The sequence below is a fragment of the Ricinus communis genome, chromosome 8, assembly GCF_019578655.1.
Source record: "Ricinus communis isolate WT05 ecotype wild-type chromosome 8, ASM1957865v1, whole genome shotgun sequence".
In the NCBI taxonomy this organism is placed as follows: domain Eukaryota; kingdom Viridiplantae; phylum Streptophyta; class Magnoliopsida; order Malpighiales; family Euphorbiaceae; genus Ricinus; species Ricinus communis.
The window spans coordinates 23,335,660-23,407,748 of record NC_063263.1 but is presented as its reverse complement, the minus strand read 5'-3'; the positions used below and the strand labels follow the sequence as shown (position 1 = coordinate 23,407,748).

At 33.4% G+C, this 72,089-nt stretch overlaps 3 protein-coding genes and 1 pseudogene across 3 annotated transcripts; 2 read left to right on the top strand and 2 right to left on the bottom strand.

Moving 5' to 3' along the window:
* Window positions 1–34,081: 34,081 nt before the first annotated feature.
* Window positions 34,082–35,730, top strand: LOC8286583 (annotated as a pseudogene).
* A 144-nt stretch (window positions 35,731–35,874) lies between these two features.
* LOC8286582 lies at window positions 35,875–37,918 on the top strand. Its single transcript, XM_048377837.1, has 4 exons — window positions 35,875–36,074; window positions 36,582–36,771; window positions 37,031–37,183; window positions 37,307–37,918. The coding sequence occupies exons 1-4, from the start codon at window positions 35,922–35,924 to the stop codon at window positions 37,663–37,665; spliced, it is 855 nt and encodes a 284-aa protein (XP_048233794.1). The 5' UTR covers window positions 35,875–35,921; the 3' UTR covers window positions 37,666–37,918.
* Window positions 37,919–38,427: 509 nt separating this feature from the next.
* LOC8286581 (bystin) lies at window positions 38,428–45,835 on the bottom strand. Its single transcript, XM_002515803.4, has 12 exons — window positions 45,451–45,835; window positions 45,163–45,375; window positions 44,858–44,984; window positions 44,679–44,730; window positions 44,182–44,509; window positions 43,757–43,836; window positions 42,596–42,643; window positions 41,480–41,626; window positions 39,905–39,977; window positions 39,700–39,772; window positions 39,039–39,131; window positions 38,428–38,875 (listed from the first exon to the last, which is right to left on the bottom strand). The coding sequence occupies exons 1-11, from the start codon at window positions 45,574–45,576 to the stop codon at window positions 39,052–39,054; spliced, it is 1,347 nt and encodes a 448-aa protein (XP_002515849.1). The 5' UTR covers window positions 45,577–45,835; the 3' UTR covers window positions 38,428–38,875; window positions 39,039–39,051.
* A 12,664-nt stretch (window positions 45,836–58,499) lies between these two features.
* LOC8286580 (inactive protein RESTRICTED TEV MOVEMENT 2) lies at window positions 58,500–60,155 on the bottom strand. Its single transcript, XM_002515802.4, has 2 exons — window positions 60,006–60,155; window positions 58,500–59,296 (listed from the first exon to the last, which is right to left on the bottom strand). The coding sequence occupies exons 1-2, from the start codon at window positions 60,097–60,099 to the stop codon at window positions 58,602–58,604; spliced, it is 789 nt and encodes a 262-aa protein (XP_002515848.1). The 5' UTR covers window positions 60,100–60,155; the 3' UTR covers window positions 58,500–58,601.
* Between the last annotated feature and the right edge of the window lie 11,934 nt (window positions 60,156–72,089).

The window sequence follows — 72,089 nt, the reverse complement described above, 5'->3', positions numbered from 1 at the left end:
AAAAGGTTGGTACAAGTCTACAAAAGACGTCTAGGAGCCCGATTGGCGGCCCAAGGGGGAGATTTTAGCAAAATTATAAGTTTGGTCCTTAACCTAGAAAAATTACATTTTACTCCCTATATGGACCAAATGCCAGTATAGCTTCTAGAAAGCATCAAGACAAATCAAATTACTCCTTGAGGCGAGAAATTTCAACCTAAGTACCCGTAAGTGGAAAATTACCAAAGTGACCCAAAGCAACAAATTGTTTCCTAGAATGGAAAATACTAAGAGGGAAGTCTTTGCAATCACTAATTCAATGGGCGAAGCTCCCAATTCCATAGGCGTGGATCCCAATTAGAATGGATGTAGATCCCGAAAAGCATGCGAAATCCTCAATCCAAGTAGGCGAAATCCTCAATCTAAGCACGCGAAGTCCTCAAGTCGAAGCAGGCGAAGTCCTCAGGTCCCCAGTGGAGCGAAGTCCTCAACCTAGGTAGGTAGAGTCCTCAACTCAAGCGGGTATGACCTCACATTGAATCAACAATCGAAGGTTGAGCTTACGAGGCGCGGCTTCCATAGCTCACATATCCTTTTACTATATCCTTGATGTCTATGCTTTGTCCCAATTTATTTAATGCATTTGCATGCTCATAAATTTTGACAAATTGGGGGCAGCTATCAGCACCTCTTTTTCAAATCCAAATATCAAGGAAAAAGTGAAAAACCCTATAATGAAAGTTACTGCCTTCTCGAGTCTTGGGAGGCGAAGTGCACGCGAATGTGAGGCTAGGATCAAGGTTAATCGAGCTGGAATTACTTTTTGAAATCAATTTGGATCTAATTGTTAGAAGAAAAATTAAATTTGTGGGTAAAAAATACAGTTTTATAAATTTAGGGACCTAATTGAACTTTTTCAAGCTCCCTCTACACAGAGCCAATCGGCTCTACATAGAGTGGATTGAGACTTTTGCACTCCAACATTATTTTTTATGAAGATTTCACATCTAGAAATAAATTCTAGAAGGTTTTCTTGACAATAATTATCGTTTTATTGATAATTATTTAAATTCTAAAAATTAAATGAGATATTTATCGATATATTCCTAAAATCTATCACTTTTTTTTAAGTTTTTCCTTGAAACCCTACCTCTATAAATAGGAAGAGGTGTTTAGGATTTCCCTTAAAAAAGGAATAAAGAAGTGAAAATTGGTAGTAAGTGAGATCAGTATTTCAGAGACAGTGAGAAAGAAGAAATAGAGAGAGAATCCAAAGGGAAAAGAAGAAAAATAGTCATCATTAGAAGATTTAAGCCACTTAAGAAAGAACAATCTTAGGAAATAAGCCATTGAAGAAAGAACATTTTTGGACTAAATCGATAGAAGAGATCTTAAGCTAGATCCAACACTAGATTCCTACCTAGTCTTCGACTCAACGACATCCTCATTGCTTGAAACTCGAATATCCAATATTTACTGTGACAACTTGAAGGTTCCTTCAATCGTACATACACTATCACCATAAAACCGGTTATTTCATTCCTTTTTTTTTAATTTATCCTTAGAAATATGATTAGGTTTTTTATTTATTATCATTATGGTTAGATTAGATGGTTTTTTATGAATATGCATATTAATATAGTTTTGAATATGATAATAAGAACTTAGGGTTTTAAAATCTGATATTTTGCCAGTTAGGGTTTTAGATTTAATTAGAAATATGTTATAGGATTAATATTTAGTTTTATTTTTCCATTATGATTAAGTAATTAAACCCGTTAAATATGTTATGATTTGTCTTCTGTTAGTTTACAGTATTTAGGGTATTTTTAGTAATTTAGGATTTTGATCATTTAATCGACTTTTATTATTTTTATTTTAATGTTTTATCCTATTTCCTTTTTATTCTAAATGAATGTAATGTCTGCGCATGTGAATTTCGGCTTTCGGAATGCGAAAATGTGTTGATGAATGAGGAAAACCAACCCAAGAAATCCTAAAGCCGATCGGCTCAGTGCAAAACCAATTGGCTCTGTGTTGAGCCGATCGGCTCTAGACATAGAGGCAATCGGCTGTTCGAGTCAACCCTCCATGTTTTTTATTTTTGGGTGATATTTTATGTACTTTTGATTTTTATATAGTTTTTAGGTCGTTTCCTTTTCGCAATCGTAATTGTAGACGGATTGTAATAATTAGGTTTTACTTTCTGTTTTATTTTATTTAATTTTTTTATTGTATGTTAATTAAATATGTACTATATGATTGATTAATTAAAATGAGCCATATAGACTTTGGGTTAAAATGAATCCAACATGAATTTGGTAGTCTGATAGGCTAATCAACTTTAACTAGGCATAAAATCCTAAAATTTAAGTAGACTTAGCAGGCTTTGGTATGCGTAGTTAAGGTTTGGTTTAATTAGAATTATAATAACATTGAATGGGTCTCGTCGTAATAACTAGTCCATTAGGCTTAAAGGTTGGAATTTAAGAGCATAATTGGTAATTGGGCTAGACTACAAGGGCCTTGTACATAAATGATTAGTAAGCTAGATTTACAACTTAAACATGGGCTGAGCTTCAATAAAAATGGGCTAAACTTAGGTGGAATACATGCATAATTGACTAGTAAAATAGGCTAACTATTCTAATACGGGCTGGGTGTAAATAAAATGGGCTAGACTTAGGTGTATTTTGTGTGTTATTTGGTATACCTATGTACAAATTTCTTACATTTATAGGGCAATTTGTTAAACAATAAAATTAAATATTAATATACAAAAATAAAGAAGTTGGCTTCTGGATCCATCTCTGGACTCTATGGCGTAAGCTTTCTTATAGAATCTAAGAAACGCCACTCATCAGTAAAAGTGTCCCGGTGATCGCCCGGGTGGCGATTCCTATCTCTGCACTAGTCTTAATGACTAGTTAGCATGTTCTCGATTAAGTTGAAAAGCCTTACAGTGCCATAGTCACTAAAGACACTAGGTGCGCCCCCGAAACCACCACCCACAATTTCTTTAGAAAAAGATATGTCATGAGATATCACTAAGAATCTTTCTTTGATTTCTTCCATGTTAGACTTTGTAACATATATGTCTATGTACTCAAAATTTAGAACATTCGTGCAGTTTGAAGCATCTATCTCTATAGATCTTAATCCTGGAAAGTAAATTGCATGTTCAAACTCTTTATGTATTTATAAGTCTTAGTAGATTTATGATAAATTATTTGTAACTTTCTTTTTATCTATATATCTACAACATATAATATTAGGAAACATTATTATACTCCCACTAAACCCTTCACATACACTTATTTATTCTATATGGATTGAAACTTATAGTTGCATTACTAATCAACCATTTGATTAAGTACGTAACTTATTAAGTTTTCTTTCCTCAACCTTTGGGCAAAGATTTCCATATACACCTTAATGGATCTTATCCATTTAGATGGGTCTACTATAGTCTTCACTTGGTTAAACAATATGGTATCCACAATAGAATTTTATGGCTTGATGCCAACTCTAAGAATTAATGTCAAACATTAGTTCTTAATGTAGTAGTCTCATCAATAATGAGATATAATTACATATTTTTTAAGAGATCTTCATTTCTTATAAATATTTTGTATCCATACGAAAAATTATGTATATGATTAGCTTAAGATTATGCATCTTATGCTAAGCACCTTCAAGCTTTATTCAATTTTTAATGTTATTTTGTTTATCTTGATCTTTATCAAGATCTATCAAACTCCTACTACTTCTTTCAGAAAACTTTTTTGTCTTGAAAGACAACATATGCTAAACAAACACTTTTATCTCACGAGTATGGTAGTGTTGATATCCTAAAACCCTTTTAGATATCTTACAAACTTACATTTATTAGGTCAAGCCTTTTAGCTTTATCTAATTGTGCATGTTTTTCTTAAATATCACAAACTAGTCTATATCCTATATAGACTTAATTATGATCATATCATAAATGGAAAATATTGGAGTTAATGGTTATAAGAGTATATATCCTATGAGAAGGCTTGCAATACTCTTTATTGATCTAACTATGTCTCACAAAGTTAGGTGTCATTATCTTATGAAACTTATCAATTTGAGTAATTGCAAGTTATAGACATTGTAGGATGATCCAAGTATTCCATATCATGATCTAATCTTGATATGATACTTTATCATAACTCTTCCTAAAAGTAAGCATACATCCTTTGTATTGCTTCGAAATTTAGTATGTGTGTCTTTCTTAAAGACAACTTGATTATAATATTGATTTCATAAGATTTATAAGTTACATAACTATCTTATGTTACTTATTTATCTTAACATTAATGATATAATACTTATGCCAATTTAGGATTACTTTAGATTTCTTGTAATGGGAATTTGTTCTCTTACTTTCGTACAACCTTTTGTATGAGTTTCTAAAAACATAAATCATTTAACTAAATAAGGCAACAATTGTCTAATATTATTAAATAAAATTATAACAACAATTGTTCTACAAAAAGAATTAATAATAATTATTAATTCTAAATAAGAAAAATAAAATTAATAACGAAACTAAATGGAAACTATTGCCTTCAAGCTAGTCTATTCCTTCTTTTTAGAATTAGAAGCTTGTTCTTACTTCTGATCCTTCAAAATAGTAAGATAAACCTTGCAATTCCTTCTCCAGTGTCCTTTCTTTCCACAAGAATGTCCCTCCGCAATCTTTAGCATATTAATAAGTTCGGGTATCATAGTATCCAACTTATTCATATGAAAGTTCATAATAAATTGTGAATAACTGTCAAGTAGATATTGCAAAATTAAGTCTATACTTCATTTATAGTCCATCACAAAACTAAGACGCCCTAGATAATCAATATATCCAAGCATCTTTAATCCATGTGCATTAATAGATGCACCTTTGGCCATCTTGCATCGGAACAATTCCTTTGAGGTCTCATACCTTTCAGTCCTTGACTGCTCATCAAATATGTACTTCAAATGTAAGATGATAGTCTGAGCATCCATATTCTCATGTTGTCTTGGTAGTTCAAAAGTCATACTTCCTAACATCACACAAACAACTTGGTCATCACAATGGATGTGTGTCTAGCACATAGAGCTTATTTTCTTGTTTGAGAATAATTCTCTCATTGCGATGCCAATTAAGAAAGTTCAGTCTAGTAAGCTTGTTGGTGTCAAGGATACTACGCTAAAGATAGATTGTCACTCATCTTTTCTTACAACCTTCCAATATAAAGAAAAATAAATATAAGTTAATTTTGTACAAGTAACTAATAAAGGTCTTGCAACCAGCTATTTATGCTGCCACTATTTTTCTATACAAATTAATAGCTCTCACTATCAATTCGGGATGCTAACAGTTTAGCTATCCTACTGGGCTAGAAGCCCATCTATTTTAATATGACCTTAAGTATGCCCAATAAATCATATTAAAATAAATTAGGTAGACATATTTTATGATGTTCCCAAACATCATATATGTTTCACCTAATTCATGCCTCTACCTTCATATAACCATTAGTATGCCCATCTAAATTATATAAGATAGTTAAGTAAGACCCATCAATTAAAATAGAAAACATGCTTAGGTAATAGGTAACCTTGGGTATGCCTAATAAATTAGCCTATGAATAAAGCTCTCATTCCTATTTTAATTATGGAAGAAACCATAATCATGTTCTTAATTATGCGACTTAATACTGAATTAGGGATTTGTTATTAAGCGGTGATTAACGTTTTATGCTTTGGCATGATCATGCATTATATCATATATCACATATATAATATAAGTTAAGCATGCCCAAACTACTATATATGATTATAAACTTTCTAAACTAGTTATCTCGAGCCATCGAAGATAACTATCAAAACTAAGATATTGCCTTCATGATCTCTAAGTATATAACCATTATATAAAATTTAGAGAAACCTGAGTTGCAATCAAGAGGAGTTAAATAAGAGAAGAATTTTACAACCTAGAGAAAATTTGAGAAAGGCAAGCAACACGGTCCTTATTTCAAAAATATCAAATCAAAGCATTCAACCATTCAACACAATCATATTGGTCTTTATAGTCCATAACCGTCCATCATATGCCAAATATATTCATATTATATAAAGCATATAAAAGAATCAAGATAGCATAATTCAGGTTATTAAATTATTGCATGCAATTATGACTAAATGAGGTATGAAGAATTAAAATTAATTAAATCAGATTTAATTAATAACTAATTCCCTTTAAAATATCCTTAATTTTAATTTTATATCCTTTTAGGATACAAAGTCTAACTTATGTCTTAATTAAGAAAAGAATCTAGTCATACTAGGATACTAAGATATAAGTCCTAGGATAACATAAATTAATAAGAATCTAAATTAACTAAACCAATATTAAAAATAAAAATTCCCTTATAATTTATTCAATTTTGGCCATGTCTAAATTTTAGGACAAAATTCAAACTCTTGTCTTAATCTAGACAACTTCTTAGTACAACTAGAATTCTAAAATTACAAGTCCTTGTTCTGAAGGATTAACAATATTTGTATTAATTAAAAAGATTAATTAATATCCTAATCATATTAGGGCAAGTAATTATAATCCTAAGACAAGACAATATGCCAACTAGGATACTTAATCTAGAAATCCCTACAAATAAGAAAACTCTTTATGTAACAAGATTTAAATATCTAACAAGGCTAATTAATCACATTAATCCCATGATTAATTGAGTTCATCAAGATCCATCATCAAGAAAATCAAATTTTCTATCAAACAATTTAAGATAATCAAGATTCACATGGCAATCATTAAGAAACAAGGTAACTATGCAAGGAACATGATCAACATTTAAATCAACCTTCAAGATTACTTCAAGAACTCATCTTATGCATGATCTGATGTTCTTCCTCAAAAGGCTTGCCATTAGATCAAGAATTATAAATGTGCCGAATTCCAACAAGCAACCCATACTATGCGTATAACTCATCAAATCAACACTTGATTTGTATGTTGTATGCACATATGGTGTTCATGAAGATCAAACCTTAAATTTTCATAAATCTAAAGGTTCACTATTCATCTTCTAAATCACATTCATTATTGTCCAAAATCAAATCAAATCAAAATCCATACACATATACACATCCCAAGACCTTAGGAAGTGTAGTATGTGCATAGTTTTGCTTTGCTCATGAAGAATCCAGTTCCTAATTATTTTGGAAAAAATTTGAACATCAAATATTCAAAACAAGTTATTGTAATAATCACCCATGTATTTTCTCAATTAATTTGCCCATCCATATTTTATTAAAGATTGTCACATCAAAGCTGTCTATGCATATGGCATAGATTTTGAACGCCCAAACCCTAATCAAATGAGATCTAGGAATTCTATAAACTTTCAAATCATAAGTTTTATCCCATATGATTCATATTCAACAAGAATCATTGAAATATTGAAAGTATAGCTATAGGAACCAATAAAATCTCTAAAATAGCCTAGAATTTTAAGATCTACATGCTTATGATCAATTAATAATTATGCAACCATTATGACTAAATTAATCAATGGAGGCTCTGATACCACTATTGGAAATTGAAATTAAAACATAAGAAATTATGCAACATAAGCAATTAAGAATTTTTCACTATTCCCACGAAGGATCTTATTGATTAAGACAGTTATAATACACAAAACATGCAAAAGATGAAGAAGGCTTGCAAAGGGAGTTTTTTAGCCAATCCAAGAAATGCTTCTTTCTTTTTTGATTCTTGATTCTTCAAGGATGATTGATGCACTTTAAAGCTACTCAAGTGACCATCCTCTTTTAGTGATCCACACAGGCTTCTAAGTAAAGATCTCACTAAACCACTTTTAGGAGATTGAAAAGAGATGTTAGAGATTGAATGCTAGTTCTAAGTAAGGGGATGAATCAATTAATCTTATTGATTGATTCATATAGGGTATGTATCTCAAAGAATATATTTTTCTTTCTTAGATGTGCAACCATTCTTTAACCTTCACCCTTGCCACCCCACATGCATCTCTTTCTATATATGGCCTTTAATCAAAGTCCTTATAGGTTTAGAATTTCTACAGAACCTTAACTTACTCTAATTTGGGCTTTGTTATCCTAAATGGAGTTTAATTAATATAAGAACTAATATGCAAGTAGCTAACTTTCTTTGTGGTTTTCCACTGCTGGTTCGCTCTTTGTACTAGGCCCGTTTCAAAATAAGTCGTTCGGTCAAAATCCCTAAAGGATTATGAAATGGTCATAAGACCACTCAAAGAAGGAGTTTCCACCCGATAAGATCGGGATAGTCTCGGAAGTAAGGATGATGGCTTTGTACGACCCCCTCCCCCCCGGGGAGAGCTTAAGTTTCCCCCTCCCTAAAATCAAAGATTCTAAGTTGGGAAAGTTAAGTATGAATAGGGAAGGTTTTCAAAAGCATCCCTATCTGCCTAGATTAGATAACAGAGAAGATTGAGTAGGTTTAGGTTCACACGTTCTTTGGGGAATACGAGACTTGGTACTCGTTGTTAGCTCTACTCCACCGATTGATACACTGCCTTAGGTCGTAGTCTTGCTTTAGGATTTACCGCTATCAAGTTTTTGGCGCTGTTGCCGGGGACGGTTTTCTGTGAACTAAATTGAAATTTTGATATTTGTTAGTCTAGTCATTTCTCTTTTTGTTTATAGTTTGTTTTATGTGTATAGTTTTTGTTTGAAAACTAGAGTGAAATTTGCTATTTGTTACTTTAGCCATTTTTTATTTTATTTTATTGTTCTTATTTTCATTTATTTATTTATTTTATTTGTTCATATTTATTTGTATGACACGTTGGAAAATGGGATCAGGAACCAAGATAGTGCTATAAATTGGGATACCCGTGCAACCTTAGCAGCTCGAGTGGAATCATTTTGCAGGGTTACCGATCAACTCTGTATTCCCATTCTTCATCTCAAGATTTTTATGAAATCTGTTGTGGTTTACATTTGAGTAATGATTGTCCATTGTACAGTGATGTTGCTCATTGTTCTTATAACTTTGAACAGTTGAATTATACGGGAAGCTGGCTAAATAACTCATATGAAAGCACCTGCAATCAAGAATGGAGCACTCATTCACCCTTTGGATGGAGCTTAGATGGCCAAGAACCACCAGAATCTCAGCAACCACATCAGCAGCCTAATCTTGCACCTTCAACTCAAGATGAAGAGTTAATGTCAGAGGAGCTTATGATGAGGTTCTTTACAAGTATACCAATTCGGATTACCTATTTCAATTGTTGTGCTTTCTTAAATTGCATACCTATACAAGGGTTCAAGTTTCTTGAGGATAGATTCCAACAAACAGAGAGGGTACTTGAAGGTCAACAAGCCTCAATTGAGAACATAGAGCATCAAGTAGGCTTGATCTTCAAGTTACTAGCTGCAGAATAATTGGGAACTCCATCAAACACTATTGAATTCGTGGAACATTTGAGCGCCGTCACTTTGCATTCAAGTGAGAAATTTTCTAGTTTATCTTCTATGTTTGACGATGATGCTTATGTGCAGGACGATTCTTTGAACATGGAGATAGAACCAGAAAAGGAAGAGGCGAACATGATTCATCTAAAAGACTACCAATAGGAACGTATAGTTGATGAAGCTGAGTTGCAGTTACAGGAATTTTTGGTGGATTTTCCACAAGTCCCTTCGATGATGGAAGATGAGCATGAGTTATCCAATGAAGAAGTCTTGGAGGAGCTCGAGTTCCTTCTAGCAAGTGAACCAAGCCAAGGATTGGGGAAAACCATTGACATTCTTGAAGAAATTGCCCAACCATCGATCCTTCCAATTGGTGAAACTTCTGCTTTCAAATTGGAAGAGCCCCTAGAGCATCATGACTACATGCAATTATACGAGGAGAAAGTTTTGCCCGTCATACTGGCAGCTTGCTTGACAATCGGGAATAGGAAATTGACGATTATCCCTCTAAGTGGATACTTGAAGCCATTTGCTTGGAAGAAGGATGGATGGTCGTCGATCATGCCCGTTTGCTTTTCACCATGAGTCCAGCTAAGAAGACTCGTCACATAAAAAAGAAGCGCTTTTGGGAGGCACCCCAAATTATATTTTTCATTTTTAATATTCTACCCTTTCATTTTGAAACATGTTATTGGTTTTAAGTTTTCATATTTTATTTAATTATTATTTTCAGTTCGATTATTTCTTTATTTTTATTATTTTCAGATTCTACCAAGGAGGCACTGAATTTCCACAATATCGGCCTCAATGGATGATCAGGGCAGTCCCATAGATCTTTTTATTTTTTGCATTTATTTACTTTATTTTTCATACATGTCATGCACTTGGATTGTGTTGCCTTTGTTCTTTTAGTTGAGCATCCTATGCGGGGTATCCATAACATTTTACACTGAGGAGGATGTAGCTGGGGAGGTATATAGTGGCTGTATACACACGCCTGGTGTGTTATATCCACAGATGTGGGCTGAGATTTCTAATGATGCTGAGGAGTACAGTTCCAGCCAGTCCAAGGCGTCTAACTTGCCTAAAGGACTGCGCTACTTGCATGCATTGCTGACTAGGACCATCACTGGTAGGGGAGACAGCGATGGTGTAGTGACCCAGCTGGACCTGTTTATACTTTACAACATGCACCAGCGCTAGTCAGTCGACATGGGATACTTATTGGCCAGACATATTAGTGCCTTCTACAACAACTCAAAGAAGGTATTTTCTATTTTGAGACTTAGGGGTTTTGGAGGAGGCAGTACCACATTTGACAGAGCTAGGGGTGATGGAGACTTTGGGACTTCCCCAGCTGATTAGTATGGGGATGGTGATTCGTAGGCAGGGTTCACTAGGACTAGAGTATAGACTGAGGAGTGCTCTCTTGGCAGCACGCAGAGAGGAGCAACCTGCCCCACGAGCCCCTGGTACATAGGATGTTCCACCTCCTTCTTCTGATATTCCAGAGTCTTCCTCTAGACTGTCTACTTTAGCTCCTTCTAGGTCTTCTTTAGCTGTTTTAGGAGTCTCCCCTATTGAGTTTAGAGAGCTTCAGCTTAGAGTGCAGAGGTTGGTAGAGGAGCAGCAGCAATACTTCATTCTAGTAGAGGCTTTTCAGCAGGACCTTTTACAGCGTCAGGCTGAGTTTTAGAGCCAGATGATGGCTCAGTTTGAGAGGCAGAGGGTTATGCTTCAAGCCCTGATTGAGTAGGGAGGTAGGTTAGAGGCCTCTATGGCCATTGATATTTTTGATGATATTTTTGCTACAGATTATGCCCCTGCCAGTCCATGGAGCCGGGTTCCAGTACAAAGCCATTTTGACATCCCTCTAGCGGATGATCCAGCTGACCCTTCTTCTCCGACTAAGCATCCTTCACCAGAGTAGCCTGATGAGCCTCCTACCCACACTGTTCCTGCTGACCCACCAACTTTTGCAGGTGATATTACTTCCGACCGTCAGCGAGTAGCCACCCCTCCACCACAGACTAGCCAGCGCCCTGATATCCCTGATGATGCACCTCTTTTCTCTCCGGAGCCATAGTCAGTGCAGTATTACTTTTTTTTTTCCTTTTTCGTTTCTTATATTATTTTTTTTGTACACTAGGGACAGTGTATCCTTCAAGTGTGGGGTGGGTGATAGTTATGTACACTTGTTTTCTTGTATTTTGTTTATCTGTTAGCTTTATTTATCTTGTGTGTTTTTTATTTTATTTTTATTGTTCTTGTATATAAATTTGGATCCTTTTCTAGTGTATATATCGTATTTCATTTATCCCATCTCAGTTATTTGTTTATTCTTTGTGCAATTTTTTTTAAAATTTTGAAAATTTTTCACTTTGTTTCGATGCTCTTATTGTTGACTTGCTTTTGAAATCCTGTTTATGTCCATGTGATCGGGTAAAATTGATAGTGTTGAGTCTTGCGAAAGAATGTAAGTTATTTAGTTTGAGTTTTACACTAAGTTGCTTTGGTTTATTTAATTCTGTTTTGATGGTTTTTGTTTGGAACCTACTCAAAAAGCACACTTGTGAGAAATTGAGCCTCAATTGTAAGCATACACTTTATATGCTTTTATTTATTTCTTGTTGAGAGTGTCAATTACTGTCTTTACTTTTAGAACTTGCTCAGTAATGCTTATGAGGGCCACAAGGAGAGTTTAATACTTTGGTATGATAGAGGCACTTAGGTTTTTCATTCTAGCCAAATAGTCTTCATTCATTTATTGATTCAGTAGATAACCCATTCTTTCATCATTTATATCATATTTCATTACCACTTAGTTTTATTCTGCTTTGGGTTATAATTTTGCATATGAGTTGTTTTTATTGGGAATTTTTATTTTAGGAATAGCGTTGGAAACTTGTAGTAGCTTCCATCAATCCAAAAGAAATTCACTCTATTATGTGAATGTTTCTTCCCTTATATATAAAAAGAAAAGAAAAGAAAAGAAAATAATAATAATAATAAGAAGAATAAGAGGGAAAGGTGATGAAAAGAAAGAAAGAAAGTGAGCTAATTGTTTAATTGCTTTTGGGAGTTTACATTTTGACTTGATTCCTATTTCCCACCTTGGACTACTATTCATTGTTTATCCCTTGTGATTATTGTGGCTTGTGTGCAGGTTATTTATCTCATTGCAGAACACCATAGGTTCAACTCTTACCAAATTTACCTACCCCTACCTAATCCCCATTACAACCCTTATAAAGACCTCTTGACATGGTGGTTGACTCTCCATAAGTAGTAGGAGTAGGATTTAAGAGCAAGCATATAGTAAGTAAGGCAATATTTGATGCATTGAGCGATTAAACACTACCCTTTAAACACTTTGAGCGATTTAGAGTGAATCTTGTAAGGAGTTGGTTCTGAATAATTTTGTTAAGATAGTATTTTATGAATCATTAGCATATTGATTGTGATACTTGAATTGATTGCTTCGTGTCTTTGTGCTTGACTTATGCTTATTAAGGATATGTGCAGGGGCTCTCTAGCTTGTTTATCAGTTTAAGTGTTGTTCCTTAGTGGTTTATTTTCCTTATTTTCCTTTTGATTACTTGAGGACAAGCAATGAGCTAAGTGTGGGGTGATTTGATGTGCATAGAATACACACATCTAAATGGAGTTTTTAAGGCTGATTTTATGTACATTTGGATGTGAATTGGTCCCAACACTCACCTTATGCGTCTGTTTGTGTGCATTAGGTCCAAAAGAAGTCAAAGAGTGATAAAGGGAAGAATTGGAGCAGAATTGGACGTCAAAGTTGCCAAAACAAGTCAAGTTCGCGCATGAGGAAGTTGAACACGACCGTGTTGGTTTAACACTGGCCGTGTTCCCAACACATTCTGAAGAGCAAGCCGTGTTTCCAACACGGGCACCAAAACGGGCCGTGTTGGGTGCATTTGACAACAGGAAAAAGAAGTGTTAAGGAGCACGACCATAAAGAGTAACACGGCCATCAACACGGGGCCGTGTTCCCGACACGCCCACCAATACCAGGCCGTGAACACGGCCATGTTTGCGACAGCTGGACGAATTAATTAAAAGAAAGAAAAGAGGGAAACGAGAAAAGAAGGAGGGTGAGGACGTCCTAAACTCTTTTTTTTTCTCTCTCTAAGGGTTTTCTGAGCTGGAACTAAGAAAAAAGGAGACTTGGACTAAGGTTTCAATTGGATTCTCTTCGAAGATTTAAGATTGGGCGAGGTTCGTTGATTGGTTTCAATTTGAGCAAGAGGAACAAGAATCGATTCAAGATTGGGCAAGAGGAAATGGAACTGTTTACTCTCATCCAAGGGTGTATTCGGGTTTCTCTACCTTTACTCATTGTTGTAATTGAATTCTTATGGGTTTTGATAATGAACATGATTAGCTAAACTTGTTAACCCATTGGGGTTCTTTATCTAGGGATTTTTATACTTAACTTTTGAATTGAATGTATTGATTTTGAATATTGGTTTGCAATGGAAGTGCTTATTGATTTGTTCTTTATATCTTGTTGAATGATTATTGGAATTTGAATGTTCTTGAGAAAGAAGTTTTGGTCTGGATTGTCCTTTGCAACCTAGAATTGAACTCGCCTAGAGATAGGGTGTTCGTTCTACCATATTGAGAATTAACAACTCTCAATAGTGTTAAATGGTACATAATGCTTATTTGGATAATTAGAGTTAGGAAGAGATTTCAACTTAATTAATCTAAGTTAAGATGTTAGTGTCCTTGAGAAAGGCGTTAATTACTTAGAGATTTTCCCATGGAAATTGAATTCAATCAATCAATTCCATCTTTAGTTTCCATTCCCTAGAGACAAGAATTCCCAAGGGGTTATTCCTTAACTTGAATTAATCCTTCCCTAGTAGCCGTAGTTAGATAACAATTAGAGTAGCTTTAGTTCATTTCGTATTTAGCATTCAACGCCATTTTTAAGATTAGATAACAGAGAAGATTGAGTAGGTTTAGATTCACACGTTCTTTGGTGAATACGACACTTGGTACTCGCCGTTAGCTATACTCCACCGATAGGTACACTGCCTTAGGTCATAGTCTTGCTTTAGGATTTACTGCTATCAGTTTATTCTAATTTATGCATTATATGCTTGCGTTGGGGTAGGAGGGAGGACGTTATCATATAGAGGCTACAAGGATTTTTGTGAGTGTGCTCTTGAATGCTTGATATAGACTTGTTCTTCTACCGTCTGCCTTTATCATTACTTCTCGAGACTTCAATTGGATTTTCACCACTTCTAATGGCTTTGGACACTAGTAATCTGACACTATGTCTCACGAATTTGCTGATGTATGTTCAATGAGATACAGTCGAATTTGCTTCCCACCTTGGCAGTGTGTCTCACGAATTTGGAGACTACACTTTTTGCTTTGCAGGTGCTTGTCTTTCGAGTCCTCATGGTAAAGAGATAGGGAGATTCCTTTTATAGGAGCCTACTTGTGAGCCATACCCTCATTCTTTTTTCTTTTTTTTTCACTATCATTTTTTCTCTTTCTTTTTCTTTTCTTGCTCTAATTTTGCCTAGACCATCCCTTCGGGTTTTCATCTAATGAGCCATTTTGCCTTAATTGTTGCCTAGGTTGCCCTATTTTGGGTTTTCAACCTAGCATGCTAGCCTTAACTTTTGCCTAAGTTGCTTCTTTGGGGGTTTTCAACTTAGCAGGCATCTCTTTTTATGATTCTCTATTTTTTATTTCTTTTGTTTATTTTTATTTTATTGTTATTTAGTGTTTGGCTATACAAGGAGCGAGAGTCACTTGCCCCCCCCCCCCAACTGCTTCTGGCAATGATGACCTTTTGGCTGTCGATGTGCATTACTGCTTCCTATCACGTCAATTCGTGAGATATTTCACACTTCTGTTAATTGACATTTTGAAGATTAACTCATAAGCATATTGCTATTCAATGTGATGTCATCATACAATTTAATTCAAGCATAACTATTGTCAGATCCATGTTTCCTGGCAAAACTCTCATCATAAGCCATCCTTTTTAGTTTTTCTAGTTGGCTATTTTCCTTAAGATGCCCTAACTTTTTTTCAGGTCTCTTTGTTGGATCTTTGAGCCTAGTGGGCTCTTGTCTTTGTTCTATTTTTATTTTGATTAATTTTTGGACCAGGTGTTATCTTGCCTGACTTGGTGAACTCGTACCCTTGTATAGCCTATTAGCCTTATTATGACCCGGGGAAAGGTTTTGATTTGGTGAATAAGGTTTTCTATTGTGTTTGCATCATGTATTCTATTTTATTTTCTTCTTTTTTCTTTTTTTTTTCTTTTTTTCTTTTCTTTTCTTACGGTTCAGAGCCATACTGGTTGGCCTAGTCTTTTGTCATGTTTTGCTTTTAGGCTTAAGCCTATTTTCAGGCTCGACTGGCTTGGTGTAAGGCACGGGTTGAGGTTTTAGGCTAGGTATATTTCTTGAGGATTCAGGCAAGATAACTTTTTCTCTTTATTCCATGTTTTCCTTTTATTTTTCTTCTTTTTTTTTCTTTTTCTCTTTTCTCATTCTTCCTTCCAGTAGCTTGTGAATGCGACCTCAGTTATGCTTGAATCAAATGAACAATGTGGCATAAAACTGTAATATGCAAATAAAATAATCATAAAAGAATGCTTAATCAACAGTATGCATAAAGTTTGTACCAATAAGCAAGACTATTTGTCTTGTTCAGTCTGTAGGTCCTCTTGTTGAACTCAGCCTCATCAACATTGGTATGACCCAAAGCTTAGAGCCTCATTTTAATCCTCACTGTGTGACCCAAAAGGTTACTGACATTATTCGCAATAAATATGGATTATGAATTTAAACTCTTTTAAATCAATGTTACTTCTCTAATGTAACTCAATTCATATTCATAAATCAAGATTGGCATCTAGCAATACATCATTGACTATCCAAATGTATAGGAATGATTAAAGTGCTTTAATCAACCTTTACAGTGAATAATCTTATAATGAAATTCAATTCTTTCATTGTACTTTTATCCCAATTGATTCACTGAGCATGGATGCAAGTGTTAACTCTATAATTAAACCGATCATATTTGTTCTTGATAATTACATATAACATTTTGAATAAGATCTATAAAACACTTTCATTATCTTCATTCATATAACATTGGCTAAGGATCTCAATGTTAAAGCATATCAAGAATCATCAAGATAAGGTCCCATGGCATATTACCTTGGGCAATGAATTCTTTATTGATAACTTATTATCTTCATATGAGTCTTACTATACCCAATGACTATCCTTGAGTGCTCCATGGATAGGAGAACATAAGATAGTATCAAAGTATAGTAATCCTCATATAATATAATACATTGTTATCTCAAGTCTAACGATCACGTCTTACATGATTGTCATAAGAGTATTGTCCATAGACACTTGAGGTAAATTCCATATGGACTACTCAATAGGGTCGTGTACAATAAAATTGTTCATATAACAAGCACCCATATGCTTATCTTGGAATCCCTATTCCTCAACCTTATGAGACAGATTGCATACTCCATAACTAAGTGATAACACATTATTGTAGTCTCGAGCATTTGATTAATATCCAACTATCAACATGTAATTTTAGATCAAACATTGACTATGAATAAAGTTTAGGAACGTATGTAATGAGAACCTCATCATTATAAACTCGCTTTAATAATTTCTCTTACATTTGTGTTTACATTCCATGGTATTTATCTCTAACGGTTTTGATTATTCCTTGATTATACCCGACTACTTGTACCATTAGAGTCAAATAATGCCTTTAGTATGAATGTATGCCATCAATTTTGATGTATAAATTAACATAGATCATTTGACAATTTTGTCTTTAGAGCATACTCTAACAAAATGTAGTTGGTGGATTACACAAACCAAATGGCATTCTTCTATAGGCAAAGGTCCCATAGGGGCATGTGAAGGTGGTCTTTTCTTGATCTTCAAGGGCTATTGGAATTTGAAAATATCCCGATATACCATCTAAGAAGCAGTAATACTTATATCCGGACAATCTTTCCAACATCTAATCAATAAATGGCAATGGGAAGTGATCTTTCCTAATGGCATCATCGAACTTCCTATAGTCGATGCACACTCTCCATTATGTTATTGTTCTTGTTAAGATAAGCTCATTATTTTCATTTATCACAACTGTCATGCCTCCTTTCTTTGGCACTACTTGTACTATCTGAAATGGGATAAATTGTCCCTACATCAAGAAGCTAGATCACGTCCTTCTTTACTACTTTTATGTTTGAGTTTAGAAGCCTTTGAGGTTGTACCATAGTCTTAAACTCTTCTTTCATTAAGATCTTGTGTGTGCACAAGGGCTAATCCCCTTGATATCTACAATCTTCCATGCTATAGCCCTTTGTTGCCTTCTTAACACTTCCAATAGCCTAGCTTTTTATTCCTCTTTCAACCTATAACTACTATTACAGGCAGTTTAGAACCTTCCATTAAGAACGCATATTCTAACTAAGCTGAGAGCTACTTAAGCTCTAAAGTAGGCGGGTCCTTAATGGATGGTTTCATCCTCTCTTCCTTTGGCATCTCAATAGACTCGAATGCCTCTTTCTCATCGATTTTGTAGCCTCAAGATAGGCTAATTTCTCTAAATCTTCTTTCATTTCCAATTTTTCCTGCTCGTGTACAAGACACAACTCGAGGGGGTTTTTAGCAACAATAGATGAAATAAAATTAAGAATTTCATGCTCAGTCTTATCATTACTAAAATCCATGTCATAAATCACAAGTGGACGTTTCATGGCATTAGGAATTTGAAAAGTTACTTGTTCTTCCCCTACCCTAAGAGTAAACTTACCATCATGAACATCAATAATAGCCTTAGTTGTAGCAAGAAAGGGTATGCTAATTTCCTATTTATATCAATAATCACAAAATCCATAGGAAAAAATAAATTCTTGAACCTTAACTAACACATCCTCTCTGATACCCATAGGGTATACAACAGATTTATCAGGTAGCTGAATACTCATGAGTGTTAGTTTAGGTTCTCATAATCCTAGTTCCTTGAACAAATTATAAGGCATAACACTAAAGCGAGCCCCTAAATCAACCAATGCATTATCAACATCTAAATTACCAATAAAACAAAGAATAGTAAACCTCCTTGGGTCTTTTAGTTTCTTTGGTAATCTTCTCTGAATGATCATCGAGCTCTTCTCTAATAGTTGCACTATTGACACTTCCTCAAGCTTCCTCTTGTTAGAGTAGAGTTCCTTTAAGAACTTTGCATAATTGGGCATCTATGACAAAGCTTCCACAAAAGGTATGTTACTATGAAATTGCTTAAAATGTTTAAGAAAGTTACCAAATTGTGTACCCAATTTGTCTTTCTGAAGACGGGCTGGATAAGGCACCATTGGTTTATAGTCTTTTACAATAGGGGTAGGCTTTGGTGTTGCTTCTACTTTTTCTTCCACTTTAGCCTCTTCATCCTTCTCTACATCAACTAAATTTTCAACTGTAGTAGATTTCTTATCTACTTTATTCACTTTGTTTCCCAATTCCTTACCACTGCTCAAGGTAATAGCCTTGAGCTGCTCTTTAGGATTTGCCTCTGTATTACTTGGCAAGCTTCCTTGGGGCCTTTCACTTAAGAGTTTTGGAATTTGCCCTACTTAATTCTCCAAGTTATGAATCAAAGCTTAATGATTCCTAAGAGTGGTTTCTATAGATTGAAGCCAAGTTTCAAAAGATGAGATGAGTTCTTCTAAGTTACTCCTTAGGAGGAGCTTACTGCTGAAATCCTGGTAGCAGAGGTTTCTACTGATTCTGATTTTCCCAAGCAAAATTTGGATGATTTCTCCACCCCAGATAATAAGTATTATTGTAGGGATTTTTTTGTTGTCTTAGATCATTACCCACATAATCAACCTGCTCTAGTTTAGCAAAAGCATTACCATTTGGCAATCTTGACTTTGATGACCATCCCTACACCAATCACAAGTCATAACCTATGCTTGCCTTCCAGATGAAGACATAGTCAAGACATCCATCTTCTTACTCATGGCATCTAAATGTGCATTTATAGTTATCATGGGGTCTATTATATGGATCCCAACACCTTTGACTCTAACCTGCTCTCTTGGATTTTACCACTGATATTGACTGTCATATCCTTAATAAGATCTATAGCCTATTTTGGAGTCTTATTATTTAATGATCCACCATTGCTGCATTAATAGATTGTTTACTTTCATAATTCAATCCATTAAAGAATGTCTAAATTTGCATCCATAGCGGTAGACCTTGATGTAGACAACTCCTTAATAAATCCTTGAACTGTTTCCAGCAATTATACAAAGTTTCATTCTAATGCTGAAGAAACCCTGCAATATCGTTCCTCAATATGGTCGTCTTAAAAGGTGGAAAGTGTCTCTCTAAAAAGATTTCGGCCAATTGATTCCAAGTTGTAAAAGTTCTAGCCAGAAATGACTTCATCCACTTCTTCAGCTTATCCCTCAATAAGAATGGGAATTACCTTCACCTAATAGCATCATCTGATACCACATTAATCTTGAAGGTATCATAAATCTCAAGAAAATCATCAAAATAAGTATTTAGATCCTCATTTGGCAAACCACAAACATAGAATTGTTCTGCACCATCTAAACAATATTGGGCTTAATCTCAAAATTCTTTTTCAAACATCCGGTCTAACAATATTTGAGGTGCCCCCACATAGAGCTAGACGTGCATACTCTTGCATGGTTCTCTCCCTAGGTAGAGCTGCCATACTTAACCGACCTTCTCCTAAGTTTGGACTCCCGTTAATTAATTGGTGAATATTAGAAGTGTTTTTGGCAGGTTCTAGACCCATTATATAGGGGGTAGACATCCATATTCTAGGTAAAACTACATCATTTTTCCCGACTCCGTAACACACTACAAATCATAATTATTTTATAGGCGGTACGACATAATATTTATTTCGACGATCAACCCACACATAATTTTCTAGTATTTAAACTAATTCAACTCCACCATATCCACCACAAAACAACACAATAATTAATCAAATAAATTTTTAATTAATAATCTCTAAAATCAACAAGCTGAAGATTTACCGAGATGCTTGATAAATCGGTCAACTCGCCTTCAGCCGTCAAAGTCTGATCTACGATCCGAGTGCGTCTACGGACTCAAAATAACACGCAGACGATGATTCTAGCATCTGATTCTCTGACCCAGTTCCAGATCGTCTGGAGAAAATCACAGACAGTTCGACCGTTGATTTTCAAACAGAGTCTAGTCGCCGTAATATTAGTGCCATTGGAAAGCTTGAGCTGATGGGAGTTCATCCATGAACTCTGATAAACCATACCTTGCTGGAACTCGCCAAAAATCAAGAAAAATCCAAATTTCCCCTACACTATTCACGTCGGCGGATTTTCTTTATCCGACCACCTTCAACGCTGTTGCTGCCCCCAAACGGAAGCCCACTCTCAGGCGATTTGATCGCCATCGGAATCACCTGTCATCATCATCGAAAAAGCCATGAATGGCATCGAAGAGTTGTTATCATTTCTTACATTTTTCTTTTGCTTGACACCGTCGTTCTCTACCGCCGGTGCTGCTACCATGCTCGACAATGTTAGCTGCTTCGACGGCCAGCTCCAACGCACCTTCGAAGCCTTCCTCCTCTACCTGCCATTAAAGGTAGCTCTAAGCTTTCTCTCTCTCCTCCTCCTTCTTCTTCTTTCTTTTTTTTTTCTTTTCTTTTCTTTTCCTTCTTTATCGCAAAATGGTCCTCCAACTTTCACTTAACAACCATTTAGTCCCTCATTTTTTTATTACTAACTATTACCCCTTGCAAAGTCTTGTTTAACCCTCTAGCTTTTCTTTAGTATTTTAATTAAGCCCCTAACTACTTTTTTTGGATCAAATTAAAATTATTAAAAAAAATAGAGAGTTACTTTTACGCTTGCTTCTAATGGTAATATTACTAAAATGTCCTTACCGATATTTTTAATTAAGAAAATACCAACCATAAAAATTTCATTTAAACCCCTTATTAATGCAACCATTCTTTTAGCCTCCTCCTCAAATATAAATTTCAATTTGATCCTAAAATAAAATTAACTTAATTAACCAATTTGTTTACTACTTTTACTTAAATCCAATACCATCTTACTAATTAAAATTACCTTTTTCCTACATAATTTCTTCAAAAAGAATAATTATTTTTATAGCCTCCAATTAGGCAAATTTAATATACTTATACATACTAAGTAAATACAAGGGTGATACTTACAAGAAGTAAATCACATTTCATATAATTCACTTAGCAAATTCTTATATAATTAAACTTATTAAATATGGGTTAATAATTCCTTAAATTTTTATCTAACATTTAAGATCCTATTTAGTTATTATTATTATTATTAAAAGAAGAATCTCAGGTATTACAGAATCTTAGGATTTCTAATGTCCAAAATCGCCCGTAATCATGCAAAACCTGTTAGGATCGGCCAAATCTCAACTAGGACAAGCACAGAGCCGATCAGTTGTGTGCAGCGCCGATCAAATATGTGCATCGCTGATCGATTGTTCACCTCTTAGCCTAATCATTTTCGCTTGTGTCACCCATTCTGACCAATTGTCGCCCGTTTTAGCCCATTTTCATTTATTTTTAGTCATTATTTGTAGGAGAGAAGTAATTTTTGTTCTTTTGCCTTTTCTTGCTTTTATTTTTGTACTCTACAAAGTAGTGAAAAATATATAATTATTGTTGTGATTGTTAATTAAAATCAGCACACATAGGCATAGGCTTAAAATTGGACCTTTGCATGTTATTAACAGTCGATTAAGCTAAAAAGATGGTAATTTGGGCTAAACTAATAAAATTGTACTAGACTTAAGCAGGCTTTGCCATAATTAATAAAATCTGGCCCATCTAGACTAAGCATTAAAATAGGCCACCTTGCATGCAAAAAAGTAGTCTAAATAAGGTAAAAGAATGGTAAGATTGGGCTTAACCAATAAAATTGAGTTAGAATTAGGTGGACCTATTGCCATGATGTACTGTTTACGTGTAGAAATAATATGCTGCATTTACAGGAAATATATTATTAACTAATAAAGTTGAAGGTAGAAAGAAATACACAATTAAGGAAGCTAACCTTCAGACCCATCTTTGGGTGTGATGATACTTTCCTGAGGAATCTAGTTATGCCACAAAGTAGAACAAGTGTCTTGGTGATTGCCGAGATGGAGACTCCCTTCTTCGCGTTAGCCTCTATGATTGGTTAGTATGTTTCAGTTTAGGTTGCAAAGCCTTATAGTGCTATGGTCGCTAGTACACTTAGGTGTGCGCTTGAGACTGTCACCCATAGTGGCAATTCCATTGGAGATAAGAGAAGTTAATTTATGTATATTTTTACCTTTAATTTTTTTACTTGAGGTATTTTCTCTTATAAGAGTTTGAAGCCCACAGATTAGCAAGCCTCAACCTATAACATGCAGACTTTTTCCTTATATTGAAAATACCACCTTGTTTGTTTACTGCTTTGAGAGATTTAGCATGCATGTCGATTTTTACTATCCCCTGTTAGGCCTAGACCAAAAATCCTAGGAAAAGAGATTCACTGCAAACCATTTGTGGGAGAAATAAGGTTAGAAGGATTGATTGTATATACCCTATGTAAATTATCTTTGATTGTTTGCTAACATGTGTATTGTGCATTTCACATGCATCATACTAACTTTCTGTTTTGAAGCCATATAGATTTGCCTATAGTTTGGAAAAGACAAAAGAGCGATACGCTGGAAGGAGTTTCTCTTTCACCAAAGATTAGATCGGTACTGGAATTCCTAGAAAGCCTAGAAAGTTAGTCATTGCAGTTAAAATTGAGATCGAGACCGAAATGGTCAATGAAAAAGATGTCGAGATACACAAGAATGCTGTCATTAATAACTTGAGGGGTGTGATTCGGGAGAAGCTCCAATAACTCTTGCCCGGGATAGCTACAAACCAAGCTGCTTCAGTTGCCCTTGTAGCATTTAATCCCTCGATTGTTATGGATCATGTTATTGATATTGCTACTGAAACTACTGCTACTACTACTGATGCTACTGTAGTTGCTGCCGATGATATTAATGCTACTAGAAGAGAGGTGCCTAAATAATTTTAGAAATTTAATGAGTTTATACTTAATAATGCTAAGAGGGAGATTGCTCTTGCTACTAATGAAGCAGTAAGTGGCATGAGTGCAAGATTAGACAAGATGCAAGGCATGCTGGAGGTTAAAGGTTTGGACCCGACCTATGACTTTGATGAGCTAGTTCAACTAGGGAAGACAAGATGCCTTCAAAGTCCAGAATGCTTGATAAAAAAGTTCAATGGGATTGGGAATCCAAATGTCCACTTGGAGCAGTATGCTCTATTATGGGAACTACTCAATTGAGTTAGATTCAAATTGTGAAATTATTTATACTATCCATGGAAGGACATGTTGTAAATTGGTGTCATGGTTTAGAATGATCTACTAAGGCTGAGTGGAGAGATTTATAGAATTCCTTTATAAAGCAATATGAATATAATACACATATCAGAGTTTTGATCAGAGATCTAGAATCCACTAAGCAAAAACCTAATGAGTCATTCGTTAACTTTCTAACTAGATGGAGGAATAAGGCAGGACTGATGAAGAATAAGTCTTCTAAAAAGGACTAAGTTCATATGGTGATCCGAAATGTACTTCCATATTGGGTTGAGAGGCTTTAAATGATAAACCTTAAGACGTTTATGGACTTGTATGATGATGGATTGTAAGTTGAAGAGATAGAGAACGATAAAAGAAATAATGTCAGAATTGGTGATAAGGGGAATTAACAAGCTGGATGGAGCAAAATTATTGATGTGAATTTTCCAACAACCAAGAAGATTTTCCAACTTCAAACAGCCTCTCTCAAGATCTTTGAAAGGCTGATGCAAAATGGCTTGTTATAACGTATTAGTCCAAGGAACCTAGCTAATCCTAACTCACCCTAATATAAATGAATACCTTCTACAAATACCACTAAGTCTCGAGCCACCATACCAACAACTGCATCCATCTCAAACATGAAACCCAAGACTTTATTGAAGCTAGGAAATTAACTGACCTGGACCAACCAAGCACCAAAAGAAACCCTTTGCCAAACTAGAACAATGCCTCATGCCTAAACCAGGTCTCCGTAATCAACTCTGGTTTAAGTGAAGAGTTGAACCTAAACTAGAATGAATTCCTTCCAAGATGTGCCAGAACTAGAATTTGAACCTGAACCACAGTAAGCACATGCACCTGAACTATAGCAAAAACTAGAACACAAATTGCAAGTATACTCATAAAGAACCTTTATTGAGCTATGGACACCATTGTCTGTGGTATTTGAAGATTTAGTAAGAAGTAGGAAACTGATGCCTTCGGCACGAGGGCATAGTCCTTCTTATAACAATGTGTAGTACTATGAACTCCATCATATGTTTGGGCATGCAACCGATCAATGCAATTTTCTGAGGCATGAGATTCAAGGATTGATATACCGAGAAGAATGACAAGTAGGGCAGCTCTCTCAAAAAACTGTCATGATGATCAATAGAGGGATGATCGAGGACCAAGTGATGGGTTCTTTTACAGCTAATGAATGTGAGGACTTACTAGGGCAACCATTTGAGAAATTCAACTACAAGGTCTTCTATTCTGAGCCACTTATGTCTGCCATTTGAATTGAGGAAATTATATCTAGCGGTTAAGGCTCAGGTAAGGATGAGCAGCTAATTAAGGATTCTTACATCATGGAAATAAGGAGTTAAGGCGAAAAGAAGTCAGCCATGGCGATTGACATCTAATATAGTTTTGGGGATGAATGTGAAATTAAGACGACCATGCTAAGGATATATAGGGGGATAGTGACTCCAACAAAGAGACTAGTCAAGGTGCCAAGAATAATGGTAAAACCCTGCAAGATCTAAAGTAGGTAGAGAAGAGTTTAAAGGAATGGGATCCGAAGGATAATAAACTACTTGAAGAGCTAAAAAAGACTAAGAAATCTGCAGACATTTGGGAACTGCTAATGCAGTCATTAGATCACAGAAAGGCTCTAATTCATGTCTTATCGAGCATTACAATATGTATAATAGCTACACTTGAAAAGATGATCAAGAAGGTAGCCGATGATCACTTTCTCAGATGAAGACTTACTATTGGAGGGAAGAGATCACAATAAGCTCTATAAATCTCAACTGAAGTGAAAGGGAAGAGGATTCACCATAAGATGGTGGATGATCGATCAACCATCAATGTTTGTCCTTCTTGTATCCTCCCTAAACTAGAGATAAGTGTGAAGGATCTAAAGGCATTAGACATGGTTATAAGAGCTTATGATGAGACTGAAAGAGATGTGGAAGGGACATTCTCAACTTTAGTGATGACATATCCTACTGAGTCTTAGGTTGAATTCACAGTCCTGGACATTCTAGTAACTTTCACAATATTATTAGGAAGGCCATGGTTCTATGCTCTAGGAGGAGTGCCCTCTACTGTGCATTAGTAGGTCAAATTTCCTCATAAAAGAGAGATAGTCACAATCGATGTTGAGGGTGGTAGAGTTGTTGCAATTGTCTAAGAAGCTACCAAGGAACTTAGTGCCCCAACAAGGTTCTAAGTGGTTGTGCTCTATAAGGATTACATGGTTCCTAAAGTGGCTGAAGTGTTTATCTGGATGGATTTCATGCCTAAATAGGGCTGGAAAAGAATCAATAGAGAGCTGCAGAGCTACCAGATTTCAAGGGGCATAAGAGTAAACATAGCTTAAGGTATAAGGATGATATGGATGAGGGCAAACCAAAGGACAAGGCATTTAAGGAGGTTTTTGTCAAAGAATACATGCCTTACTCTAGTGAGCCTGAGCTAGTTATTGTAGCTGGGGCCCAAGTGCCTGGTTTTGAAACATTCAAGAGCTTGATCATTGACAGGATGGTTGAACTTAATATCAAGGACATCAGGAGACCATCAAGGTTGAAGAGCTGAAGCTAGAACAGGTCATCAGCCTGCCCAAAGACTGGAATCCATAGAGCTGAACTATATTAGTTTAGGAAAATGTTCTTGATGTTTTTTTATGAGGAAACTGATGTAATAATGTCCGGATTGATAAGTGCTAAAAGCATTTATTATTGAGCTTTATTTTATATTAATTTTGCCTTTAATTAAGTTTGATTTGTTTGCTCAAGCTTTGTTTTTAGTTCTTTTAGGCATTTTAAGGACAATACATGTTTAGGGGTTGAATGGAATCGAAAAGCATGAGAATCGGGCAAAGAAAAGGCATGTTAATGCAAGTTTAGTCTTAACACGGGAAGCCATACCCCCATGTCACAATTTGTAATGGATTTGACAAAAGGGCATAAATTTTATTATCTGTTACAAGGAGCACATTGTTGTGTGGCTTGCCCGTGTAGGTTGTGAAAAGTGGTCGAATGTAAGATGCCTTCACACGGAAGCTTAAATTGTCATGTGCCTTCCCGTGTGCCTTATCCATAAGGAGCCAAAGTTAGAACACTCCACACGAGGAGCTTACATCCCTATATGACCTTCCCATGTGAGCCGTAAGCAAAATTAAAGTTACGAAAGTCAATGGATGCCATACCGCCGTGTGGGTGTCCGTGTGGTCCCCTTGTGGAATGTTTTATTTTCACTATTTAAGGGTTTTTTAGTTTAGTTTTAGGTATTCCAACTTTTACATTATTTTTAGAGAGAAAGCTCTAGCAATCCAAATTTTCTCAATTTTTGGGGTTTTGTTCAAGGTTATTCAAGGAAGAACATCAATTTTCTTCTTTATAATCAAGAATTAAAGATTTAATATTGAGGAATTCCTTGCTTTCCATCTATGAATAGTTTGCAATCTTCTTTCCTTATTTATTCTTTCTTTATTGCAATGTGTAGGAACTAATCTCTATGCTATTTAGGTGTTTATGGACCCTAACTTGTTTTACATAAATTGATTCAAGTTTTATGTAATTAAATCTTTTTCTTAACTTGTCTTATTCCTTTGGTTGCTTTATTATTTAATTAAATTGATAAATCTACATATTGATTAGGTATTATTTTCATAAATTGATTAGAGATAATAATTTATGGGTTGATCACTCTTAGGGATTGAAAATTGATTTAAATACTAGAGATAGATCTACAAGATTTTTGGTTTAATAGTTCCTTAATCTTAATGTATGACTTAAGTGATTGAGTTTGAAAAGAGAGTCTTGTCCATCCTCTTAGGAACTAGGGATTTAATCACTTAAGAAAGATTTTTACCTAATTTTATGGAATGCCAATTCATCTCTTGAATTTGATTTAATTGCCATTACTTTCTTAGATTGTTTAACTTGTTAGAAAGATTCTACACCTGAATAGATTCTTCCTTGATAAATCTTATTAATCATTTTGTTGTTACTTTAAATATTACTTTATTATTTATTTACAACAAATCAACATTTTTTTCTGCTAAACATTAGTAAAAGGCTGAAAATAGTATTCATAATTAAGTTTCCAATGGAACGATACTCGTACTTATTCACTTTATTACTTCATATGATTCGTGTACTTTGCCATGTGTGGACATCACACTTCATGTTTTTTGACACTGTTGCCAAGGATTTTTTATTGTGATATTATTAATATTTAGCATTTTTATTTTTATTTGATTATCTCTTTTGTTCTTGTGGTTTGTGTTTGATACATGTATTTTGATCTGTGCATAACCCAAACTAGTTCTACGAATCTACTCGCTTACAACCCTGAGTTAGAAAGGACTTTGAGGAAGCAGGGAAAGGAAGATAGAAAATGAATTTTAACCAAAATATTGGCATATTTAAAAGATCAAAATGCCTCACAGGGATCACTCTAGTCACTCAAAGTGTATATAAGGTGAAAAACAAATCCCTCAAAGCAAATGCACACCCATCATCATCAACATCACTCTCCCATTAAACTGATTTTCCTGTTCTTTTTCTTTTCTTAGAAACATGATTAGGGTTTCTTTTCTGCCAAACTTTTGGTAGAATTTCCGAGTCGAAATTTTTAGACAGTCAATTCTAGGAGTCTAGGCCTAGGGTTATTTATTAAATGTTTCATTTCTATTGATTAAATTGTTTCTGTGAATAGATAATCCTTCATTTATGTCCGCTCCACCCGAGGCTTAGGAGCAGAGCAAGAGGGGTCATCAGAACTGTGAGTTAAAGTCATATATCCGCCATACATGTGTCATGCCATAATTTTATATAGCAATTTCGATTAACTAATTTATAGATTTAAATTATTTATTTATTTACTATTCATCTAAATAACTGTTTTATAGAATTAATTATATATTTGCTATTCATATGTCATTTTCCCATTCAATGATATTACGATTGCATATTGACTTGGGATGAGATGGAAGTAGAACATGCCACCTGATGGGTTGCATCAGGACTGCATGCGCACTAGTATAAATCTGAAACATGTAGTAAAAGAATATTTTAAGACTTGCCCTGGTCGAGTTCAACTCTCTAGGCTGTGAAGATTTTGATTGCTGGATTAAATGTCCCTGGTCGAGTGTTGCTCCCTAGGCGCCGGCTTTATTGGAAATTAAGTGACCATACTAGAATTAAGGACCCTAGTCGAGTTCCGCTCTCTAGGCGCCAGTTCTGTTGGAGTGAGAGAGACGAAAGGCTATTAGCATTGGGGTTAGGGTTCTGCTAAGGTACTCGTCCTGTAACATGTAAATCATATTTTACTAAATCATGGCATGACTCGCATTTTTGATATGATATAATATTTTATTTTGAATAAATAAATATTTTAATGAGATGGTTGTATGTACATTTAAAATATATGATTTTAACTCACTCTCGAGACTCACAGTCTCAAATTTAACTTTTTTTTTCAGTTTTTGTTATTTTTCCGCAGTCCTTTTCCTCTAGCAGCCCGACCTCCTTCCTCTTTGGATTTAATGTAACTGATTTTATTGATATGTTTGATTTTTAAAATTCTAGATTCTCCGCAGTAGTAATTTCAAAACTTATTATTTTGTTTTGGTGTGTTAAATCAGATATTGCCTAATTGTGCTGGCATACTGAATTAAATTTGTAGTATCTTGATGGTTGAAAGTTAGTTATGAAATAGTGTTATAATGGATAGAATTTGGATTATACTTTGATTGAGTTAGTGACTAGTCATGCTTGCTACGGGTTTCGGTGTCCTTACACCTACTCATTCCCTAGCGCTAGTCACGGGCCCACAGATCGGGTCATGACAAATTCCATACACATGCATAAAAAGAGCATCAAAATTGATTACCATGTCATAAGAAACAAATAAAACAAGTCAATTGATACTCGAATCATTCATAGAAATACTAACAATAAGGAAACTAGCAGACCTTAAACATACAGATAGGTAAGGAACAGATTGGCAAAAGAAACAGACCTATAACTTAGTCTATAATATAAATAAAGGACAGCTTTCATATACATAGATCTTGATTATTGCAAAAGCCAATAAAAAACTTAAACATGCCAATCTAATTAATTCTCATGAAAATTAATAGATCTAAACCTTAATCATGCAGATCTATGAAAATAGTACTCAAATAATTAAAAAAATGGCAAATCTAATTCTAATCATGTGAGGCATATGTCAAATAAGATCTAGCATGTAAACCCTAATAATGGGAAATCTAACAAATTCAATTATGTTAATGAACAAACTTAAACAAAGGTAATCATAAAAGAAGAGAATAAAGCATGATGAGATAATTGATGGAGAAATCCTCAAGTTGTCACTATTTTCATCAGTCTCTCAAATCTCAGGAAGAGGAGGTGAGGTCAGTTTAAAGACAGGGTAAGGATCAAGAGTGTTTAAATTTTAAAAATCTCAATACGTTTCAATATTTTCTACCTAGCACTTCCTAAAATTGCCAATAATTGCCTCTCCCCATGGTCTTAGGGTTTCCTTTCCTATTTATAGAGAAGATGGAAAAAAACTCAAGGAGCTAGGATAGGGACCTAATTAATTATCAATAATTTCATGAATAATTAAAGATAATTATTTGGTTTTATCAAATTTTCTTTTCAAGTGATAAATACAAAACTTTGAGATAATATTAATAAAAATCCATTTCATTATAAAAAATTATTAAAAAATCAGATAATATTGATAAAAATCTCTTTAGAAAATCAATTTTGATAATTATGGGTGTTTAAAATTTAAAAATTATCATAAAAACCTGATTTACAGCCAATCGGCTCTATGTAGAGCTGATCAGCTATATGCTGAGCTAATTGGCTCTAGAGGCTAGTAGGAGCTAATGAATTTCTATTTTAGTCCTCATTTTTTACCATTCAACCGATTTGGACCCAATATTGACTATTTCAATTAACTTGACTCAATTTTGATTGTTCTTACTTTAGAAAACAACATTTTGGCTAGATCGAACGTAACCCTAATTGAGATTTGACCTTCCAAACTTCCATGAGATTCGGGAGGAACAATGATTTTCATCATTAAGTTTTTCAAAATTCTCTTGATATCTAGATTCAAAATCTGGTGCTTACACCGCCCTACCTCCACCAAGTCCTATGACACTACGAGCACCGTCATCATCATTATCGTTATTTCCATCTCTATCACCTTTGGATTTGCCTTCACCATCTTTATCTGCTCCCCTGCTATCTCTACCTCCTTTAATGGATAAATAGTCAGTAGGGAAATTTACTAGTGCTTTTGTAGCTCATTCTAGTGACTCTTCTTCCTAAAGTCGCTTACGTGTCCATGTGAGACATATTAAGTAAGTTATAATTTTTTACTGTCAAATATGTTCTATTGAAAATGTTGATTATTAATATTGTATAACTGTTGTGGATGTCATAATTGAAGTGTTTAACAAGAAATGGACCCATTTTACAAGGAAATTTATTCATTTTACAGGAGAAACTCCACTGAGATTTTGGTAGAATGTATGGTTAAAAGTATACAAGTCTAGTTTATGATATTATTTGAATGTTGCTATTGTATAGAGCCATCTAGATCCTGTTCGAGGAAGATTAGGAAGATTTTCAAGGAGAAGATTGATCTAGAGGGAAGCATTCAATGGAAGATTTTTAGTAAGGAGGTCAAAGATTTATATCGGGTATTTAATTCATTTTTTATAAATATTGTGTAAATTGTTTTTTTTCTTTACAATTTCTTAATTGGGTTACTATTTTTTTTACAGAAAGTTTGCATGTGATAAGAGGCAATAGATAGGCTAGTTCGGGCCGCATAGAAGACTAAAGCTTCGACACGGTACTGGGGCATGATATGTGAGATCAAGAAGGGTGGGAAAAAACCTTATTTTGTAAAGCTAGAATTATGCGAGAATTGGCAGCAGCATTGGAACAAGCCAGAAGTGAAACAGAGACTTATATGCGAAGAATAGGATGTCACGGTCTAGTGATGGATCTAGACCATCCACTCACACTAGAGGCACTGCTACCCATTATGAGCATGGGAGACGACATGTAAGAATTTTATTAAAGTTAATTTAAGTAATGTTTGATCTCAACCCCTCAATCCGAATCGGGGAAGGAATCACCAGCATGGATAGGTGGGTCGTCGATCGAATGTTGATTATAGATATTGAGGTGATTGGGAAGGGGTGAGAGATCGGAGTGGAGTAGCTTATTTTTACTGACATCAATTTACTATTTAAATAATCTATATTATTTTTTAGGCTGACCACCTACTGCTATAGAGTTATTTGTTCACATATATACCAAGCATAGAGATTGTCAAATTTTCATTGATCAAAGGTCCAGATCTGTTCATATAAGTTAATTCTATTTTTTTAAATAACATACATCTTATCATTTATCTCTATTATATATTAACATTGCATTTCTTCTTTAAATGTTGGGTAGATGCTCTTTAAGCTAGGCGAGTGCAAATAACCCAAGCAAATGAGAACATGGGCGAGAATGAGCTTATCTCAGAGTTATCGGCGAACAACAAAGGAGTCGTGTTTACAATCTTGGATCTCAAGTGTCGGAGTTGTTTCTGTCATTTGATACCTCTTCTTCAGGAACTCACCACACTAGTTGTGAACAACATGTTGCTGAAATTTTCAACAGCTGTAAGCTCAGATTGCTGAGCGGGGTGAGTTGATGGCGCAGCAGAGTTGACAAATGACTAAGCATCAACTGGAGACCGAGAGTTACAGGAACTGACAAGGGATTTGATAGCACATGTCAATACCATGCAGCCCCTTTCTCACCCACAATCAGAGCAGCATGGTTCCCAACCTCGATTAAATGATGGTGATGATGACCAGTCACTTATGACATAGTATTATGATTACGTTTATTTTCAAATGGTATTGTACTTATTACTATCAACATTATATATATATATATATTTAATTTTTTAATATTATATATTGTTATTTTAATTAGTATTTTTTTGTTTCAAAAATAAATTAAATAATGCTGTAAATTTAAAATTTTGAAAAATAAATATTGAAATTTATCGATGGATTACCAACAATTGCAATTCTTAGAACTTTTCAAATTTATTGACGGTTCACCAACAATGTCTCAAAACAATTACAAATGATTTAGTGACACCACTTCAATAAGACAATAGCCTGTCGACGAAAAAAATCGTAGGTAAATTCACTGACAATTTTTTTCATGGGTAACTTTTTTCCTTCTAAATTCTTTTTGGCGAGGCAATATTTCACTTATGGAGAAAATAGTAGGTAAATTTACCGATTATTTACTGACAATTATTTTGGTTGGTAATTTTTTTCCCTCCAATTTTTTCTTTTGGTGGGACAACAATTTACCGACCATTTGTTTTGTAGGTAAATTGTTTCCCTCTATTTTTTTCGCCGAACAATAATTACCAATAACTCAAAACTAATCACAAACAGAATTTTAATTGGTAAATCCTCAATAAAAATTACCAACGATTTACAAACCTTCAGTAATCTTTACCAACAACCTATTTACCTTCTATTTCTAAATCGTCGGTAAACCATCAGTAATTGTAATTATCGACAGTTTACAATATGTATCAATAAAAAATTTTATCCTTAAACTATCAAATTTTTATAGTACAACCGGTGGGGGCAATAAATTAGTAATTTTTTAATATATAAATATAAGCATTTTATATTATTGCTATTCAAAATTTTAATCTATTCTCCCCTCTAGCAATTTACATCTTAGGTTTAGCGAAATTCTTATCTAGAATTGGTGTATATACCACAACAAATAAGTGAGTGATACATATATAAGAGTCTTTTACACTTTGGTATTGGATGGTTGACATATATTTTATTATTTAAAATCAATAAATACTATCAATCATCTATTAATTTAGGCATTGTGTGTTATTTTTCTTTCTAATATTTTATGTCTTAGCTTCATTTTCTACGTCCGCCACTGTATATACAAACAATAAGTCATTATCCAGTACAGTATATTTCTACAATCATGAACCACATGATGGCCAAGCTGAATGCTCCAACTTGCTTACATACACTCTTACATCACAAGATACAAACATGTATATCATAATTATCTTCAACACAGGTTTCTGAACCTCTCATGCTGTGGCACTGGCTTCCCCAATGAATCAGCTTCACTTTGTGCTATTTCCTTTCATGGCCCAAGGCCATATGATTCCCATGATAGACATTGCAAAACTGTTGGCAAAACGCGGTGTGATTATCACCATTGTGACTACACCTGTTAATGCAGCTCGATTCAAAAAAACCCTTGCGCGCGCCCAAGAATCTGACCTTTCAATCCGAATAATTCAGCTTCAGTTTCCATGTGAAGAATCAGGATTGCCAAAAGGGTGCGAGAATATCGACTTGTTGCCTTCGTCTGATATCCCCAAGTTCATGAATTTCTTCACTGCAGCAAATATGCTACAAGAGCAGGTAGAGATTCTATTTCAGGAGCTAATGCCGCGACCAAGCTGCATAATTTCAGACTTGTGTTTGCCATACACGTCACATGTTGCTTGTTTCTTCTGTGCCTTCGTATTATCAGTATCCATCATGATGTTATTAAAAGCCTTAATACCTCTGATACAGAGTCCTTTGTCTTGCCTGGATTCCCTGATCAAATTAATTTACGAAAGCTCAGTTACCTCTGAACCTGAAGCCACAACTGAGAATTTTTTGATCAAATAGGAGCAGCTGACTTGGCCTCCTTTGGCGTGGTAATAAATAGTTTCGAAGAACTGGAGCCAGAATATGTCGAAGAATACAAGAAGGTTAGAGGAGGTAAAGTGTCGTGTGTGGGTCCGGTTTCTCTTTGTAATAAAGACATCTTGGACAAAGCTCAGAGAGGTAATGATGCTTCCATTGCTGAACATGAATGTCTCAAGTGGCTTGACTCGCAAGAACCTGGATCTGTAGTGTATGTGTGCCTAGGATCACTCTGTAATGTTCCACCTTCGCAATTGGTAGAGCTCGGATTGGGCTTGGAAGAATCAGAGAAGCCATTTCTTTGGGTTATAAGGAGAAATGAGAAATCAAAAGAAATTGAGAAGTGGATTCTAGAGACTGGTTTTGAGGAAAGAATAAAGGGAAGAGGAGTAGGATTCTTGATTCATGGTTTTGCTCCACAAGTAGTAATTTTATCACATTCAGCAGTTGGAGGGTTTTTAACACATTGTGGGTGGAATTCGACACTAGAAGGCTTAGCAGCTGGAATACCATTGATCACCTGGCCTCTATTTGGAGACCAGTTCTGTAATGAAAAATGGTAGTGCAGGTACTAAAAGCTGGTGTGAGTGTTGGTGTGGAGAGGCCTATGGAATGGGGTGAAGAAGAGAAGATTGGGATCTTAGTGAAGAAAGAAGATGTGAAGAAAGCTGTTGATATGTTAATGGATGAAGGAGAAGAGGGTCAAGCAAGAAGAGAGAGAGCAAAAGAGATTGGAAATATGGCAAAAAGAGCTGTAGAAGAAGGAGGATCTTCTTACCGGCTATACTACAATGCTAATTGAAGATATCATGCAACAAGCACAAAGGGAAATCCACACAGCAAATAATTGATATTAAAGTAGAGGAAGTGTAAAGGTGCCTTTTTGTGTATCAAAAATCAAAATACTTGTGTTTGCTTTGTTTGTCATGCAATTAATATAATCAAGCTATTAGTACAATCATGCAAGAAGCATTTACATGCAAATTTTTCGTGGCACTTGAAACCGTAACACGAAAAGGAATTTCAAAAATTTTTTTCTCTCTCTGCAATCCCTCTGTTTCTGATTTTGTTTCAGAGAAAGAAATGTGCTAGACAAAGCTGCAAGAGCTTTGCCAGAAGAAGCAATGGGGATTACCTAAGTATTCTGCCATGAAAGATGGCCCTGACCATACTCCTTCCTTCAAGTCAAATGTTATTGTCAATGGCCTCTCCTTTGATTCTCATTTTCCTTCTAGTTCCTCTAAGCTATCTCAAAATGAAGCAGCCAAACTGCTATCCTCCACTTCACTTCTTCACCTCCAAGTAATTCTTTATTTCTTTATGGTTATTCCTGTCTGAACTTATTGCATGTTAGGCTTTGTACATGAATGCTTCTCATTTAAAATTCCACATATAAGGGCACATAACTTGAAAATTGTAGTTTCAAATCCAAACGACAAGTTGTCGTGGAGGATTTAAAAATTGTCTCAAATCGTTCTATCGTAGAAGTTGTTATAGATTCTGATTTTCATTCATTTTATGTTAAGAGGTAAGATCTCCTTGTTATTTTACCAGTTCTTATTGCTGTTCAGATTCCTCAATTTCAAGTGAATTAGATATTCAAGGAACTTATGATGGGCCTGACACTCAATCCCATGGATTTCCTGTCAAAGAATGTAAATAAACTTTGATGATTTTACGTTGTGAAGAGCATATGAAAATATTATTATGTTCTTCCTGCCAGATTCTTTTCTTATTGCTATCTATAATTTTTGCTAAATTTAATCTGTCCTGTAGCAAATGTGTCTGACATTTGACCCATGTTTTCAGATGTGCAATGTCAGTACAAAAGCCAGCTGGAGGACTTTGCTCACTGGAAAGATTTTGAATTGCCATTTTACTCGAGCACAACTGAGGGACCATCTGATGCTCTTTGCTTCAAGGCTACAGTCCCAGGAATATCATAGAACCAGAGTGTTTCTTTTTTGGATTAGAACGACTTACCTTCCTTCAGAAATGTGTAAGCAACCTTTGCAGCTTTTACCTCTGCGGCTTTCTTGGTTTTTCCAGCTTCACCATAAAACCTCTCTCCTTCTAATTCCACAAAGGAGAAAGACAATCAGATGTTCATCTCTTTCTTCTTTTATTCTTTTTCTCCTTTTTACTCTCTTCCTCCATTTTCATTTCTTATATCCACCAGATATGCAGCTTATCTCCAAAATGTTGAGACACCACTTGTGCAAAGTGGCTTTACTGACAAGTTTTTGTTCCTTTTGAAGTTGCAATGAGTAAAAGAAGCACACAGTATTTTTCTGCTACGATGTTAACCAACGAATCTCTCAAGTCTGATATGCAACAAAATGTCAAACACGGTGATGAATCCTTGTTGTCTTCTATCATTATACATGAAGAATATTCTGCAGAAAGTAATGGTAACTTCTTATGCAAGTAGCTTATCTGTTTTTTACAATTTCTAATGAAATTCATTAAACGCTTGCAAGGTCAAATTGGCTGATGTTTATATTTTTGGAACCATGATTTATTTGTACTTCAAGAAGTAGTAAATCTGGAAGAAACAATAGCAGCCAGTCTCAAGATTGGCCCTGAAGATTCCATGCTGTCACATTCATCAGTATCCTATATGCAGAGAATATGTGAAACTGCTCCTACCCTATTCAAAGAAGGCTCAATGTCTTCTGATATCGCGACAATGGAAAGCGATTCCCATCTCTTAAGTTCAAATACAAACATGGGAAAGCCTGAAGCTCCAGAGAGTTACTTGCTTTGTGAAAGGGTCAGGATGTATCCAAGTTATCCCAACATTGATTTCCCGAAGGGCATTACAGTGCTGCCAATTACAGATAACATATGGGTAGCTGTGAATTTGGAGTTTCCAAATGAGCAAGGTCACTAATTTTGTGCAGCTGCTTGTATGACTTTCTCCCTAAACAATCAATTCAACCATCTAGTTCTGGTTTATTCTGATTCAGCACTTCTTCCATAGTTGCTGAAAATAACTAAAGTGACTTTCAAATGATGGTTCTACAATTTAATTACAAAATTAGGGCTCAGAAGTACCAAAATGTGTTATTGCTATCTCATGAATTCATGATTATGCAGACCTTGTTTCCACTGCTAAATTATAATTTGTACTTTCAGAATAGGCTACACCTAATATTCTACAAAAGAGTATCAGAAGATGAGAATTTCAGTATTGGAACTCATCTAACAGCTAATACAAGCATGATCTATAACTCTACCGTTATCCTTTCTAGTTTATAAACATTTTCAGTATCCATATCTTAAATATTAGATTATTATTATTATTATTATTATTATTTTCTTGTAAAATCATCAGTTTCTCTGACTTAAATATTATCTTTTTTTTTTGGTGAAGAACAGATATAATAAAGACCTTGCTTGTAAAACCAAGGTAGTAAAGAGATTTATAGTTGGAAAAGAATTTAAAATAAAAAAGGAAGAATCAGTGAGGTTTATTCTTTTCATGATGCTGATTAAAAGGCAATTCATGCTGCCATTGCCATTTACGGCAAAGGATTGAGATACAGCAACCTAATATACAGAATTGAAAAGAAAATAGAGTCCAAAGGGATAGAAAAACCCACACTTATAAAGGGTATTGGTTCCAACAGGAGTCATAAAAAAAAAGGCAAGGTAACAGGAAAGGAATTTGATAAGATTATTGCAACCAGTAAAATGTGCATTAAATCCATGATCATAGCAGCACCAAACCCGGGTCAATATACACATTGATGGACCCCAAAGAAAAGAAAAATAGATAATAAGATTGTAGAGAAAATGAACACTTAGGAAACAATTCCTTCAAAAGAAAGCCCAATTAACTATTGTTAGCATATCCAAAATTGAATCCTACTGACTTCAAAACCTATTCATAAAATTACATTCTCTTGCTCTCACAATTTTGCCACCCAAAAACATACAACAGGGAAATTTCCTTTAAAAAACCCCCATTTACTATTAGCATATCCGGAATTGAATTATACGGACTCCAAAACCTATTCAGAAATAAAATTTGCTTGCTCTCACAATTTTGCCACCAAAAAATCACGCAAACCCGCATATGTCCGAAGCTCCTATGCAAACTGCATCAGAATCCAGACTTCAGTTAGTTTAAGAGCACAGATAAGCTAGGAGTATATCAAAGTATAGACAATTTGGAAGGTTGCTCACAACCAACAAAGACCAGCACACTAATGTATTATCAGTTAACATCAAATTGACGAGGAGCATGACTAGTTAACATACCAAGGATAAGCATTCAATCCTCCTCCATAGGTACATCTGGAATGTCAAACCTGTCTTCCTCAATTACTTTATTTATCACAGACACAGGAGATGGTAATGGGAAGTCAAGGAATTGTGAACATATCCAATAAAAAGTAGAGAGAAAAAGAGCCTAATTAAAATAATGGACTCAAAATCACTGCCTGCAGGACAACTGATGAACTGACTAGAGCACAACAGTAATGTTCCTGATTGAAAATTAATGAATTCTGAAATGCTGTATCACAGGACATACATGGCCAGCTTAATCCAATCCATGAAAGAACACCAAATAACAACTATTCAATTCAAATGTCTGCAAACTATTAATGCCAAGAAAACTGAAGGATTAATTTGTATGACATTTTGAAATCGAAGATGCAAAAATCATTAATATACCAAACATGGGCTTGCCTTGTACTGCATAAGAAAAACAGGCAGGCAACAAAGAATGCCCCATATTATCTCTGGAGAAAAAAGAATAATAGTCACAATTCTCTCTTTCGTCATTATTAGTGAATAAAGGAAAATCAAAATAAAGTCTACTCAACTTCTTAGACAACTCGGACAATAAGAAATGTAATATCCACAGCAGCCATATATATTTATATGCAAACTGAATTAGAACTTCTGCAAAGGATATTTATTGACATAGGGTCGTCCTTCTCACCACGATTGCGACTATTATCTAGCTCTCGTACAATTTCAGGCGTTACCTATAACCAGAAGAGGCCAAAATATTAAATGGTGCAGCAGATAACATCCAGTAACTTGCTTTCATTCTGCATCCCAGAAAGAAATGAAGAAAAAACAAACAGAATAGAATCAATTGGGGTTGGTGATCTTACTAATTTATGCTTTTGTTTTCCAACTAGTGTTCTAAGATTATCTTTATCTTCTTTCTGCAGCTCATTCTTGTACCTGCAATGATATGATCAACAACTATTCAGCCAGGGGGAAGTTCAGGGAAAAAAAGAGGTTCATATAAATACTACTGTATTTTCTAATTTTCCACTATCATGCAGGGCTTGACATGATAATATTTTCTCCCTTTTTTTTTTTTTTCCTTTCTGTAAATCTGGTCAATATTTCCCTGAAGCACCTTTTACAAATTACATTGTTATTTTAAAAGATTCATGTTATCAAAGATGTTTTAAAAAATTTAAAGGTGTGTTTACTTACAGAAAACTAGGTCAGATTTCTAGAAAAAATTTCAAATTAAAACAGAAAATAGAATTTTGTGTATGGTTGTGCTATTTTTCTAAAATGAAAATAGAAAACAGTTTTTCATCTTTTCTAAATTATAACTAAACTTTGGAAAACAAGCTTTGACATGTTTTTTTAATTTTTCTTTATATAAGAAGTCACTTGTTTTCAAATGAAAATACAAGAGTTTTCACTTCATTTATTCCAAATTCATTCTTTGAACTTAAAATATTACCCAAATACAAAATAAAATTTTTTCTATCTAATAGCAAGTAAACATGTTTTACAAATTTTACAAATTTTCTTTGGAAGTGCAAGGTTTTCATTTTTCTTAAAAATTAGAAATTGAAAATAGAAAAAAAATATTTTACAAGTAAACATGCCCTAACTTTTTTGATTTCTTAAAAAATTTAAGAAAATTAACTTGGTTCTCTAAAATTTATATAAGCAGAAGAAAGTCTGTATTGTTTGGTTCCAAACATCAAGCACTGAAGGGGGGATACCAACCTACTTTAAGTTTTCTTTTTCACAAAAAAATAACTCAACTAAAAATATTATCAGTTCATCATTTGGCTGAAAAATTTGAGTATTTTATTGAAATTTATTCTGGCCTTTGTAATGTATTGAAAAAAAAAATTATATAACGAAAAAACCTTCATAAATGCCTGAATCTACAAAAACTATATGATGATGTGATTGCAGTCTATGGCTTTATCTACTTGAACAGAGCTACACAGAAAAGGGTGATTTAGGCTAAAGTAGTTGGCACTGAACAGCTCAGTAGTCAGCACGGTGGTTAAAATCGAGAGTCAACTCATACAATGTTATGAGTTAGAACATATAAACAATTCAAAATATACACAAACCTGGAACAGGTTTAAATGAGGGGTAAAATTCTCTATGATTTTACAAGGTAAAATCCCAATTTTAACTCTAGCCTCGTTGAAGAAGATACAAAAATCAACAAGGGAAACCAGATGAGCCATACTAGATTAGTTTCCTTTCCCTCCAGTTAGAATATACTTTTGTTGTGTGACCAAGTGCACATATACGTATACTCATGACCATGTGAAAGTTTCAATAATTAAACCCATACATGATTGATAAGAGGCAAAAAGCAAGAAAAGAAACCCACTATATTGAAAGCTTCAATGTTTGTACCCACATTTGATTGCTATAACCGAAAGCAAGAAAAGAACCTCAGAAAATTCACCAACCTTTGCACAAAGGCAAGAAGCGACTGGTGCCATATTACAGGCATTATTCTTGTATCATCAAGAAATTTCATATAATGAGAAACAACTGCATCAACTACACGATATGGCAAGGCATATTTCTTTTCCACAAGAAGCTTGATAAAATAACTGCAGTAGTTTACCAAAGCAACAATGTCAAAAAGAAACAAACATTAAGAAGAAAAAAGACCAACTGAAATAAAAGCATGGAGGTGTTAAAGCCATAAATAATCGTTTCAGAGCAGTATCAAATTTCCTAAACTTTTTTGTTCTTTATTGAAAAAAAAAATATTGTCAATCTTAGAACTTATTCTTTCAGCTCTCTTAAGTGTACTGGTTAAGACCTAAAATCCCATGGAGAACATGATGTCTGATACCATGCGTGGAACAGGACTGAATAGTTAGAGACAACTTTATCAGCACATGGTATCAATTTCAGCTTATTACCTAGTACATATAATATTTCCTGTTCTATTAGCAATCACTGACAATCACAAAACATGCAAGTTATAATCTTATTCAAAATCAACTTCTTAGAAATCTTCTGATTTTAGTCATTTTTAGTTGAATAAATCATATACCATAACCAACAAAAATCTTATGTTAGTCTATGGTGCACTTGTTTCAAAGAAAAAAGCCCTGTTTCAGCACCAGAATTTTATATAGTTTCTTACTCATTGCAGCTTTCAAGAAATTGATTCCAAGCAAGTATAAACACTATCGAATACCATGGCACTAGCTTTAGTTTCTTGCCATAGGAGCAGATAAGTCAGCAACACAAATACTAATTTCTAATATCTTTTTAGGTAGGCTTCATTGCTAAAACACTATTTAGAAGAAAAACTAAGTAAAGCGAGTTTACAATTGAACAATACTAATAAACTATGTTTCCAATGGCTAACATTTATAATGCTAGAATTGGCACAGTAACTCCACAAAGTCAGCATCTCCCATACTAATAGACACCCGCACACACAAATGGACGCAACAGAGATGGCATACAAGCAAAACGGTGTGGAAACATAGTACAGATAAACCATTAGATCGGGCTACAACTTACAACTTTTTTCCTTTTAAGTGATATATATTAAGTGTTACCTTGTTGTGCCACAGTACTCCATCTCTGCAAGCTTCAATAATGCAACACTGCAATTAGAGTCGAGCATTTAAGTTAGAAATCTTCCTTGTGCATTAAAGTTTAATGCATGAAATGCCATTGAAGCAGACACTAGATAACCACAGTAAAATGCTAAAAAACCTGATAATCGAAAAGTGCAAACAAAATGAACCAATGTTTTGAAGCAGACACTAGATAACCACAGTAAAATGCTAAAAAACTTGATAATCAAAAAGTGCAAACAAAAGGAACCAATGTAATTAAAAAAAAAATTGAAAAGTTTCATGGAAAAATCATTTGGAAGCTTGAAATAGTCACATGTACAGAAGGTTGAGACTTGAGAGTGTTGAAGTTGTCAGATTATAAAAAAGTGAGGGACAGACCTAAGACAATGTGGGTGAAGTATTGAGAGAATATTTAATGCCTTTAGGTCTCGTACAGGTTGTAGTAGCCCTAAATCATGTACGACGGAGAAAAAAGATATAGTAGACTGCAAGTCCTAGCTCCTTACAGAAGAGTGCCTGTTGCTTTTCTCCTTTTCCCTTTTCCCTTTTTTCCCTTTATAAGTAATATCATCAAGAACCCACAACCCTGGATTCTCAAATCAGCTCTTAAAAGTGCACTAATTCCATATTTTTTGCTGTTAAGCTAGGACATGTGATGGAGAGTGAACACCTGATTTATGGCATACTTCTGCTACAGTAATAAAGGATCAAGTTTCATGCTAAGAGAGGGGATTACAGAATAACCAAAAGCCCAGGAACCATTGTTATTTCACACCAACCAAACGCATAGAACTCATTTTTTTCTTTATATGGTATGCTTTGGCTACTGAATTCTTATGGGTTCAAGTATCAATAATTAAAAACTGTTGATTCAACCAAACCTGACTAGTTGTAAGACTGTTATTAACAACCGCCAGTAAACAAACAAGAAAAGGAGATCCAAATATTTCACAAACAATACAGCAAAGTTAGGAAGTTTGTCTTCTTGAGTCAGTAGTAGAATTATCCAGCTGTGGATCTAGTTAGAATGGCTTCTTCAAGTTGTTACAAGAAGCTATTACAATCACATATGCAAATCATTAAGGCCAGGAGTTGATATTTATTCCTAAAGATACACCATCCAAAATTTAAACGTACCTTGAATGAAGCATGGGAATAGAAACCTTTTGAACAATACTTCCAACAATAACAGCCTCCCTAAGGTTGCATGTTCCTGACTGCATGTCAAAAAGGGAACATGATTCACTTCAAATACATATATGTAAATCATTAAATATAAGAAAATATGTAGGACCATAAATAAGGTACAGTCTTGCTTCACTTGCCAAAATAAATTATGTAACATATTGCGAAATTGAAAGAGAAAAATGAGAAGAATTGCCAATATATTACTTAAAAGGACTTCCCAGCAAAGAAACATAAGCATAGAGATAGTTGCATTTCATGTAAAGGTAATTAAAAAAATTAAGCAAGTCACAGAATAAAGCATTAGGTTAGCAGAATATCCAGGAAATAAACTACAGATAAAAAAGCATACAGATGAATTCCATGATAGTCCATACCTTACACAATGGAAACAATATGCCCTTGTTGAAGGCTGCTGGTTTGTAAAGAGACTTTTTCAAAGCCTGATATAAAGCAAAATGCAGCCTCTTATGCTGCTTAATATCATCTCTGATTCGAGGAAGCAAAACAAGCCTATAGAAACGCTCAGCCTTCTTTGCCCCAAAATTAGAAGCAAAGATTCTTGTTGCTTGATACATTGCATTTGGTGACCAATTCTCAGGTTTGGTCAAGTACAAGACATCCTCCCAAAGTTGCATGGCAGGAATATGTTTAAATGCCTTGGGCATTTTTCCAGCTGTGTACTTACTCAGAAACTCTCCAAGCCTGCATATAAAGTTTACAACAACTAAGAATGGACTGCCACATCAAAAAATTCTTCATAAGTCACATCAGGATTTCAGCAAGGTGACGTGATATCCTTTACATTTTTAAGACTCAAAAGAGCAATACTAATCAAGCTGCATAGAAATAAAAAGGAATGCAGCTAACTTACCCTCTATATAAATCTATGAGAGACTCATCCAACTTAGGCAAAGGATGTGTTTCTGCAATCAAATAAATCAACTTGCCATCAGCAACTGATGGTAGAAGTCAAAATAAGAACTTAAACTGGACTAAATCTTCAGCTGAAAACATAGATACTCGTAAAATGAATTTGGGAGAAATATTCACCAGAAGAAACATTTGCATCCTGCTTTTTTATTTTTTCAATGATGAGGTCTGCAAGTGTTTGTTGTTGACCAGCATCCTTTGATAAGAAGGCCTCTAGTAATTTCTCTTCATCCTCGTTAATCTCCTCCTTCAACACCCAAGACCAATAAACCAAACAGAAAAAACAATAGCAATAACAACAATAAGGGGTTTCACAAATATCCACTGTAGCAAAATAATAAATGTTACATGTGCACTGTCAATGGCATAATATTAGCTAAATAAAAGAGAGAAAAAGAGAAGATAAAAAAAGATAAAAAACTCACATCATAATCACCAAATTGGGTTTGAGTCTCATCGAATCCACCAAAATCATCAACGTCCTCCTCCTCCACCTCTTCTCGTTGATGCCTAGCAGCTTCTTCCTCAGCTGCAACAAAAGCATCATTAATAGGATTTGTCTCCTCCTCCTCTTGAATCTCCTTTTGCTGAATCATAGCCTCTTTCAGGATTTTGGAGCTCATTCCAGAAGATATCATCTACAAATTATTCATCGAACTATTATAAGAACCCTATTACACAACAGAATCAAACTTAGTAGTTGAAGAGTTCACCTTTTCTTGCTTCTGGTGCTGTTTGGGTGCTTTGGATCGTTTCTTTGAGTTGGAGCCAGAGGAATCATCGACCTCTCGCATGAAAGGCTGGGGATTTTGGTGCCTACTTCTCTTCTTCTTTTCCATTTTTCGCAGGCCTAAAATACTTTATGCCCACTCAATTGATTACGAGGAACACAAATACACTCTACTTAGACAATTAAGAAATATATCAATTGCCAATGGCGATTTGTGCAGAAACCAGTTATCCACAGTATAACACGAAAACCAACCAGGGAAATAATAGAATAAAATTAGGGTTTTAGTTGATGTAGACTGTAGAGAAACCTAGGGATGGCAACAAGCTGGGTACCTATTCATTTAATAATATCCGAACTTGAACTCGTTTAAATAATAAATATAGGAACTCATTATAAATCCCTTTAAAAAGATGTTCTTGTTATTCGAATCTTTCTCAAATCCTAATAGAAATATCTCGTACTAACCAAATCCGATTAAAACACATTTAAATTAAATAATTATTAAATAAAATTTATAGTTATTTAAATAGATAGCGGATAATCTATTCATTAAAATCCATTTATATGACATCCGAATAATTAAATAGGTACCAGTTTACAATAATTCAAATTGATAAAAATAATAAAATATAAACTAATCAAATCTAAATATTTAACATTAAATGTTTGATATATTAATACAATTCAAGCATAAATTCAATAAAATTCAAAGTAATGTTATAAATAATAAGAACTAAATAAAATACAATTTTAATAAGAAAAAGGTTGTATAGCTTATTAACAATAAACTCAAATCAAAAGAAATAAACCATCATTTCACTGCATGAATTCAACTGAACAATTTAGTAACTAAAGTCTGAAAATCAGTTTAAAGGACATGAGTTATTACAAATTAAACCAAATGTAACCAACTAGCACCTGCAACATTGAACAACATGAGCACCCCGTTTCTCAGTCATTACATTTTGTAAACCATAAAATGCAGCAGTGGACATTCCAAGACGCACTCCAGTACATACCTATTTGCATTACCAAACAAACTGCTATCTCTACCTATTTGCATTACCAAACAAACTGTTATCTCTTTATGTTTTATTTGCATTTCTTTAATATAAAGAATGCACCAATGTCTCTTACAAGAAATCTATTTACAACTATTATTATAAGAAACAACTTGCTTCTGCATTTGAACAAGATTCTAGAAAAAAGAAAAAGAAAAAAAGGCTGATAATATACAAACACACAATCAACATCTACAGTAAAAAACCAACAGAGCAAACAAAGCAAAAAGGTGATCGAAGAATCAATCTTAAAACAGGAAGAAAAGTGACCATCAAATAGAAAAATCAATCTTAAACAAGCTTTTTGTGGAAAAATGGTGATCAATGATGATTTTGTTAAGTGTATACTATTCTGAGATTATAAGGATGATTAGCTTTCTGTTATATACAATTTTCTGTTTGCAACGGTCCTATTGTTGATATTCTAACGTTAACTTCCCAAGCTAGGGAAGAGTAGAAGTAGCCCTTTCTCTTAGGGGAGAGGTGTTGCTCCTTTTCCCTAGCCTAGGCTTGTGATGATTTGGACATCTGAGGCAATGACCAGCATTGTGGTCATTCTTGGTGCTTCAACACTCCCCCTCAAGATGGGTTCGAATAGATTCATAGTACCCATCTTGCTCAGAAGTCTTTGGTGACTTACTTTGTCGAGGGCCTTTGTGAAGATGTCGCCAGTTCGTGGCTTCCGACAAATGGAGTTACAATTTCTCCCGACCGAACTTTTTCCCTTATGGGATACCAACTTCAATATGTTTAGTCCTTTCATGGAAGACTGGATTTGACGCTATGTGCCTTCATTGGTTGTCACGGTGCATCTCCATCGGATCTTTGCACTTTATTCCCATGTCGTTAGCACTTGCTTAATCCAAACAAGATCTTCATCGATTATTTTTGCTTTTCCAAGTAACCAAATTTCCCCTACAAATATGCGAACCCGGAGGTTGACTTTCACATCGACTACCGCCTAACTGCATCGGAAAAACCTATAACAGTGTTAGTATTATTATTATTTTTCATCCAAATACCTTGACCTGGAGAACCTTTGAGGTATCTTAAGATCCTATCAACTGCATCTAAGTGAGGGGTACGAGGAGCATGCATGAATTGGCTAATCATGCTAACAGCATAGCTAATATCAGGTCTGGTAATAGTCAGGTAGATTAATTTTCCTACCAGGCGCTGGTAGTGGCATATGTCACTTAAGGGGTCGTCGTCCTCTAGATTGAGCCGGGTTTTTGTTTCCATTGGGGTATCTGTGGGCTTGGCTCCCATCTTTCCTGTTTCTTTTAGAAGATCAAGGACATACTTTCTTTGAGATAGGAATAGCCCTTTATGAGATTTGGCTATTTCTATCCCAAGAAAGTAAGTTAGCTGACCAAGGTCCTTAATGTCAAATTCCTCCTTTAGATTTTGTTTTACTTTCTCAATTTCTTCATTATTGTTTCCTGTTATAATAATATCATCCACATATACTAGAATAATTATTGTGTAAGTGTGAGTGTGCTTAACGAACATAGAAGAATCAGATATACACTTGCTGAAATTAATTTTTAAGAGAAACTGACTAAGCTTGGCATACCATGCTCTTGGAGACTGTTTCAATCCGTAGATTGCCTTTCTTAACTTACATACCAGGAAAGGATCAGAGGCTGATTTGTGACCTGGTGGAAGGTTCATGTACACTTCTTCTGCTAGAGATCCTTGAAGAAATGCATTCTTGACATCCATTTGGGATAGGCTCCACCCTGAGTTAGTAGCAACAGATAACAGAATACGAACTGTGCTCATTTTAGCCACCGGAGCAAAGGTCTCCTAGTAATCCACACCATATGTTTGGGTGAAGCCTTTTGCTACCAGTCTGGCTTTGTACCTTTCAATGGTACCATCATGCTTGTACTTGACCTTATACACCCATTTACAGCCGACCGATTTTTTATTTGGTGGCAGAGTAACAAGGTCCCATGTTTTATTTTTCTCCAGAGCCTGGAGCTCTTCTTTCATAGCCTTACACTAATTAGGATCGGTGTTGGCATCATAGAAAGAGGTAGGCTCAGTGTGTGATGTGAGAATATTTAAATAGGTCCTATATGAAGACAAAGTTATAATTAATAAAGCGATGAATAGGGTATGATACCGAGTTGGACACATAGTCCTTTAACCGAGTAGGAGGTCTAGTTGGTCTAGTAGATCTTCACAGAGCAATTTCTTCAGTAGATGATTCATGCTCATGATCTCCCCCTGAGGAAATTGCTGCAGAAGGGGAAGACTCTCCCCCTGAAGGGTGGGAGCTAGAGGTAGGCACAGGAGGTTGCTCTTGTCCAGAGAAAGGATCCTGAAGAGTGCTGTCAAAAAAGGAAGAGTTAAAAGGAAAAAATTATGTGGGAGACGTGGTGTCATGAGGAAAGTAAGGGGTAGATTCATCGAATGTTACATCTCGGGAAATATAGGATTTATAGGTGGTGGGATCATAACATTTGTACCCATTTTTTTCAGAGGAGTACCCAAGGAGGATAGTTCGAGCACAACTTTTGGCTAGTTTATGTTGACGTCTGATGTGGACAAAGGCTGTGCACCCAAATACTCGAAGATGATTTAATTCAATTTTCCGTTGTTTGAGAAGTTCTAGAGGGCTGAGATTTTGGAGAACGGGACAGGGAAGCCGGTTGATGAGATAGGCTGCGGTGAGGAGAGCATCCGACCAAAAAATGTGAGGAACATTGTTTTGAAAAAGAAGAGTGCGAGTAACCTCAAGAAGATGTCGATTTTTTCTTTCTGAAACCCCATTCTGTTCGGGGTATAAATGCAAGTGGTTTGATGCAAAATTCATTTTTGAGAGAAGAATTCAGAAAAGTTTTTATTGACATATTCAGTACCATTATCTGAGCGGAAGGTTTTAATTGTGGTGTTGTACTGGTTTTGAATAAAGTGAAAAAAGTTGAGAAAGCAGGAGAAAACATCATTTTTCCCTTTTAGTAAATAAACCCAAGTGACTCGGGAGTAATCGTCGATAAAAGTAATAAAATAGCGGAAGTGATTGTATGAGGTGACGGGAGCAGGTCCCCAAACATCAGAATGGATTAATTCAAATAATTTTTATGATTTAGTGGTCGACAAAGGAAAAGGTAATCTTGTATGCTTTGAAAATTTGCAGACATCACAACAACTTGAATCTGTTTTAAGATAAAAAAGTTGGTTTAAAATTCTGTCGGATGGATGCCCAAGCCGCCTATGCATCAACAAGCCGTAGTTGGAGGGATTGGTTGTGGTTAGACACTGGCTAGGGGTGGTGAGGTAGTATAGGTCATTTTGGAGATATCCCTCACCAATCGTCTTCTTGGTGATTCGATCCTGAAAAATCACAGTAGATGGTGAGACTTGATTGAGATGAGCTAATTCTTGTTTTAGATTAAATATGTGGGCGTAATTTTGTTCCTGGCCGTATAAACTTTTAACTTTGCTCCATACTGCCTGTGATGATGCCAGAAGCATACACAATCTGGCAATCTGAGGCTCCATTGTGTTGGTTAGCAAGGACATGACCAAGTGGTCAGTGGCCTGCCATTCTTCGATGGCCTCGAGTTCTTCCTTTGTTGGCTGATTCAGATTCTTTGATTCTGGCCTGCTTAGGGTTCCTGTTATGAACCCTAGCTTTTTTCGGCCACTGAGGCCAATGTAGACGGCTCTTGACCATTCAAAATAATTCTGACTTCCCTTTAGAACAATGTTTGTGAGTTTAGTGAGATCACTGTGAGACATGATGAAGAAAGGGAAATTTCTGATTTTACTGGGTAGATGATGACAGGATTAATCCTGCTCTGATACTATGTGGAAAAAATGGTGATCAATGATGATTTTGTTAAGTGTATACTATTCTGAGATTACAAGGATGATTAGCTTTCTGTTATATACAATTTTCTGTTTGCAACGGTCCTATTGTTGATATTCTAACGTTAACTTCCCAAGCTAGGGAAGAGTAGAAGTAGCCCTTTCCCTTAGGGGAGAGGTGTTGCTCCTTTTCCCTAGCCTAGGCCTGTGATGATTTGGACATCTGAGGCAATGACCAACAGTCAAAGACTGTTGGTCCCTACTGCTGGTTTCTGACTGTTGAGTAATGCTGCTGTGGTCTGTTCTTGGTGCTTCAACACTTTTGCATATAATATTTTCATTTTTTAATATAAACATTGAGTTTTGACATTGTAATCCTACAATTTTTAAATATAATAATACAATACATATACTTATTAATGTTTTATTTTAATAGTTAAAGTGAGATTAATTAGTTAAAATTTTAAAAATCAAAATCAAAATTTAAATTTAAATTCTATTATATAACAAGATAATATGAGATCTTTTATATCATATTAATTAGTTAAGATACATATCACTAGTAAAAATTATTTAATAAATATAACTAATATTATATTAACATTACATAATCATAAGTTAATAATACTAATAAGTTGGGTTGGGTACTATAATAATATTTTTTAACAAAATTTAATTTTTTTTTCTTCTTTTACCTTTTAATACGACAATTGATAATGTAGTGTTGATTTTATTAAAAGAGATTAATAAAAAAATCATATTAATTAGCTAAAAGATATATTACTAATAAAGATTATCTAATAAACATGATTAGATAATTATAAGTTACATAGTTAGATAAATGTCTGCTCTTTGAACGACTCATTTTAATAGAATAAAAATTATAAAATTATAAATAGAATGGTTTTATATCATAAAAATTTAGTAAAATATCAAAAATACATAAAATAATTTTATAATTAAATTTTAAATTTTAAAATAAAAATTTATAATTTATAATGAGTCTATATATATATATATATATATATATATAAAGCTCATATTCATATATAAAATATTTTTTATATAATATGTGAAAATTAATTTATTTATATCTAAAAATTTTCAATATATAAAATTTTATAAATTTCAAGAGGGAGCAACTAAAAGTTCATGTAAAAAAATATGATATTATTATGATCTCTAGAGAGCAATCTCTTGGTGACGATTAGATCTGTTCAAATTTTAAGCTGAGCCAAGGGCGGGCAAGCTTAGTTAGGCTTAAAATTGTTAAGTTCAGACTCGAGTTTAACCCGATCTGGCTATGCGGGTTTAAACTTTTAACCAAACCTAGCTAATCATAAAAAAATTATTATTTTTCTTATAATTTTCGGGCCACCGAGTTTGTTAGGCGGATTTTAAAGAAATAATATTTTTAAACTTGTAAAAAATAAGTGAGCTTTTACGGATTTGAACTTAGGCAGACTTAATGTAAAAAAAGATGTTCAAGCCCGAAAATTATTAAACCGGCTTAAGTGGGTTGGACAGATACCTAAAGCCAATAACAGGTCCAATAACGATAAACGGAGACATTTTGTCAAGGAAATTAGCGTTCTACCCAATTTTGACATTGGTAAAATCAGGACAAACTTTAATGATGGTGTGCTACAGCTTTGAAGCGCCAAATTTACCAAACCTGCAACTACATCATAGGAATATGCAAATATTCAAGTGTTTCAAATATTAATCGTTCAGTTGTAGTTATAGTCTTTATTTCTTCATGTACAAGAGCTATCTAGGCTTTTGAGTTTATATATATTGACTTATTGGACTATAATCAAGTGTGCAAATGTACAAATTGGAAGAACTTTAAATGGGACAGGTGATGAAGGAAGACCTTCTATCTTAGATAAGAAAATGTACTTTCTAAACTCTCTTGCTCTATGTTTTATCATCTATGTCATTTCCACGTCCAAAAAACCAAAGCAACACAAAATCAAAGGCTTCTTATATGGCATGCAAGAATATTCTTGGCTTGAACTTATAACTGTTGAATCAAAATATCCACTGCTAGATTTGGATTATATGATTCGTTTTAGATTTGGATTATATGATTCGTTTTCTTGAAATATAAGAGGCTAAATCGATTTTCAGAGAAAAACAAGGCCAAATTGCATCATTTCAATCCTGTATTTTGTAGTTTAACGTTAATACCTATAAACTTTCATTATAACCAATTTTCCCTGTCGACTTCTATTATTTATCAATTTCATCTTTGAAATATATTTTAGAGTATTTCAGTCACCTATATCTCACTAGCGTGACAATCGCGTATTTCCAAGCATTATTAAGCACATGACACTGAAGAAATAATTTTGTTTTATTTCATAATCCTACAAATAAATGTTGTCGGATTTTTATAATTTAATATTAATATAGTACTCTCTTTTGATGGTATAATCATTTATGATTTCAGTTAAGTAAAAATGAAAAACTCAAACTAAGCTCATGCCCTCTCTTTTGTGAAATTAAATAAATGGTAAAATAAAAAAGTATCGTTACTTAGTAATTTGACCATGAGGACGACGCATTTATGGTCTTGAAGCCATCTGTTGCTGGTTCAAAATCTTCGTAATTGCGTAGACTTTCTTGAGAGTAAGCAGCTGCTCAGTCCCTTGAGTGGAAACTTTCTTTAGCTTTTTTTTGCTTATCAAAGCATCAACATGGCTTTCATGATCAGGCATCTGCTTCAGGTGAATGCACAAATTTGGATCTTAGCACCGATATGACAATTGATCTTTGTTCCATTTTTCCATTACAAATACCACAAGGATTGTTGGTTATGTCATCATCAGGACAAGAGAAAAGGGAAGTGAGAAAGAATTCAAGTTGGCCATTTCTCATGATAATAACTCATCGTAGAATACAATTAACATGGACATCATAATTAAAGTTATTGCATTTGAAGCATTTCTAACTAACTGAATTGCCAAGTTTATTACAAGTGCAACATTGATATTTATAATTATACCTAGGTGGCATGATGATGATATTAAGTGAATATGGGTGTTGTTTATGATTGAGAATTGTTGGTACAAATCTATTACTACTATGTGTTTGGAGGAAGCAATCACAATAATCATGCAAAAAAACTCTTCACAATTCTTGTATTTATAGGTTTGTTAAAAGCGATATTGATCACTCTTTACGTCATATAAAAATAAAAGAAGACGGGAAGAATTATTTATATTTAGAGTAGACTCCACGTATGATTTGTGAAGAACAAATTCATTACACTTTATACAATGATAAGAGGATTTCAAAAGAAGTTTTGAGCAATATTTACATACAAGTTTATCCATTCTTGGTTTGTCAAATAAATCTAATTCATGCAAGTGGTTATTTTTATTGTGATTCTTATCTTCTAAAATTGACTTACCTTTAGATATCTTATCATCTTTCATGCGGAAAAATAAAAATAAGTCAGAGACGACTCTTTTTATATTGAATAACTATGTATCAATATTGAGCTTTCAGATCTTTCTAACATTGTAAACATCTTTCTTATTCTCTTTTGTGTTGCATTCAATGGTGACAATATGAATATCCTTAGACCTTGCTAGTTGTACCAATCTGTCGAGATGAGCACTATCTGAGAGTGAACAACTGATGACAATTTTGAGTTTCAAGTTGAACAACTTCGAAAGGTAAATTATGTGCAAGCTCGCTGGGGATGTGGGCTTTGGTTGAGTTGAGAATGACTTGAAAGCAAGTTTCTGAGCAGTTATGCTACTATGATTGGACCTTAGGTCATCTTTCACTGCTATAATTAATGGAAACTATAACTGTTCCAGTTCTTGGACCTTCTTCTCTTGTTCCATTTTTCACTAAATATAATTCTTTTATGTTTCAAACCTATATGGGTGTATCAAAAAAATTTCAAGTCCATAAAAAAGAAAAAGAGAAATTCAAGACGACCATGTTTATATACCTTTGATTAGCTAAATTATTCAATTGAAAGTTAGCAAATTCTTTAATTTAGGATATTTCAATTTTTCATAGTTGAAACTATCCTCTCTTGTAAATGTTATAAAATTTATTTCCAAATAAAATATTAATCAACATCTAAAAATATAATATAATTTTACCAAAACTATCAATTAAGTATTCAATTGTATTTTTTTATTATTAAATATTTTTATTTAAATGATGCAATAGTGAAATTAAAATTAAAAATTTACCTATAAATTTAAATTAACAACAATTGCATATTTTGATTTAAGCAAGATTTCAAATTCATATCTCCTTCCCTTCATTTGTAAGCAAAGGAGAAGCATCTTATGCCATCACTAAATTTTGGTAAAAGGTTAAGCATCCTAGAAGCAACATCTATATATATATATATATATATATATATATATATATATATATATATATATATATATATATATATATATATATATATATTAATTTTGAGATTTAAATTTTTTTAAACGTATATTTGATTTTTGACACGTAGGATTTTTATTTTAACGTGTGTACTATTTTTAACATATAAGATTTAAATTTATATATAATTTTATAGTTGTTTTCTATTAATTTATTGATTAATAAGTTATATTACTAATTAAACACATACATACTCTTATCCTAACAAATAGCATATTAAATATATTTTAATGTTATAATAACTAATAAATAGTTTTCTAATCTTATAATGATACTAATTCTATCCTAAAAATAGCATATTAATTATATTTTGATATTATATTAACTAATAAATTAGTTTTTCAATTAGATAATAATTCTAATTCTAGAGAATCACATCTTAAATTATATTTTAAATATTATATTCAATAATAAGTTAATTTTTAATTCTAAAAAATAGTAATATCAATTATATTGATATATTAATTTATATGATATTAAAAGTAATTAATAAATAATTTTTATATCATGCATTAATAAAATTTTAAAATTTTAGAAAAATTAAGGATACTTAAAAATAGTTATTTTGCTATTATTTTTTAAAATTTTATAAATTAATATTAAATTATATTTATCAATTTGATTTTATAATCAAAATAATAATAACGGTCATGCAACGTACGAGTAAACAACTAGTTATACAATATTCCCAATCCATAACTTTTAGTGACGGAAAGGTAGCAATTTATCACAAGTATTTTTTTTGTTGTTTTTCTCGAAATAATTAGGGAAGTATTGAAGTTTATGTAGTTAATCAATAATGATGCATTTGGCATATTAAATTTAATTTTAAATAAATTTTATATAATTCAGTCCTGGGAGTAAATATTTTGATTCAATATAGTTATCATATGCATATTTTTTTATTATAATCTTAAGAAGTTTATATGTATTTTATGATTTTGATAGAAAAATGATTAACTCGAGTAGAGATGAGCAACGGTTGATTCGGTTCCGTTCAATTTTAACAAAAACTAATTAACCAAATCTTATGATTTTATAAACTGAATAATTCGATTGGGTTCGGTTCAGTAAATTGATTTGAGATTTTTTTTTATTTTTTTTATAATTTAAACTATAAATATTTATATTTAAATATATATATATATATATATATATATATATATATATATATTATTTAATCAACATAAAAATGATAAGAAATATATTCATATAAAAATAAATATATCTTTATAGTTATAGATATTAATTTTTCTCTTTACATAAATAAATAAATATAATATTTTAAATGTTATATAAATTTTGATCAATTCCGTTATATTCAAGTTTTTTTGAACAAAAATTGAATCAAACCAAAATATTATTCGATTCGGTCATTTTTAAATTTAACCGAATCAAATTTAAAAAAATAATGAGCTTTTGATTCGGTTTTGCTCAAACCTAAACTCAAGCTTGTTTAAAGTTCGCATTGTTAAAGGATAAAGTGTATCCTATGTAATAGTTAGTAATAAGGATTTTCTCAAAACTAGTGAGGTGTTCCAGAAAGTCTATTAACACTAAGTTAGTGTCACCCCTTTTAATGTTTATCTCATACCCTGTGAGATGTGATCTTGGAAGCTTCAGTAGACTTTGTCAACTTTCACACCCTTGGAGGATTTTTCTACCCCTTTGGATCGGGTCTCAAGGAGTGTGAGAGTTTTATCACCCCCTTGAATGGTTACTATTTTTTCCTATTTTTAAGCTATATAAGCACTTTTTAGCATTTCAAAACACTTGTTGAAGATCTAAACACTATTTGGGAGTTACCAAGAGAGAAAAAGAGTCTAAATTGAAGATCTAAACTTTTAAGAACATCAAATTGAAGATTAAAGCAAGGAAAGAAGTTTTTTGATAAAGAAAGTTTCAAGAGAGACTTGTTTTAAACTTTCTTCTTTTTGTTTAGTCTATTTTGATACATGTGCTTATCCTTGTTTTGTGATTATCATATTTGAATTTATATTTATTATAAAAATGAGTTATTTTCTTTTTCTAGGATTGGATGAATCTTTAAACACCTTTGTTTGTGATTATGATTTGGTTTATGAATGTTTATCTTTTGATTTTTAGAATTTGATATTTTCATGTATTGTAAATGTTAAGGGCCAAAATTTACATGTATTTAAGCGATAGAATGAGAGTTGAAGCTTAATATTAGTTCATTCAATTGCTAAGTCTAGAAAAGTAAGAGTTGGAAATGATATCTATCCTTGAGACCTTAAAAAGATTAACCACTAATGGGTTCTAATTATTATTCGTGATTACAAGAATAAGTCTCAAATTAAAAAAAGCACACTTAGTATAGCTCGATAGAGTATATTAGATATGCAAGAGTAATCGATCTTCAATTAGCTAAGAATTCCAATTATCAATTTCATTACTCAACTATAAGATGTTTAATAGATTAGATAAACTAATTTAGCGGTCGCCAAATTTTGCGCTTTGTAATAAAAAAAATTTCAAGTTTTTGATTTGTAACTAATAATTGCTAATTTAATCTTAAGAACACTAGTGAATTATTCAGCACATTAGAAGATAAATTATATAACAGTCATCAAATTATACACTTTATAATAAAAAGGTAATAAACTTTTAATTGTTACAAAAAACACAGTTCCAAGATGTATAAAAAGAAAAATTCAAGAGTACCAAACTGTATATATCCACTTGTATTCCCTCTCAAGCTGAAGGTGGAGGATGCGACAACCAACCCTTGCACTATATTTCTTAAACAAACGACATCCTAATCTAGTGGCTTTATTAGGATATTATCAATTAAAATTCAACCTCTTGGCCTCTCCTTTGTCAAATTAAATAAAATGTAAAATACAAAAGCATTTGTTGCCTAGTACATCGAGGATGAGAATGCCAGAATCATCATGGTCTTGAACCCATTCTGTAGCCGGCTTAAAATCACGTGAAAGGAGTGACTTTGACAAGAAACGCCTACAAATGTTTGACTGTTTTGTGAGGTATGATTCTATCGGTTCAAACTAAGTCTTCTAGCAATGTAGTTTTGTATATACATGGGGATTTTTCGTATAATATATCCTCAAATTTAGTAGAAACCTATATCTGCTTCTCTTTACTTGTAAGACTATTCTGCTATGTCAAGGTGCACCATTCTTAGCTTATTAGGTAGAAAAACATTAAACTTTGGCCAATATAAATAGCTTTTGTACTACTTGTGCTCCCACAGGTTTAACTTGATAGCGATTAGGACACAAAATACCAAGTTTCTGAATTGTTCTATGAACCTAAATATTATTTATTGTCATGTTACACCTTTTTAAAGATTTTTTCATTTAGATGGTCCAATTTGAATCCAATGTTAATTCGAATAACAGAATAAGCAATGCTACTCCTCCGTTCTTCTAACTTCGTTTAGATTACCTGCACAAAAGAATCACAATCAGACATCTCATGCTTATACGCTCGTGCGCAATAACAAGAACACTTTTTTCTTCCCCAGTTCTTTGTTTCTAGAAGTACATGGTTTAGAAATTTTATTTGTTAGATTCACCAAATGAGTCCTCAATTAATACAAGCACATTAGCTGAAGATTCTTGTGCTTGGAAGTTATGATTTGGCTCTAGAACTTGAAAAATCCTTGGTTCGAAGAAAACCTGGTGGTGCTCAAGTAAATAGAGTTATTTTCTTTCCTTCTGTCATTCTGTTCATGAAAGCACAAAAGCATGCCTATTTGTTTTGTTCTAACACTTTATTCAACTTTATATATTTGCAAATATTGCAATATTTTTTAAGCATTTACACATTGCAAAAGCTAGTTACTTCTTGGACCACCCTCTAGTTCTTTGATACTTCCGACCTGATATTTAACATACAGCCCAAAAACCAGAACTAATAAACCAGCTGCCACAACCAGTTTTGTTGATTTTCTTGGCTTCTTTATTTCTCTTACCAAACCACCTAAAACATGCTTATGATGCACAAGTTTAGAGTTACCACAAACACCAGCTTCCTGGACTAGTCCATGCTTACTACCAATGCTTGCCATTTTCCCTGATTCGGCATATTCTTCAATCTTGTCATTGCCTAAAGTCTTTCTTGGAGTACTGTTAGCATCAGAACTCTTTCCATTGGCATCTCTCAGTTCCTTCTTCTTATCAGATATGTTTTGAGAATTATCAGCATTTCTATATGATGCATCATTTGTTTCAGTCTTGATCTTGGGAGGAACTTCTTGAGCTCGCTGATGTGGTTGATCATTCGTAGCTTCTGCCAGTGATGAATTTGCATTTTCTTGTGGTTTAGTGGCTGGTTTGGTGATTTTCGGGTGCTTGATCTTAAGTATTCCGCCTTCAAAGTTTGCACTGATTTTGTTAGTGTCGTAACTTGATGGAATACGAAACTCCTTGGAAAAACGACTCCATTTATTATCACCGAGAGAGCGCTCTCCAAAGATCCTTAGATTAGGATTTGATGTTACTTGAACCTTTAGTTGTTCCTTCTTGAAACCTGTAGATGTTTGATTGTGTTTAACTTTGTGCCATCTCAATTTCATCAGCACATTCTATAAGTTTTTTTTTACTTTTGTTTTATATTTTTATTTATTTATTTTTATTGTTATCCAATAAGATTGCTATTGTCTAGTTAAAATAAATTTCATAAAATTTACAGAATTTATTTACAATTTTATATATATATTTTTTAATAAAATAAAATTCATCTAGAATTTTTAATATAATTAAATTTATAAAATTAATAATAATTTAATTAAATATTTTAATAAAATAAATAAATTTTTAAATAAATTCATTTGTACAAGACAATATATTATCTTGATATAATATATAATCTCATACCAATTCTATCGTTCTCTCTTTCTTTTTCACAGTTTAAACCTAAAAGATTGATCGTCTTAAAAGTAATTAATTTTTAAAATAGATTATCATTCATTCATATAATTTTTTCTCAAAGTATATCATGACTTAAATTTTTAATTTATCAACCATTTTAAAAAATTTATATTTTCATATCAAAGAAAATGAATTAAAATGAATTATTTTTATCGATGGTTTTATCTAATAAAATACATCTTAAGTAATTTATAGTATATTATTCGTTGAGGCTTTCAATGAAAGAAAAAAAATAAAATAAGAAAAGAATAATAAAATAAAAGAACGCATTTGGGTAGAGAAAATGATGAAAATGACAAAGGTTTCACCTGGTAAATAAATAAGGAGGGTGTCATATTCAGTATCTCGAACCCATTCTGTTGCTGGTTCAAAAGCTTGGTAGTTACGAGCAAGTTTAGCCATCAATTAGCTTATAGTTATACTCTTTTATTGAAAGTATAGTTTTCAAAGTGATAATGAAAGATCCAATTATGTGTTGAATTTATAAACTGATGAGGACATAATTGTTTCTTTTTGGACATGTTTTCCTTTGAAGTTAGATATACCTTTTCTTTCTCAAGTTTCTTGGATTTGCAAGTGCACTTTCGGCTGTAGAAGGAATTTGGAAAAGTATGCTTGGTAGGCATACAATACAAGGCCACCTCTTTCTGTTGCAAAGGGGATGTTCTTTGTTGGAATTGTTGGCAAGGATTCCTGACGTTTCCCATTCACATGGAGAATGGTGATTGATGGTGCTTTAGTCTTATTAATATATACGACCAAAACAAATTCTATGGGATAGAAAGAAGATTAATAGAAAGAAGATTATTATGTATATTATTTATTTATATGATGAGGGTATTTATGTTGGAAAATGAGGGACCATTAAACCACTTATACTATTTTTTATTTTAGTCATAATTCTTTTTTTTTTTATTACAGTTATTTAATTTTAAGTTGAATACTAGCTTGGTCATTTATCTAAAATCTGATGGTTTATTCATTGGAAAAAAAAAATCTCTAAAAATCTCATAAATCTGTAAAATAAAATTTCTAATGCTATAAAATGAAATCCCTAATTCCGAAGCTTTGAAGCGAAGCATCGAATCCCAAATCTCAAATATTGATTTCAATGGATGGACTTTATAGACAACTATGAGAAAATGCACCCATATACTATAGATACTACATACTCGTTAATTTGCAATTAGCATTTAGATTTAATTAATTTAGTGGTTAGACAATCATTTGATATTAAAGTTCTTACACCAAATAGAAATTGATCCTACATCCTTAAATAGATATATGGATATGTAAAAAATAGAAAGGAAATGATAGCTTAAACACAAACAAATATAAAAGTATTACTAATTTGGTAGTTCGACACTCTTTTCTTTTTTATTTTTCACTATCTTTCTTTCTTATTTATTGTTATTATTATTATATTTTTTATTTTGAAAATAATATCTTAATAAAAATAAATAAAAAAGGTAATTAATCTAGATTAATTAAGTGGGAAAAGGAAAATGTTCTTGTAACAATAAATAGAAAAGGAATAGAAAATGAAATGAAAGGAAAAGAATAGCTAACTTTTATTATCAAAGTTTAGAAAATTTCTGAAACCTAAAGTTCGGTTTGATTTTGGGTTAAGTTAATAGTTTGGTGAAATGGTTTCATGACTAGGATAGTGACTTAAAACACATGTTAGTCTAATATTATATGCTTTAGACATGTCATTATTCTAGTGAATTAAACCACTAGAATTGTAGATAAGTAACCAATCTGTTACCCAATTTAAAATTGAATGACTGTAATAAAATAAAATAAAATATCTGGCCAAAATAAAACTTAGTATAAAGTTAAGTGACTATTAGTATAATTATTCTGAAAATGAGAAGAAAAGAAAGAGACAACTTAAAAACTACACTTCACTATACTACTTTATTCAATTTTAAGTCAATCTTTAAATACTCCAAAAATATCAAATAAATGCCTACACTCAAAACTAATAAAAATATCTTCCTATGAAATAGAAATAATATCAAGAAAGCTAAAAATTAGGACTCTTAAAACCTAATAATTATTGACTAATTCAAAAATAAATTTTTTACATTACCTTTAACACTCCCATAATGCAAAAATTTACAATTCCTAAAACCAGAAGCATATTGCATTTTTGAGACAATGTCGGTCTCTGATAGGTCATAAATAGTTATACTTATTGTGTTTAATTCCCTTATAATTTGATTGAATAATGTACTTAATTGTGAAAATTCTGTTTATTCTGACTTAGGTGAAAAAATATCAAGGATTGAGCAGAATACAGCCTAAAGACATGTTTTAAGTCATCACTTGTCAGAAACCAAGTCTTTTGGAGGAAGAGTAAAAATATGTACAGAAGATCATTGTCAATAAGGCGTGACTATGCCTTACAATCCGTGAGCTGCTGGAACCTGCAGAAGAGAGCTTTGAATTTTTCAAGATAAATACGTGGTGGATCCACTTTTATATAATTTCCTCTCTTTTTGGAAGTGCTAGATAAAAAGAACTTTCTCCCATATATTTAGAATTTTAATTTGTTTAGATTACTCTTTATCTTATCCTTCCTTATAGGGATAAGATCATATAGGAAGTTTATTTCTTTTTTATAAAGATTCTCTTATTAGGGTTTAGGTTTAGCTTCCTATATAAGGAGGCTAGTTCTACCAAGTAAAGGATGGCTGAGAGTGCTTTAATTATTTATTATTATTCTTCTTCTATTTCCTACAATTCTTTTCTTGTGAATTTTTACTCCACCATGTGTGGCTAAGTTTTTAGTTTCTGATTCAAAAGTGAATAAATCCCAATTGTGATTTTGTGAGGCTTTGTGCTTAACATAATTCTTCTTTAATTCAAGTATTATTTATTTCTTGTTTTTATTATTTATGAATTTTGGATATTGATTGAACTGACGACTCAACTTTGATATTGATTTTTCTATTGCTAAACTTTGAGTTTGTGATCCGTAATTATCATGAACGATTAACATAAGTAGCAAGGAGTTGGCTCATGTGTGTGTGATTGCGGCCTTTTCGAATTACATAGCTTGCATGATAGGCTCTAGGGAAATAAAGGAACAAGGTTAATTCAATTGCAGCTATCTCAATTAATTAATGTTGGTTTAGTCATTCTCATTATTCTTAATGCTATTATTGAGTTGATATGGAATGCTATCGTGCCCAGTTAACTAATGGTAAGTTTTGATTTGGATGCTGGGTTTGAGTCAATTATATTAGGAGAATTACACTTGTTGCGGCTTTTCCGAATAAGTAGACTAAGTGCTTGAATAGAAAAATTGATATTTTAGCTTGTGATCATGATTACAATTTGATGGAATTAGCACTCTTGAATTGGAAATTTGTTAAGATTGATTTTTATTTACTTTAATATTCAGCCTTCATTATTTTCTGTTTATTTATAATTTTGATTCAAACATTCAAAATCCCCCCCCCCCATTTTTATTTTACCTTGAGAAGCTATCCACATTAGTTCCCTTGGAATTCGACCTGGTTTCACTATTTTTACAAGTTAGTTTAGGAAAATCAGTAATTTATTTTGAAGGGCTTCGGCAACCCGTTCAGTCTCTTTAAAAGTTTTATAGTTTTAAGACTTGCCAATCTCTTCAAAAAGGTTTTGCAGTTTTGAGACTTGCCAGTCTCTTCAAAAATATTAATCAAACTAAATGCTCTTCTCGATGATGATCTTCAATTCGTGCTTGTAAAACTTGTTGAGAAACTTATCATAATAATCTTGGATATTATCGGCCTCTATCATCGTTATAACCTCGAACTCTTTAAGGAGACTGAGAATCTTCATGTTGTTAATCTTTTCATTGCCTTAATACTCCTTTTTTAGGTAGTCCCACATGTCCTTTGCAGAAGATAAATTCGTAACTTTTGTAAAAATCGAGCTTGATATGGCAGAAAATATACAAGCTTTAGCTTTGGACTTTCTAAGTTTTTTTTTTATGACTCTTCATTTGAGCCACGGTAGGATTTACAGATAATAGAAGAATTTTATAATATTCTTCAATTGCCACTCAAAGATCCAAAACTTCAAGATGAGGGGTAAATTGCCCAGCTGGTACCAATCCTTTGGACCATATTTTAAATTGATATCAATACTTTAATTTGAATCTAATTGGTATCCAAATTATACGAAAGTATATCAATTTAGAGCACTCTCCAATTTCCGGCCAATTGATGTTGATTTGGCAATCTGAGGTATATTCCATTTGATTCTCCACCTCAGCATGTACCATGTCATTAGGGGAAGTTAGGGAGTGGGATCCGCTGGCTGATTGGATTGACTTTTATGACATGGCACATGCTGAGGCTGAGAATTAAATGGAATATACCTCATCAAATTGCCAAATCAGCATCAATTGGCTGGAAATTGCAGAGCTATCCTAAATTGATATACTTTCATATAGTTTGGATACCAATTAGATTCAAATTAAAATATTGATATCAATTTGAAATATGGTCCAAAAAATTGGTATCAGCTGGGCAATTTATTCTCAAGCTTGATAATTATTACTATAAAAAAGGTGGTGTGATATTAGAAGAGGTGGTGTCAACTTCCATGATTAAAAAAAATACTCATTCAACTCACAAATCCCTTAGGATCATTTTGTGCTCTGATACCATGTTGAAAAATGACAAAAAGAGAAAGAGATAACCAAAAAACTACATTTTACTATACTACTTTATTCAACTTTAAGCTAATGTTTAAATACACCAAAAGTATCAAATGAATGCCTAAACTCAAGGCACAATCAAAACTAATAGAAATACCTTCCTATGGAATAGAAACAAATTAAAAAAGCTAAGGACTAAGACTCGTATCATCATATATTGAGAGATTGATTTAGTAACTATGAATTGTTTTTGTTGTAGGCAGTTGATGGAACTAATATAACAAAGAGTATACAACTCTAACTCAATCATAATGGGGCGAACTATGACTATGGAGTTTATAAGGTAAATTGCCCAGCTGGTATTAATCCTTTGGACCATATTTCAAATTAATACCAATACTTTAATTTGAATCTAATTGGTACCCAAACTACACGAAAATATATCAATTTAAGGTAGCTCTCCAATTTCCGACCAATTGATGCTGATTTGGCAATCTGAGGAGGTATATTCCATTTGATCTCTGCCTCAGTATATGCCATGTTATAAAAGTCAGCCCAATCAATCAGCGGGTCCCACTCCCTAACTTCCCCTAATGACATGGCACATGCTGAGGCAGAGAATCAAATAGAATATACCTCCTCAGATTGCTAAATCAGCATCAATTGGCAGAAACTGGAGAGCTGCCCTAAACTGATATACTTTTATGTAATTTGGATACCAACTAGATTCAAATTAAAGCATTGGTATCAATGTGAAATATGGTCTAAAGGATTGGTACCAACTGAGCAATTTACCCGGAGTTTATATGATGAATAATTTAATGATAGGACAAACTATAATTCTAGAGTCTATGTAATGAACAATGTGATGATAGTTGATAATGTAAGTTAACTATTTCATTCATTTTTAATGTCAGTAATGTGAATGTGATACTATATAGCTGGTACTGATTTGTACCAATTTATGTTCATCTTATGTGAAACATAATATTTTTATAAAATTATTTTTAATATTTTGAAGTTGTTTTTTTTCCTTTAAGAATAAAGTAATTCTAAATGTCACATTAGGTGAGCAAGAGTTAATATAAATAAGATGAAATCTTTACCATTTTTCATTAATTTATGCAAACTCTTGCTATTTTACAGTATGTCAGAACTATACTGAGAGTTATGTGCCAACACAAAATAAAAGTTCATAAGCAATCATTGTTGGCTTGGGATTCAAATTCTAGTTTGAGATAGGATAAAAAATATACTATTACTTCAATACAGCTTCAACAGTAGAGAGATTGTCATGAAGGATAATAAGAGAAAGCAAGCTCAATTTCAACTCAAGGTAGCTAAAGCCAATTTACTGCCTCTAAAGAACTTCAAAGCCGCACTTGAATTGTACTTTTTATTTTGAAAACTAGACTTGTATTTATAATAAATGTGCTTGTAAGCAATAATATATTTTGCAAGTTAGGTGTTCTATTTTGTAAGCTAACAGTGCTTGTAAATTAGTGTATATTTGAGCACATATATTTAGCAAAAATTTAATTATATAATATCTATTCTTTAGCACGTAGTGCTTTTAAGAGTCAATTAATCTCTATTTTAATCTTAATATCCAAATTAAACATAATTAACATCATTTTTTAATGTCCATATGATAGTATATTAAGGACTCACTTTTAAGGTAAGGTTTCCTCAAGCTATCAAGAAAGGTTTGCAAAAATACCTCAAAAGCGCGACGACACTTTTATATGGTCAAAGTTGACCAACCTCAAAAGAAGACCTTCTGACAAGCCTCGAAAGAAGAAGAGAGACCTAGCAGTTAATAAGTTAACATCACCAAAAGCGCGAGGGCGATTTAAATGGAGACTACAGCTTAAAGTTAGCAGGCATTTGCGTGACTAGAAATGCTAGGGCACTCCTGAAATTGCTCTTGGCAAGCCTGAGCGCGACATATAGGCGTAGGGGCAATTTTCGCATTTAATGCAATGTCAATGACTGTTGCAACTTTAGCCACCAAGTTAAAGCCACGTGTTTCGAGTCGTTGGAGTCTCAATGACTCTTTTTAGAAAGCGTGAGGGCGCTTTCCTAGCGCCAAGCTGCTTCCCTAACGCGAGGGCGCTTTCCTAGTGCCAAGCTGCTTCCCTAACGCGAGGGCGCTATTCATGACTGCAAGCAACTTTTTTTCAAGTCATCCAATTTGCATTAAGAGCTTTGGGAGCATTATAACGTCTCTAAGAGGTTGGTAAGTGTATAAATACCCCTCATAATGACTTAAGATATATATGTGTGTGAATATAATATACCCAAACTCCACCAAATCTATTTTTCATCTTAATACACATAATTCTCTTCTTTATAAAGTGTATTAAGTTGAATTGCTACATTCAACTATTCTAAAGAGTTGTTGTGTGAGCCTAGGTATCAAAAACCAATGTGCATAATTTTACACATATTTGCTTGCATAGTATTGTGTATTTTCTGAGCAATTATTGTGCTTTTATTCCAAGATCACCTGTGTCTTGTGTTCTTTTGCATTTCAGGAGAATTTATAGGACAATCATCAGTATTTGAGCAATTATAGATCAATACGTGCGGAAATAGACAAAAATTCATCAAAATTGGACAAGGGCTCGCATGTCAAACATTGAGCATGGCCTAGATCAAGGCCGTGCTAATCAGCACGGCCTAGACTCTGGCCGTGACCAACCATTAGCCTTTGATCCTCAAATATGGCATTTTGGGCATGGTTTCCGAGGCTATCACAGCCTCCAACACGGCCCATGGTGGCTCAGCACCGGCGGGGGCACGACCAGGAAGAAAACCGAACTTGCGAGATTCGAAGGTTCAGCATGGCCTGGACTCCGGCCATGCTGACTAGCACGGCCATGACCACGGCCGTGCTGGGACTAACTTGCGAGTCTCGAAGGTTCAACACGACCGGTACCTCGACCATGATGGGAAAAGTATATAAGGAAAACGATTTCTTGAGCTAGGGCAAGCAAGGAGGAGAAGAGTTTTGGCGGCTGGTTCAGTCTTTGTAGAGTACTGAGTTCGGGAGAGAATTGCAGAGAATGAGAACCCCGGAATCGCAAGGTTCCGAGTGTAAAACAGTAGTGGAGCAAATCAAGAGGCAATTGGGGAGATCAATCGTAGTGCGGATTCAGAATTGGAGTTGTTCATCCAATTCAAGAGAAATGGGTGTATATGTTTCATTTTCGTTATTCTTTCATTATAATTAATTTCCTAGTTATTTTAAACATGAACATGTATAGCTAGATTGGTAAAATCCATTGGGATTTCTTTACTATGATGGCCTAGTATTAAACTGTTGGATTGTTTGAGTTTAGTTTTTTATCCTTCTTGCTTTCAGTATTAATAAGATAATGCATTATTCACGAGACGTTGTGAATTGTGGTGTTTAGATTGCTTTATGTGATTGAGAAGTCCATTTGGCAATTGGAATTTTGAATAGCAAGAACTGGTTAATAATCACTTAGAGATAAGGATAACTAACTAGCCGGATTAAGAATTAACAAAGCTTAATATAGGCGGATTAAAGCTTAATGCTAATTTAAGAATCAATCGTTAGGAAGAGATTCCAACTTTAGGTTCTTGAGTCTAGGAATTCGGTTATCTCAAGAGAGAAACCGAATTCAATTAAGAATTTGTCCACGGGTAGCATAATTGTACTCATCAATCTGTTATCTTTTGTTTGATTGCCAACTAGTCTAGGTTCCTTTTGGGTTTGCTTTCTTGTCTTGATTGTTTCATTTATCCATTGATTCCTGCATCTTACTTAGAACTCAGCCTGTAGTTATTAGGAAATTTAGAAATTATTCATCATTCATTTTAGGCTAATATAACAGACAACAAAGTAGTAACTTTGGGCTTTCACTTTTTCAAGGGATATGACCTTGATACTCACTATTAGTGCTAAACTGTATCGGTAGGTTCACTGCCTTAGATTGTAGCTGCATAAATAGCCTATTAAAACACAAGGAATTGGTTGTTGAGTAACCACTTAATACTCAAGGGTTAAAGAACTTAGTGAGGGATTAATTCATTAAGCAGGTTTAGTGTTAGCCTTGAAAAACACCAAGTTGTTGGGTGAACTTGAAAAATCCAAAAGGTTGTAATCTTGAAGATTATAGTGGAATACTCAAGTATGATCTTGAAGAGTGGATGTAGGAAGGATTTTTCCCAAACCAGTATAAACTCTTTTGTGAATCTCTCTAACCTTAACTCTCTTCCAAATGTCCTTATTCTTTCTTAAGTCCTTGTGTATTTTCTATCTTAATTTATTTTCATGATTTGAGGTCACCGATTTAACCTTCCCTTCTTGGTTCTAAGAGGCAACAAGTAATATCAAAGCTAAAACATCATTCTGAAACTTCATTGCGAGTGTAGAGATCAATGGCAACCAATGAAGGAGCTCAACACCTTAAGCCGTTCTTTGATGGATCCGACTATACTTTTTAGAAATTCCATATGGAATTTATATGGTATTGAGGCGTGGGACTATGTGATGAAGGAATAGAAGGCTCCCATCGAAATAAAAAATTATGAAGAAAGAATACTTCCTAAAGAAGAATGGATAGATGCTTACAAGAAGCATAGATGATTAGAGCCCTAGAGCAAGCTTTGATACCACGAAAAAGTAGTAAATGAAAGAAAATGATAATGGAAAAGATATATTTTGTATATCACAGTAGGGCAATTACAACACGTATATATACAAGTATAAGTCAACTAGAATCTCCTCCCAAGGCTGATATAATGGAATTTGATTAATCCTAACTACAGCAAGATAATAAATTAGAATATATATATGCTATACAAGAATAATTCTTAATAAGAAAGATACACATTAGCTTATTCTTTATAGTCACATGTTCAATAATGCTTGGAAACACATGCTTTTTAATGCTAGCGAGATATAAGTGACTAGAATACTCTAAAACAAATTTTCAAGGATGAAATGGGTTAATAATGGACGTTCATAAGTGAGATAGGTTATAATAAAAGCCATAGGTGTCTTTTTATAATAAAACTCATTTTATATTTTAATCTTTAATAAGAAAAATATATGATATTATAATGCTAAGTTTAAGCTATAAAGTATAAGGTTGAAATGATACATTTGGCCTATTTATTTCAAGAAAATAGATCTTCCAATTCTACTCCTTACTCCTCTAATCTACTCATTTAATTCATTTTAGCATTGTCAATGTAAGTCAATTGTAAATTTCATATCTTTCAGTAGTTTTCTTTTTAGATGGTTTATTTAGTATCTTAAACTATAGGCTCATTTTTATTGTCAATGTAAGTCAAATATAAACATCTTGTAAGAGTGACATATTCATGGTGGAATGCTTTGTGGGTATATTTCTTTGTTGCTGTAATTAGAGTTGTGATTGTTGTTTTGTATATTGTTATTATAGGAATTAATTTGTACATAAATGAACAAGTTTTTGATGATGGTGGGTTGTTTTCTGTTGTAGGTGGTCATACGATGAGAATTGGGTATACTTGCATTTGAGTATAAAAGAGTAATTTTGATTTTTATTATGATAATATTGAAGTGTTTAAGTAATATTGGATGTCTATCAGTATCTCTATATATATATTTTCTTATGTAAATAGAGCTCTATCTCTATAACTATTTACGTCTATAAATAGGTATTACAATCAATGGAATGATACATAAAATTACTCTATTCTCTCTTTTTTTTTATTATTGTTCTTTACTTTACAACATATTATCGGCACGATTGCTTAAAATAAGATTCAAGACTCAAGGTAAAGTTAACACTTTTATCTTTTATAAACATGAGATCATATAATTACAATAATAATTTTTTTGGCTATTTTACGGTTTCTTTTCTCGAGCCATGCTATTAATCTTAGTTATTCTAGTCTATAAGAATTTCTTTTATATGCATATCAAAATTAATATTAGTTAGTGTTATTATTATTTTATGATAGTATTGTTAATATTTATATTCTAATTATAGTTCCTGAAGAACTATTATTATACATAGTTCATGAAAAACTTATATTATGAATTTTAGTTCTTGAAGAACTAGTACTAGTTTTAGTTCTTAAAGAACTAATTAAATAAATAATTATGGTATAAGTTCCTAAAGGATTTTGACTCTAAGTTCCTAAAGAACTAAGTATCTTAATTAGCATCTCAATTTATTAAATAATTAATACTTTATGTTCCTGAAGAGTTAAATATATTAGTTTCTAAAAGTATTACTTATCATGGATATTAGATGGAAAAATATATTTGGATTAAATCTCTTCTCTAATATATCATGGTCAGTAATATTTTCTCCATATAATTTTAATTTAGAACTAATTTTGAAAAACTTCAGTTTTATATTCACTTACAATTTTAAAATCTTACAACCGTAAATGCATCCCTTTATAACATGCCTTTAAAAGGATGACCAATTTATGATAATAATATCTTTTTTTCAAATGTTTCTCAAAGAACTAATGGATCTTTAACTTTCAAATATTCAAGTTCAAATCCTTTATGAAGTAGATGATGAAGAAAAATCATTGCCTTGGCATTGAAGTGTGGGATTATGTGATGAATAAATAGAAGGCTCCCACCAAAGTCAAACATGGTGAAGAAAGGATTCTCCCTAGAGAAGAATGAATGGATGCTCACAAGAAGCATAATCACAAGAACAAGCAAGCAATGACTATTTTTGTGAGTTGCCTATCTAGAAAAGAGTGTGGGAGAGTGCAATATTGCACTACAGCTCATCAAATTTGGATTACCTTGGAGAACTATCACAAAGGCACCAAGCAAGTTAAGTGAAGGAAGATCTAAATATACGTCACTGAATATGAGATGTTCAAGATAAAGTCAAATGAATCCGTTACCGACATGACAAATAGGCTTCTCACCATCATCCATAACATGAGAAAACTTGGAAAGCATTGAGCTAGTGTACATCAACAAAAAGAGGCTTAAGAGTCTTCCTTTGGATAAATATGGTACTAGAGTAGCTAGTATTGAAGAAGCAAATGAGGACCTTAGAAAAATACCTACGGATGTTCTCAAAGGTTAAAGTTCTAACCTATGAGATGTCTCTTGTCAAGGATGAGTTCAACAAAGATGGTGGGAAGAAGAAGGCACTAGCATTCAAGGCAAGCCTAAAAGCTCAAGAAGCAAATGGTGTCCCAAATGATGATAAAGATCAAAAGGAAGCTCAAAGTGAGAGTGATAATATGGCCCTTATCACCAAACATGTCAAAAGAATTCTTGAGACCAAAAGGAGAAGAAACAACAAGCCTTTTACAAGCAACAAACCCTTCTTCAAATCAAGATCAAGCAAGGACAAGAAAGATGAAGTCACTTTCTATGAGTGTGGGAAGCACATACATATCAAGCCGGATTGCCGCAAATATTTGAAGAGTAAGAAATAAGATAAAGAAAAGAAAAAAGGCTTGAAAGCTAGTTGGCATGATGCTTCCTCATCCTCCAATAATAAAAGTGAAAGAGAAGAAGAGACCAAACTTTGCTTTATGGACAACATGGAGAATTCTCATGAGGTATGGTCTACTTCTCATTCATGTAATTCTTCTTCTTCTTGTTTATCTTCTCATTCTTTTAGTGATGATGTGTTGGATGATGATGATGAATTTTTGTAAAATATGCTTTCAAAACTAAGTTCTTACTCAAACAAATTCTCAAGTTTGGAAGAAGACCTTAAGAGGT

Bases quoted from the DNA above. Each gene is read 5' to 3' on its own strand.
- LOC8286582 (XM_048377837.1), top strand. From the start codon at position 35,922: ATGAAAGATGGCCCTGACCATACTCCTTCCTTCAAGTCAAATGTTATT. The intron at 36,772-37,030 runs GTAAGCAACCTT...TTCCTTTTGAAG, and splicing joins TTACCTTCCTTCAGAAATGT to TTGCAATGAGTAAAAGAAGC. The intron at 37,184-37,306 runs GTAACTTCTTAT...TTGTACTTCAAG, and splicing joins ATATTCTGCAGAAAGTAATG to AAGTAGTAAATCTGGAAGAA.
- LOC8286581 (XM_002515803.4), bottom strand. From the start codon at position 45,576: ATGGAAAAGAAGAAGAGAAGTAGGCACCAAAATCCCCAGCCTTTCATG. The intron at 42,644-43,756 runs GTACGTTTAAAT...CTCTAATTGCAG, and splicing joins ATTCCCATGCTTCATTCAAG to TGTTGCATTATTGAAGCTTG. The intron at 39,978-41,479 runs GTTGGTGAATTT...ATATCATTGCAG, and splicing joins CTTCTTGCCTTTGTGCAAAG to GTACAAGAATGAGCTGCAGA.
- LOC8286580 (XM_002515802.4), bottom strand. From the start codon at position 60,099: ATGGCTAAACTTGCTCGTAACTACCAAGCTTTTGAACCAGCAACAGAA. The intron at 59,297-60,005 runs GTGAAACCTTTG...AAACATCTACAG, and splicing joins CCTCCTTATTTATTTACCAG to GTTTCAAGAAGGAACAACTA.